Source organism: Melanostigma gelatinosum (assembly GCF_949748355.1).
Source record: "Melanostigma gelatinosum genome assembly, chromosome: 19".
Taxonomy (NCBI): domain Eukaryota; kingdom Metazoa; phylum Chordata; class Actinopteri; order Perciformes; family Zoarcidae; genus Melanostigma; species Melanostigma gelatinosum.
Window position 1 is genome coordinate 15753197 of NC_136652.1, and position 68404 is coordinate 15821600.

General features: G+C 42.0%; 3 protein-coding genes across 6 annotated transcripts; 2 read left to right on the forward strand and 1 right to left on the reverse strand.

The window, feature by feature from the left end:
* The first annotated feature begins 5622 nt into the window (after positions 1 to 5622).
* LOC306793383 (jun dimerization protein 2-like) lies at positions 5623 to 15495 on the forward strand. Of its 4 annotated transcripts, none has more exons than XM_079290995.1 (5): positions 5623 to 5734; positions 6889 to 6941; positions 13740 to 13957; positions 14086 to 14190; positions 14393 to 15495. In XM_079290995.1, exons 3-5 carry the CDS (start codon positions 13763 to 13765, stop codon positions 14582 to 14584), a joined length of 492 nt encoding a protein of 163 aa, XP_079147121.1. In that variant the 5' UTR covers positions 5623 to 5734; positions 6889 to 6941; positions 13740 to 13762; the 3' UTR covers positions 14585 to 15495. The 4 variants fall into 4 exon arrangements, with proteins under 4 accessions (XP_079147121.1, XP_079147122.1, XP_079147123.1 ...); XM_079290996.1 differs by having other exon boundaries at positions 13743 to 13957; XM_079290997.1 differs by lacking the exon at positions 6889 to 6941 and having other exon boundaries at positions 5677 to 5734.
* Positions 15496 to 16588: 1093 nt separating this feature from the next.
* On the forward strand, positions 16589 to 18622 carry LOC306793550 (uncharacterized protein; the record flags this gene model as incomplete). Its single annotated transcript, XM_079291203.1, has 8 exons — positions 16589 to 16593; positions 16693 to 16874; positions 16956 to 17131; positions 17315 to 17422; positions 17557 to 17650; positions 17761 to 17810; positions 17923 to 18004; positions 18288 to 18622. The coding sequence occupies 8 exons, from the start codon at positions 16589 to 16591 to the stop codon at positions 18620 to 18622; spliced, it is 1032 nt and encodes a 343-aa protein (XP_079147329.1).
* A 3666-nt stretch (positions 18623 to 22288) lies between these two features.
* ylpm1 (YLP motif containing 1) lies at positions 22289 to 55813 on the reverse strand. Its single transcript, XM_079291204.1, has 37 exons — positions 55029 to 55813; positions 54202 to 54429; positions 52305 to 52493; positions 50551 to 51056; positions 47230 to 49815; positions 46556 to 46679; positions 46248 to 46383; positions 46061 to 46150; positions 45777 to 45957; positions 45644 to 45667; positions 45341 to 45531; positions 45008 to 45162; positions 44851 to 44913; positions 44569 to 44688; positions 44277 to 44453; positions 44099 to 44182; positions 43909 to 43992; positions 43745 to 43819; positions 38011 to 38062; positions 37460 to 37581; positions 37121 to 37263; positions 31029 to 31135; positions 27679 to 27767; positions 26220 to 26253; positions 25908 to 25950; positions 25731 to 25795; positions 25565 to 25639; positions 25386 to 25441; positions 25195 to 25303; positions 24894 to 25028; positions 24684 to 24751; positions 24490 to 24587; positions 24125 to 24255; positions 23936 to 24009; positions 23755 to 23838; positions 23470 to 23637; positions 22289 to 23360 (listed from the first exon to the last, which is right to left on the reverse strand). The coding sequence occupies exons 1-37, from the start codon at positions 55629 to 55631 to the stop codon at positions 23226 to 23228; spliced, it is 7404 nt and encodes a 2467-aa protein (XP_079147330.1). The 5' UTR covers positions 55632 to 55813; the 3' UTR covers positions 22289 to 23225.
* Between the last annotated feature and the right edge of the window lie 12591 nt (positions 55814 to 68404).

Sequence of the window (68404 nt, forward strand, 5' to 3'; positions counted from 1 at the left end):
TGATGTCCACTGACTCACTCTTTGTCCACTTGTCCCATCAGACTCTGTGTGTCCAGGGTGATGAACCCCACAGCCAGTTTCAGAGTTGTAGAACATCAGATCACGTTGTTCACAACCAACCATCAAGCCGCAGCCTGACTGCATGAGATGTGAGCGTGCACGGGTCGGGGTGCGGGGTAAGGTTTGGACCATGGAGAATGTGGCAGTGGTGGATGAGGTATTGAGACCGTTTAGTTAAAGTACCACGATCACAATGTAGAACTCATACATTCATACATTGTACACAAGTAAAAGGACAATGCACTTAATGTAGAAAAAGTAAAAATGAATGTTGTGATTGTTATATTATTACATTGTTAATCTCGCAATATTTTCTAAGCTTCCATCAAAGATTGTAGCTGTTTTAAGCGGAACCATTTCAGTTCATCAAAAAAGGGTGAAAGAAATGAATTGCATTTCATAAACTGATCATATAGACTGTATTTAGTCATAATTCAGTAACTATGGTTGTTAAATTAAATGTAGCAAAATAAAAAGTGCAATATTTCAGTCTAAAAGGTAATGGTAACATGGTTTTATAAGATGGAAATACTCAAGTAAGTGCACAGGTCTTTGCATTATTTGAGCTGATTACAGCTCTTCTCTCTCACTGTCCCGTTACATTGGTTGCACCTGTAACGTAGGACAACTTTCACATTTATTATTCATTCATGCAGTTTGGTGACCTTATGTAATTAAAATCAGAACTCCGCCTTCCCCACCTCCACCTCCTACCCATGATTGCACAGAAAGGTCGGACCACACACAGCATCATTTTGACCTACACACCTGCAAAGTGTTGAGTCTGCATCTTGCACGTTTGTGATTCAATCGCGGTGACGAAATCTGTCCTCAGACATATAAACACCTGGCGAAGTATTCACATCTTGCCCTGATGCCTCAGACACAGACTCACAAGGTGAAAACAATCGGCCTACAGCATCGCGGTTGTTAAATATGATGACCTACTGCTAAAACTACACACTTATCACACACACTTATCAATATCGACTGCTTACTGCCCCTCATGTTTCAGGACGAGATTACTCCCAGCAACACCAGCACTCTGTAATATGTCTCACATTGCCTGGTTACAGATCCCTATCTTTCTATTATTTGTTGTGTGCTCACTGTTTCCACCTCTGTTATCTCATCCTCATGCACCTCCTGACTGACCACTTGCTTTCCTGCTTGCTGTGATATTCCCAAGGAAGTGCTATATTTACAGGAGTAAATCAATGTCATACGGGTTTGGGAAGACTGGGTCACCTGACATGACTCACGCTATGAGAGAGCAACGCTGTAACAGTAAAGATGGTGTGAAGCCAAACAACACTGTCATATTCAAACTGTAGAGGGCATATTCACTGATACAATAGAAGGGAAAAACGATCTGATTTGATACTTTATTTAGAAAAAAAACACTTTTCTTTCATGACTATCATACCATTAAATAATTGATATGTATACAACTGCAAAAAAATCGATTTCTTTGGACTAAATAATGCGTTATTTAAAGACTGTGATGCTGGTGAATCCATGTCTGACAGCACAACAATGGGAGCTCTGACTCAAATGGAAACGGGAGCTCACAACAGCAGCCTTGTGTTGTGAGAGGGAGATGAAGATGAAGAGGGTTTAAAGTCAACACCAGCACACAATTGGTGCATTAAGTGATTGATTTGATATTGTGAATGGAGTTGATGGGAGTCTGCTACAGCGTCACACATCAATCCATCAAGAAGGGCGTGTAACTTATCCGTGTATGTGTTTAATGCACAGGAGTGTCACGTAAGTAGTTGAGACACTGATTGTATTTATCATGCACAGTATTTTAATGCATGTTACTATTTGCAATATTTGATGTTCACTGAATAAACTCAGATTTGCTCCTGAACCATTTGTTGTCCGAAAAGGGGAAATATCATTCTGTGGTACAACGCACCAAATGGCAAACTGTAGGACGTCTGTCCTCAAGTTTTAAATAACCTGCATCTTTACACATTACTAGACATATTGTGACGTGTTCTACAACTGTCTGAGATTATTTTGAAAGAAGGAGAAAAAGGAAGGAAGGAAGAAAGCTCAATGGAGTGGTGGCAAAAATAAAGTTTGTACTGTCTGCAGTGTGGTGGACGATGAGTCAGGATTGTGTCTGGAGGTGTCTGGTTTTGTGGGTACTTCCCAAAGATGTGGTATTGGATAATACTACGACAAAACACTTAAAGCTAACATACAGATTTCAATCAGGGTGAACAAATGAGAAAATATGACTTGTTTACATCCTTTTTAACAGGAATGCAAAGTAGGAATAAGAAGCTGTTGTTTTAGCATCAGACACGATTACAAATACTTGTGTAAATGTCTAAAAATGAATAAATAAAGAGACAGAAAAACATAATGCTTGGTTGTGCAAAAAGCGATTTTTTTTACCTCGACTTCTGACCCCCGAACAGCAAGCACTCTGCATGAGTTTGGCAAAGCTGCAAAACCACAAGGCTGCTCTCCGTCTCCATTCATCATTTGGGCCGCTGGTGAAAAGTGCACAGGAGATCATTTGTTAAAGCAAAGACTTTCTGGAAGCTTGGAAAAGACACAAATAAAGATGGATCTCGATACGTATGATGAGACATGATTCTGAACTTTTAAGTACAGAGCAAACAAACTGCATGCTTCAAACACCGAACAAAGCAGCAGTGCTTATAGTGATTCCAGTGGATTCTTACACATTCACAACATGGTACTATTGCTGAACAAATTAACAAGCTCTGCATATTTTGGCCGCATATCCAGACTGGTATATATATTTTTTTTCTTTCACAGTGCCATTATCAAAGCTTATCGTTCTTGGCAGGTACAATTCCCTCTTAAAGGCTTAAAGTGCCAAATGTGCCTGCACCATATGTGTTCCTGTACTGAGTGACATCTCGGCTGCCTTCCTGCAGGCACGGAGGAATCCGGCTGAAAGTCTACACCTGCAAAAGGGGAAAACCCCTGAACATGTCTTACAGACGTCCAGGACCCTCCTGTTTATGAAATATGTCTGCCTGTTGGTTCAGTTCTGCTTTATTAACCTCAAATGCCTCCCCTAAAATTTGTCATCTATGTTAGGAGCGACTGTGACGCACAGCCCCCCCCCCCCCCCCCCCCCCGACCTCCCCTCAGATGCGAGACATAAATCACAGCAGCACCAAATTAGAGTCTAAAAAAAGGAACTGAGTGGGGTATTTTAGTGAGCCTCCAATAACTCATGCGCTTGTTCGAGGTGGAACAGTTGAGATGGTATCGTGTAAAATGAAAAGGTCATGATAATAACCTGAGACATAATAAAAGATGCACATGATGAATGGGTTGTTCTTGGTTAAAATGATATACGGCTGCATCAAACAATACATTGCAGTCATGCACAACTTCAAGCATTAAAATTAAAATGAATGTCAGATCGAGTGAGAAGCTATTCAGCATTTCCAAGGGTCGTTTTTAGTTCATTAATAGTATAAATTAATGTCCCTGTGAGTTTTAATGTGGCAATCTCAAAGATTTTCATTTAAATAAATGTCAGTCAAGTATTGCAATATTTATATATTTGCAGTTTTGCTAAGTCAGCTTTGCTTGTCTGTGGTGACATTTCCAGGGAAAAAATAGTCTATTACTGTTTTTCTTTGCACATAATTCTGCACACTTGAATGTTGTGCATCAACAAGCTCAATGCCATTGTTCTCAGTCAAATATAAATTGTAAATCAACCAGGACTGAAGTCTTAAGTAAGGACTGCTCCTTTAAACCGACTCATTCCAGTTTTGCAAGCGCACAACAGTGGGAGGTAGTGACAACTGCTCACACTAGAGGGAAGCAGCAAGAGGAGGAAGTCAGATTCAGGTTTCTGGAACTTTCTGACACCTCCATCAGAAATACTTCGACGTGATTTTGTGCACGTGCGTTTTACTTTTTACGTGTTATGAATCAAGTCACAGCTTTATTAGGGAGAGCGAATACAATCAGGTTTCACAGCAGCTAAAGCTACATGTGCGAATAGCCTGCAGGATTTACTGCATGACTTTAGGCATTCAACTTCCTCTACCACCTGAAATAATACGATTTCCATGTTGTGAGTTTGTCTGAGAAAAAGCAAAGGAGTAATTCTCCTTCAGCCTTACAAATATGTGTAATAGGCACATTTGGAATACATCTCTGCAAACATCTGAATGCAAGTTTGAAGGCCAAAGGACTTTGGGGTACAATGAAATAAAACCAATGAAAATCTTTCATAACAGTTGTCAAAATTAAGCAGTTCTGTACTTTCATTTTTTTTTTATCTTTGCATGTATCTTTTTTGAAAGGTAAATAACCTGATTAAGCAGGAAGTGATGGCTTTTCTTTGTACTGGAAAATTAAAAAAAATAACTTGTCAGAACATTTATACCCTAAATGTTTGATTTGGAACTACTCGGTGTTAAATTAGTTTGTTTTTGTCACTTGGAGGCTGCAAATGTTATTTGGCTGGTGAATTTTATTTGATCCTTAAAAGAGTAATTTGATGTCTTGAACCATTATGGGCTGTTGACAAACCAAATTCCATGTACGAGCCAAAATGGCTAATTTCCCTTTTCTTAGGTTTTGCATGTTATTTAACAAGTTAAACTTCTTCTGAAAGTAATCAGGCTTAAAGCCACATCCCATAAATCATCACAAGTAGTGTGTTCTGAGGGATTTAAATGCCATTTAAATATAACAAAGACTAATAATAGAATAGTGCTGCAGGGTAAAGTGTCCTAGTGTCAATCCTCCACACCAGAGGTTCCCGGAGAGTAAATAAGTATTTAAGTACCAGCTTATACTTAAGTACAATTTCGTGGTCGATCTGCATTGAGTATTTCCATTTTTATGCTACTTTAGTTCACCATATTCCAGCGAGAAATATTATACATCATTTATTTGACAGCTGTATTTACTAATGACTTGTCACCGTCAGACAAACAGAACGCACGAGGAGAGGAGCTTGTAAATTGAGAATGCAGCGCTTCCCTCGTCACTATGGTGTATAAAGTCTTTAAAATGGGCTGCACATTGAAAACTTACAAGTTATGATAACTGATAATACTGTGAAAGGAGTGTTTCTGCATCATGAGTACATATACCTTTGGTACTTTAAGTAAGCCTACACTTTACCGATAATACTATTATAATATAATAATACATATTATTGTATTTAGGGGTGTGAAGAAGACTTCCACCACTGATTATAGGTCATAAATGAATAACAAATTGGACTAATATACTTATGAAGCATTGTATTTTTGGCAAGAGCTCAATTGTCTCACCCCCAGCCGACTATCAAACAATAAACCCCCTGCAGCTCAGACTATGTGTGTTTACAGCGATGCCTTTATTTATTGCCTCGTGCATTTACTCTCCGTCTCTGTCTCTCTCTCTCAAGCCGAAACTTTCCTCTCCTCCAGTCTGTGTATGTTATTTGGTTGCTAGGGGTGGAGCAAACATCTTCCGCCCTCCTCTCGCAGTATTTTCATCCATGCTTACGTCTGGGACAGCAGTTCCGCATTCCTGAGCTCTCGCAGACAAGATCAGTACTTAAACGGGCTGATGCAACGGCTTCAGTTGTTCGTCCCAAAGCTCACATCCGACTCCACTCCCGCTCCGCTCCCATTATTACTGCGGATTTTCGGACGCACAACAGGTAAGACTGCGCGTGAGCCGTCGAGCTGTGTCGCTATTGTGTGTCATTACAAGCTTACTTGCATATAGATATATATATATATATATATATATATTTTTTTTTGCACTTCTCTCACCACGTTGTAACGTCAGAGGCTCAACACGCTGGATGTGGTTTGTTAGACGAGTTTTATTTTTTTTGCATCGGTTATAATATGAATATATAAAGATGTATTTTCACACAATTGCTGGGGTCTGATGTTTTAATAGTTTTAAAGTTGCCCCATGCTCTCACAGCAGACAAATGTGTCAATGTGTTGCTTACAACCGGTAAAATACATTGTTGTAGCAACTGTCTCCTCGCGCAGCTCGTTATTTACAGACCCACTAAACTCAATTAAACTGCAGCTCGCGTCGCATTGAGGGTGTTTTGTTTTTTGAAATATCTCGTGAGTCTTAATTTGAGTGTTGCTGAACAGGAGAAGTGTCGGTTAGCCCTGTGGAGACAGTTATGTAACGCTACACATGCTGCACACTGTGGGGCTTCACTGTTACTGCAGCGCTAAGCTACAGTCTGGTGCACCAAACTGCGCGCGCTCTGCTGGGCTTTTACACTTCTCACATTCAAATAAGCATGCGAATGAAACGTTGTCCCCACCGTGCAAACATGTACATGTCTAGACTGTTGTGGAACTACAATCGGCTCGCTCTTCCAGTTCATCTGCCTTTGATACCAGATTTACAAAATATAGCATGTGTGTCTCTGCTGGCACGGATGCAATGATAACAAAGGCTGCAACTCATGATTATTATGATTATTTATAATGACAACAATCATGAGTTGCAGCCCTTGTTATCATCATAATAATGTATCGTCATTTCTTGATGAATTAATCAATTATTCAGTCTATAAACTAAACACTTCCCATCGCAGTTTCTCAGAGCCTGAGGGGGCGTCTTCAAATAGTTTCGTCAGATCAACCACAAAGACACATACACATGGCATGAAGTAGAAAAAAAGAATATCCTCATATTTGAGAAACAGGAACCAGAGAACTTTTCTTCAATAATTCACTTTCACTGAATCAACTATGAGAATTATTTGCATCAGCTCTCATAACAACACTCAGACTTGTACTGTGAAGAGTAATACATATCCTGTATCCCTCTCTACAGCGTCCAAACACAGTTGCATCATTGACAGACGACGACTCACAACTTTTCTCTGAGTAAGTCTTGTGCATTTGAATCCGTTTTACATTGAGCGAATCAGAGATGCTCTCTTGAGTATCGCCTTCTGCTGCATGTTTGTTTTTTTTGTATTTTTTGTAAAACCGGGTTCACCTTGAAACACAAGTGATGTAAATGAAGTGTGAAGTTTGTTTGGCAGCATGCGAGTACAACAAATAATGTGCACTCAGATTTACTCGTGTTGGCCCGTAACAGTGCACATGCTCTGTATGTTTAACCGCACTGGATAAGGGACAGTGTGTGTGTGTGTGTGTGTGTGTGTGTGTGTGTGTGTGTGTGTGTGTGTGTGTGTGTGCTGGCGTTACATGTGAACTTGCATATACTACAAACAGACCCCAATATTACACTTCTTCTTGATCGCCACAGGCGTCTTTTGCTTTCCCCCCCGTGTTGTTGTGATGAGCCGGTAAATAGCGGCCTTCTGTCCACATCAGGATCTTTTCAAAGATTTACACTTCGCCGTGTAACCGGAGCCTCATCGCGACCACAGGCCGCTTTACTTATCTGCCCTTGTTGGCCTGACGGTTAAAGGCCAATCATGGAATGGGAAATATGATGGGCAGGGGCGGATCATGTTTGTGGGTTTGTGACCTGCAAGTTCATGGGTTCAGTGTTTTCCTATTTAGTGAGTGCATGCTCTTCAGCTGGTGCAGCACAACAACACGCCATGCAGCAGGGGAGTGTTCTTTATATACGCGGCGTTTCCTTTGTCTCTTTGTTTGTGTGAAGTGAACAAACGCGCGTGTTGCAGAGGGTTTAAACGCCCCAGCGGCTGCCCGGGCACATCCGTAGGATGGTTTCTGCATAAATGGAACGCTGCAGTGGATTAATGGGGAAGGGCTGGCGAGCCGACAAGCGAGCAGCACAGGGCCGACAGGGCTGAGAGGCTGGACGTGGGCGCACAGGGTTTATTTTAAGTAGAAATGCCTTCCAGTGTGTCTCTGGAGAGCTGGAATTGCCAAGCTGCACCCCAGTACACTGTATAGACAGCAGACGCATTGCAGGAGAGCGAGCCAACTATGCAACAGCTAGGCTCAATGATACTAATACTAATGCTGGGGGAGCAGCTATTCACTGCTCTGTGTATCACATTGTAGTCCCCCCCCCCCCTAAGCCTTTCCACATGGTTTTTGAAACAGTGTGTCAGGACAGACTCGATGTGCACCGTGGCAGCAAACACCCACATGTCCAAAGGTGTAACTGAGAAGCGACATGAGAAGCCAGTGCTTCTGAGCACAGGAAAGGCTCCTTTACATGGTTATGATTTCCAGATTTCCTGAATTTCGTTGCTACTTGATGCCAGTTTTTTTTCTTCTATTTGCACGAAAATTGTCACTAAATCGCGACCTCAGCATTGACGTTGAGCTCGCAGCCTGAGGCGAGGAGCAGGACTGAACACATAGCACGGTGGAGACACTGGGGCTTGTTTAATCAGAGCAAGCGTGTGCTCGACGTGGGGCAGATGAGGAAACATCAGAGGACAAAGTATGACAACCACACGTTACGTAAAAAAAAAAACCACGATTGCGTCAACAGGCGGCATTATATCAGACTTTCAGGACTTGGTTGGCCAATATCTTATTGTCAGATCTTGCCTTGGATCTGTGATAGACGTGAAGTCCATACATCTGTTGTCTGCATTTTGACTCATTTATTCCATGTCTGAGCCAAGAGAACAAAAAGCTCAGAGCCACACAGAGTATAATCCTGATTTACAACATGAAGAAAAAAGAATTAGTAACAAGATACTAATTCAAGCAGGACCACCCAGATGCAGGATATAGATGTGCGACTGTTTGAATGGCATGAAGCAGGCCGAGCAGGAATCCAGCCAATGATCACAGAGTAACGTTTGAATGAAGGCAGCCACAGTCCTCGTGCATATCTGCAGGTGCTTTGTGTTTCGATTTGCCTGGACAATGTTTTCATTCTCAGGCTGAAGTCTACACAATAAAAAAAAAATGCAAAAGTTAAACTAGCCGCTCTCTTGTGTACCTTTTTGATTTACCTTCTGCATGCATTGTACTTCAAGCTTGCTGAGACGTCCAAACTGTAATTGTGAGGGGAGATTAGGCTGGCTCATTCCCGCTGCAGCTGAGGGTCTCATCACCACTGACGATATTGCGAGGTCAAATGTTCGTAATCGCGTTGAATTGCTTTTGGGAAGGTTTGGTTATCTTCACAAGAGGACTCGTGAAAGGTTCCTCATATCTGCGGCAGCTGTTTAGCCTTTAAGAACTGCCAAAAGAGAAATGAAAGCTGAAATGAAAACAGATCCTGTTTTCTGTCGTGATAATCACTTCCACTCCCACACCCCTGAGTGCAATGGCCAGAGATGACCACCGTACGCTCAGAACAACAGCCATTATTACCGTCTCTTCCCCCTCTCACGCCCGTGTCTTGTCCCCTCCAATGAAAATATCATGAGGGGGGTTCGAGGAATGCCGACGCTGTATATTTGGACTGTCCAAAACTGTCCTCAAGGATAGTCGTTGCCAAATTCCCCTGGTTTCCTCAGAGGATTGCGAAAATGCTGTAACTCAACACACACACAGCCTGACTGAGTGCAGACGGTAATGATGATCGCAGAGACCTTGGCCAGAGACTGAGCGAGCGTGCCTTGGCCCGAGCCTTCGCGCTCATTGTTAATTTCCAGCGCTGGAGACGCCGTTTTAAAAGAGTTTTGCAAGATGCTGGTGTGTGTGTGTGTGTGTGTGTGGGCCGTGCAACGCATTATTAGTCCAAAAATGAGACTTTAATAATAAAGTACACTGACAAAAAGCGGTCAAATAGAATCTTGGAATGTGTGCGCGTCTTTCCCATAATGCTCCCGATGATCCAGTGATTTAAAGATTTCACTTTGTATGTCAAGCAAAGATAAATTAGCAAGAATATACTTTCAAACCGTGCTTGCCCGTCTCCAAAATGACTGCGCTGGTAGAGGTTGAATGTTTAGATTAAAAAAAGCAGCAGTCTATGAAGGTAATGAGTGGCCTTTGAAAACCCCCTGTACCCCCACACCGTCTCTATAGGGGACGAGGATAATCGGGCCTCCAGTCCTGCTGCAAGCTGTTGGTGAGGGGCTGAATTCCTCCACACTGTTAATTGGTCTCAGGAATGACACAGGAAATGGACACATTTGGTTGAGCCGAAGACAGATCGAGTATGTGAGCAGAGAAAGCAGCCAACTGCAGATGTGTGGAGTATCGGGCACACTGACATTACATATAGGAACCCTCACATGCACACACACACACACACTCTTCACACACACCTCCAGCTATCTACCGCTCACATGCAGTTCGATTAGTGTTGGGCTGAAGCCAGAACCTGCATAGAGTATACGCTCCTATACTTCATACTTAATAAATGACATTTCCTCCCACCCCGCCGTTTGGCTTCAGCTCGTCTCCTCTCAGTCAGCCCTGAGAGGCAGCGGCGCTGGGCTGTGTAGGTGTCTTTGTTTGAGGCTAGTGTGGGCCTAAAAGCTGTGGCGCTGGCTTTTCTGCTCCACTGCAAAAGCACAGTGACCACGTTGCATCATCAAACGCTGACCACTCATCCTCGGCTGCAGGCGACAGAAAAAAAAAAGAAGAGAAAAATACCCTTCTTTTGAAAAAAAGTATTAAAAAAAAGACTTTTGACTCATGCGTTTGGGTATAATTACACAGAGCGAGACATGCATCAGCAAACTTTCCCTGTCTTGTACAGATGATGCTTCTTGAGGCTTTCATGTCTCCGGGCTTGACGGGGTGTTACGTTCGCAAAGGGGGATTTCAAGACACTTGTGTGGCAGGTTGAAAGAGACAGAACAGCTCGAAGATAAAACAAACTTTCTACTCGACTTAAAAGCCACACCAACTATTATGTGTTTGAGTTTACACTAGAAGTTTTTCTCTCATAATTGAAGGCGTCTTGCGTCAGACATCATTTGACCTTTTGTTTGGAGGCTGCAAGTAAAACTACTTCTACGGGTTATTTTTGATTTGTGTGATCTGATGTCATGCAGAGAGATATTTTATGTATGTTTATGTGCTGAAGTATTTCTGCGCGTGTGTTGAAGTCTGGTCTCGGGCTGCGTGCTTCGACAAGCCATTGTATGGAATGGGGGCTTTCCTTGCAATACGTCTGACTGAGGAGGCTTGCATTACAAAGTACTGTAAACAAGCCAGTCTGATCGGCATACAATATCATTATTCCTGGACTGACTTCTTTTTTTTTGTGTAAATTTCCATTGAAAAAAAACCCCGTGTTTGTCCAGGGCCGAGCCTAACCTGAGTCTGTAAACTAGTACCGAGTGTCTGGCCACGCGCCATTTTGGCTCTGAAAGCGATTTGCTCAGTCATTCCTAATGGGTGCTTCAGTTTCCTGTGGCTGTTCTCTCAGCCCAGGGGTGAGTTTGCGTCGCATCTTTTGAATTCCAGCACGGTTACTGGTCAGGAACGAGCAAAGTCTTTTATCACCAGCCAGCCGATCTGACGTGAAACTTAAGACCATAATCTAATCGTCTGAAGACGTCAGTCACTTCAGCCCAACAATCTTTGGTTTGGCCATCAGCCTATTTGAGAGCTCTCCTTCTCAGTCACCCCCCTGGATTAGCTGCCATATGGTTTGCCTTGTTCTTAGACAGCCTATCTGGAGAGAGCGAGAGCGAGAGCGAGAGAGAGAGAGAGCTGTCTTGTTCTTTTCCTCTCCAGCAAAAACAACAGGCTGCTGCCAAGTGCAGTGTAAATGGGAGTATACATACAGTGGGAGAGAAGGAGGGCGGGAGAAGAGGGCGGGAGGGGGCAGCCGGGATTTAAATAATAAAATGCCTCATTGGACAGTGGCTCCACACACCAGCTTGTCCTTGGAGCGAATAAATCATGCAGACTGGAGGCGGTAAGGAACAGGTCAAAAGCAGCGTGGAGGTGCGACAGGCTTGACAGTCGATGTACTGTAATGCTCCGTGTTTGTGGTAATTAATATGCAGATGCAACAGTAATAAACAGCCCTCACTTTGTGCCTACAGATTGTTAAACTTAAAGCGGTAAAACTTACGAGTTATAATGTAGACGAGACGGTAACACTAATAAAATGAAAGCATGCGGTGACAGATGTAGCTCAGTCTACATTATGCAGCAGAGAAGAAAGACTATTTTGCGCATCGGAATTCAATCCCTCTCGATACAAGTGGGCTGATTTGGTTTCCGGCATGCTCGACAGTAAACTCCAGTCCAACTGTAAAAACACAGTGAGACCAGCCCATAACCAGGGTGGAGTACATTAGAATAGAGTTACATCAGCTTGCTTTTTTTCATTCGCTCCTCTGTGACTTTTGTAATAGAGCGAGTCTTTTTCAGCCCTGCAAAGGAGAGCAGCGAAGAAAAAAAACTTACAATACGGCCGTTTCCGAACCACCTCACAATACTCGTCTTTGTTGGTTCCATATGAGAGGGGCTTTGTTCCAAACCTGTGGAGGTTCAGCTACTCACGAGGCAAATGTGACTCAAGATGTTAACGTAGAAGTCACACCGATATCATCAATCTTGTTTTTAACAACTCCTCGTAGCTGTGGGTTGTTCGGGTAATCCTAGCCGACAGTCTGTCATCTTGCCAAAGTTATTCTTTCGTATCAGTCATGCAGGTTTTTTTTTTTTGTTTGTCAAAAACTAAATTTGATCCACAAAGAGTTTCTGTTTCTGTTCAGTGTAACATTTCATCAGCAGAAAATGTGTAATTTGCCTCGACTACCCATCTTTTACCGAACCGGACAGTTTATTCTGCTGCATTTACTGTCGGCACATAAATACTAGCAAAGAGAAACTATTTCAGACTTTTCTAACTCACTCTGCAGGGATGGGCAGGGTACGGCCGGCTCGTGTTTCACTGTTCCCATCTGTAACATTTGTTTTTTATTTTGGCCCATCAGAAGTTTTCCAACTCTTGGTCGAACAGTAATTAGAGAGACTTCTTAATTCTCCAGCCACTTCCTTTCGGCCTTTTTCTCCCCGCTGTACCTCATTCCTCCCTGATTACATTAAGAAGTGCAGTGGTAAACCCCCTTTCAAACAACCCACAACTGTTGAAAGAGGGTGGCAGTGGAATGCCCGAGCGTTACCCGCTCCGCTTCGAGTGCTTTTGATACCGAATCGTCTTTTATTGAACTCTTGCGAATCGTCTTTTACGAAAACCAGAATGAACATTCAATATGAAAACCACTCGATAAATTATAAGACGTCTAAGTGTAGAAAGTCTTCAATTCATGCGATCATACCGAAGGGTTTCGTGGCTTCTCTTGGCCTGTGAAACTACAGAGATGAGCGTGTCGCTGCCGAGAGTGAGAAGTTAGTTTTTTCACCGGCTGCTGACTAAGAAGATAACACAGCTGTCAAAGCTGTCAACGTTTGAACGCATTCTTGGAAACAGCAACCCCGTATTTAAACGATGTTTGATGACAAGGACTGAAGACAGTCAATGAATCTTTTTGTGGACGGAATGCCAACACCGTAAGATCAAACATAAGAGATACTGTCAGAGGACTGTAATATGATAAGGAACGTTATAAATGTACAGCTCATGTTACGACAAGAGAATAGAAGAATGTGACGTAAATCTATACAAACCCTCCCCCCCAAAATACAAAAAGAGAGATCTAAACTGTGAACCATACGCAATAAAAACAAGACGATTTAAATGTGTGCGTGTACACTTTGCTTTTTATGTTCTAATAACGTTGGATTTTCGGTTCTCCAGCGCTAATCGTTCCCTTCCTCTTTTCTCTCTCTCCCTCACAGCAGCGGTGGTGGCCGAGTCGGACATGATGCCGGGACAGATCCCTGACCCTTCGCTGGCGGCGGGCTCCCTGCCCTGCCTGGGCCCGCTGGCGGGCATCTCGGCCACCACGCTCACCGATCAACTCAAGCTGGCCGACTTCTGCCAGCTGGGTACCATGCTGTCCCCGCTGCACTTCCTGGGGAGGCTAGGGAAGAGGCCGCTGGCCATCAAGACCGAGGTGAGGAGGGAGAGAAAAGAGGAAGGGTGTGAGGAGGATGTACATCGGAGGGTCACGGAGGGTCAGAGAGGAGAAATGACATTATGTAACGCCCGTTTCTCACATTGACAATACATCGTGTTTTGCAGATGGATGAAGATGACGATAGGAGGAAACGGAGACGAGAGAAAAACAAGGTAGCAGCAGCACGATGCCGAAACAAAAAGAAGGAACGGACCGACTTCCTTCAAAGGGTGAGTTCACGACACTGCAAACATACTGAGAAGCAGAGCGGCGAGGAGTGGCAGCCCAAAAATAGCCCGACTACAAGTTAACCTGAACAGCTGATTTTGGCCATTCAACCCAACTCGGAGCTAACACGAGGTTTACACTTAGAAGTGCTTCTGAATGATGCATCTGCCTTGTAGTTTCTAATACTTCGACTTCTCCTTCCAGGAATCGGAGCGTCTGGAGATGGTGAACTCCGACCTGAAGGCCCAGATCGAGGAGCTCCGTATGGAGAGGCAGCAGCTAATGGTGATGCTCAACCTCCACCGGCCCACCTGCATCGTGCGGACCGACAGTGTCAAAACACCCGAGAGCGAGGCCGACCCGCTGTTGGAGCAGCTGTCCGACGACGGCAAGTGAAACCAGGAAACACCGGGAGACGCAGAAAGTCCCTGACGCAAAGTGCCAGCCTTTTTTTTTTTTTTTTTACAAAAAATGAAAACATAACTGGCAATACGTTTCTAAACAAGCACTTGAGCTCCAAGCTGAAGACTTTTGGAGACTCTGCCCAAAGACCCGAGGTTTGTCGGGCTTCCTTAGTACTGCTACATGGAGCTGGCTCTGTCCATTGGAAGACTGGAAATACCCAGTTTCATCTCCGCATTAAGTGTTGTTGTTGACACCCGCTGTGCCTAGTTGTGACTTCAACCATCTCTACATAAAAAGGGACCAATGGAAACAGTAGAGTACGACTGGAAACAACGCTGAGGAAACACACTAATATCAATATGGTGCTCTGTTACAAAAGCCCTGACTAGATTGTGTGGCATTGTTTCAATGCAGAGGCTTAGCGTTCTGCAGGTTTTTTTTTTTTTTTGTATGCTGGCCGACATATACAGGTGTAGAGTTATTAGGATACAATACTCAATACAAGTACACCCGACGGAGTTTTTTTTTGTAATGTTGATTTCTATACTCTGCCTCGACGATGGCAGTAACCGGTTGATCCGATTTGTGGTGACGCTGGCGTCATGAAAAGCACATATACACAAAATGTTTACACCCGTGTTTTTTGGACTTGTCTGTCCATTATTGTACTTGTTTTATACTGCTTTGTATACATAAACATATATGAAATGCTTGTTAGTCACTTGATGTGATTTGTCCTTTTCCCCGATCTGTCCAGTCCGTGTCTGTCACGTTGTGCTGTCAAACAGCTGTGAAAACAAGCAGAACTCTTTTCAGATGAGCAGTAATCCAGAGTCTGTTCTGGGCCTGTACCTGCTATGTATGACTCTGTTACCATGAATAGATTAAAATTTATTTTCTAACTACAAGGAAGGGCACGTCTTGTTGTTGTTTTTTGGATTACAAAATCGGACGTGCAACAATCTCAAGTGTTTTTCAGTGAAATGAGTCAAAGTCCTTGCGTTTGCGCCTCCCAGTCATAACACCAGAACTATCAAGTGACAGAAGTTGTGCAATGGTGTTTCTTCAGCTGAGGCACATTGCCAAAAGCGGGGCTTTACTTTCATTTGCAAAACTTGCAACGTAATTACATCTTCAAGGCTTGATTATCGCTGCATTATTGCAAATTTGAAAGATGTTCTTACTTTCTTTAAAGCTTCCAGAAAGATCTTTCTCTCATTGTTTGAATTATCATTGAATTGAATTATTTAAACCCCGTCCATGCCTTGATCTTAGTTCTTTAAAGAACACCTACTAGCACCGTTTATATTATAATGTAATTATTATTATTATTATGTAATTACACTAGTCAAAATACTGCTGGAGGACAACAGAACCTCACCTACTCTGATGAAATATTATTTTAGACAGCAGGAAAGGTTAATGTCCTAAAAATTATTTTGTATTCACCACATTCATACTTTATTATTACACTCCATTTGGATGGAGCTAAATAAGAACATAAAGTTAACTTTTGAGCGGGTGTCGTCTACTGTATGCCGGCCTCACGTCACATTGCGGTCTACAGCGCCATCTAGTGGAACCTGCTGTGAACTGCACGGTTTCTCGTCCGATAAATCAATTAGACTTCACAATACTGGTCAGACACTATAAAGACAAACGTAACGGCTAATGTTGACATATCCGTATACTTTTCAACCGTTACGTCCTTCGAAGATATGAGAAACAACCGTTGGTTTGCTCTGGTTAAACCCTCGTCTTTCTTTAACACGTTACACTTGAGAAAGTGACAAAACTCGCTCAGGTAAGCTGCTTCTCTATTCTGAACAACAAAGAAAGTGGAACGATACAGTTTAACATGAAAGCGTTTTAAAATACGGATCCTAATTCGTTTTAAATGTATGTAAAGGTCCCCTCTTTAGACGTTGGTCTGCTTAACTTGCCTCCGTGGTCGCACAACGCATGTTAGCTGCAAATATCGATTTGTAACTCGGTATGAAGTGAGTTTAAACGGTCTCGTACTGTATTTCTATTTCGGCTCACATTGCAACAGAAAACCTCCAGTAAAAGCTCACGCCTCTCTCCTCGGATTGGCGCAGGCGCAGTGCAGCTACAGGTGAGCTGGTGATGGATGACTGTGAGGTCACAGAGGAGCAGCGAGAGGAGGAGAAGCAGCCATCTGACCAGACAGGCCTGCCCACCGGAAACCAGGACCAGGCGGAGAAGCCAACCGAGGGTCAAGACAGTGGAGATGAGTGGGACACTGATCTGGAAACAGACGGTAGGTTCAAATAAACCATAAATTCATTGATAATAGATGCCTATAGTCTTCAACCCATTCACCTCTTGTTGTTTCTGTTAGATGACACCCTTCAGAACCAGAGTTTGACCCGTTCAGAGAAGTACCTGCAGGCCTGTCGGTGGACGGGCGCCGTGCCCGTGTCCTCCTTCCTCCGTCTCTTGGGTGAAGCCGATCTCAACCTGAACCACTATGGAGTGGGACCGCTGGGAGCCAAAGCTCTGGCCATAGCTCTGAAAGTAGGGCTTACATCTCTTCATCTATATTCACTATAATGACAGATTTTAGTACAATAATCACCAAAATTACAATCATTTTTATTCAGTTACGGATGGGTTCAGGTAAGAGTTTGTTCCCTTTGTATATTTTTTATTGAGGCTATAGCTGTGTACAGAGAAAACGTGAGTTTTTTCATGTTTTAGAATGACACTGACGTTACAAACCTTGAGCTGGAGGACAACGCACTTCAGGCCGAGGGGACACGGTATCTGATGGAAATGCTTAAAACCAACACGACCATCCAGAGTCTCGTAACTATTCTCAAACTATCGAACACATCCGTTCTCAACTGCAAGAGGAATGGCTCATTTTTTAAAAATTTGATCGATTCTATTTATACTAATGCTCATTTCCGTCTCAAAATGACTGAATGTCTTCATGTCAGAATCTTTCCAACAACCAGCTGCGCCTTGAAGGAGCAAAAAGCATCTCCAAAATGCTATCAGACAATTACTGCATAACATCCATCAAACTCTCAGGTGATCAACCACGTCTTTCACCCGTCAACACATTTGCATGTGCACCTCTGTAACACAATGCGAATAAGTGAGCTAGAACTAATTCAATTCATTTCCACTTCTTCACTTAGGAAATGATTTTGATGATTCTGCTGCTAAATGCCTTGCTGATGCTTTAAAGGTTAGTACAAAGAGTGATCCGTTGAATCCATGCAAAAGAACATTTGAGCTCATGAACACTTCCCGTCGGATGAAGATTTGCATACAGCGTCATCGTTTTCTTTTATTGTTAGGGTGACTACATAGTCAAGGAGCTGGACCTCAGTCACAACAAGATCTGTGGTACAAAAGGACAAAACCTGGGTGACATGTTAGGTACAGTAGTTCATCTCCGTCTGTATTAAGAAAAGTATTTATCCCACAAAGCTCACACACACTATATAAACTAAAGCGACATTAAAGCTATTGTGCATGTTTTTACACCTTTCAAAAGAGGATAAAACGTCGACACAAGTTTGAAATCTAATGCGACCTTTTACATTTGTGTCCTCTTTCTCAAAGCCACAAATGTAGGTTTAGAAGTCCTAAATTTGAGCTGGAACCATCTGTGTATGGACGGTGCTGTGGCTTTGAGTGCTGGACTGAAGGTGACAAACAGCCTTCAGTGTACATTCAACGGCCTGTTTCCCCCATCACAGCCGGTTTGTCACTCACATTTTCCCTTTTCTTCTTCAGGGGAACTCGACTCTGAAGCAGCTCCAGCTGTCGTGGAACGGCTTTGGCCGCGTGGAGGCGGAGTCGCTGGGCGAAGCGCTGAAACACAACAGCACGCTGGTGCTGCTGGACCTCAGCAGCAACCTCATCGACGATCAGGTGGCGGCGCTCCTCTGCCCGGGCCTGGCCACCAACGCCACCCTCAGGGTCCTCAAGGTGGGAATCGTGACGCACTCGTGTCGCTATGTTGCGTTTGATCGGCATCCCTGCGATCTGTAAATTCATGCATGTTAAATGTGAGGTTCGGTGTTTCTGTATTCTGTTCAGCTCTCCCATAACCCACTGACACATATCGGAGCTCTGTCGCTGCTCAAAACAGTTACAGAAAACGAGAACTCAGCCGTGGAGGAGATGGATATGTCTGTAAGTGCATGAAAAACTATTTTCACCTCAGCATATGAATCTTGTCTGTATGTGAATATGTGATGATTTCATCTGACTGCAGTACTTTTTATACATTCTGACCGTGTGTGTGTGTGTGTGTGTGTGTCTTGCAGACAGTTTTAGTTTGTGAGACCTTTGTGGAGCTGTTGGGAGAAGCGCGTCAGAGGCGTCCTGGTCTGGATGTTCGGCACAACGTCATGAGCTCCGTCACCAGGATCGGCCCTCCAGCCCTTTAATCGGCCCTCCGGGTCTTTATCGGCCCTCCAGGTCTTTCAGGTGATCGGTCGGGAAGACAGAGAAATCTGGTGACGGATACGTTTAGCACTGGAATACTAAAAAGACTGCGTTTAAGCAAAAATTGTCGAAAGCATCGTTTGTGTTCTTTATATGCTAGCAGTGGGACTTTGCCATTTTTTCGCCATTAAAACTCTCAATTTCATATTTTTTGGCAAAAATAATTTCAGCATAATTAGAGATACTCAAAAGGAGGTTGAACTGACCTCACAAACCCAATGGTAATGTGCACCACTGACAGGTGTATCCTAATAATATCCCCTCCCCTCTCCTTCCACCGTGGTCCTTAGCTCAACCTAATTCTGTCCGGGCATGAATACTTGAACCTCTGACACCAACCAGCTGCACCCACCTGAGCACCGCCAGCTGTGCCTGCGGCTGGGCCACAGGGTCCTCTGCCTCATTCTCTCCGTCCAAAAATAATCTTCTGGTATGACAACAGAACAGAGGAGGAAGAAGAAGAGCGCTGGCGTCCATATCAAAGGAGCGAGAGGAGAAAAAGAATAGGGCCAGATGCAAGCTAGTTGTTTTCGCCACACTGGTTAGCTTTGAATGAAACGGCCCTGCAAAGGAAACGGCAGCGTTATGAATATGCATCAGCTTATGCAGGCCCTGCAGAGTGGGTTTATTCAGGGTGAATTGTCTCAAGGTGCGATATCCCACAGTGCATTTGGTTTCCGTCTGGTGGCTCCAGCCTTTTTATTATTACGCACCGTCTCACCTGCACCTCTTCATTGACTCGTGTGTAAACGGCTTGACACCTAATATTGTGGGTCACGAGGACACGGGACAACTCTTTTAAACCAACATCCCATTTCATTTCGATATGGTTATATCGTTTTCCTGAAAGGGATTTTGTGACATGTCTGTTTGTATGTGAAATGTTGAAACAAGTGCTTACCCTGATGTGGGCACGGCCCGTCTCCTTGTTCCTGCATCTCAATAAAAAGCCGAGGCAAATAAATGAGTCATCTTCAATTCCTCCCTCATCAAATCATTGTTAATTTCCTCCATGTTTGTCTCAACTTCCTCTCTGCATCCTGACTTTGTCCCTCTCTTCCGTCTCCTCATCCCTTCATTCACCCACTGAAAATATAAAAAAAGACCATCGTGCATCGTTAGATTTTTAAATATACTCAGACTTGCAGTGTAAATGACAGTAGCGGTGGATGAACAGTAGGAATACAGGTTCTGAGCGGTGTAGTTACTTTCACGAGAACTTGAACTACAGTATGTAACGGCAACAAGTAAAAAACACCTTTGTGGTCTTTAAAAGGCTTACACTACACCGGTAATCTTGTAAATTCACACCAGCAGATAGATTTGAATAGTGTTGATTCAAAAAAAAGTTTCATCACATGTGCACAAGATATTAACTCCGAATATTAGTAGAACATTTGTTGTCTGGCTCAGAGAGAAGTGTGGAAAATTCAACTCTACGTCAACTAGATTATTCAGAAATGATGGACTATAAACTCACCTTATCTTACGAGCCTCTCGTGGTAAACAGTGAGTGGTTTCCTCTCCTAACCGGCAGTAACGTATGAGATGAGAGTCCTGGCTGGAGAGTTTTACTTTCCTTCATGGAACTGGAACTCCCGCCGCTATTTCATGCTTTTATGTTCATATCCACTAGAGCCCAGATAATAACAAATAATAATACAACTAATGCAGTTGTGCTTTTGGTCCATTTGTTGCTGGAAAAGCTGTTTAATGATTAATTTGGCCCCGACGGCATTCATGAGGGACGTTCAGAATTATCAAACTCACGTAAAACCCACAACAGGATGTTAGTTATATTAGTTGGTCCATGCTTACGAGGGTTATTCATCTGACTAAATGTGTGACGATGTAGAGCACATCAAAGCCTTTACTCTAACTGTACACGGTGTACTCAATGAGTTTAAGTGTAAACTTAAAGCACACTTTTTTCCCCCCAATTGGACTAAAACACAATTCCTGATATAAAATTGATATAATTAGCGATTTAAAAGACAGGAAAAAAAATAAGAGAATAATTTAGGTAAATGATCCCTCTGATGTGGCTTAATGAAAACAAACAGCTAGCTGCCAATTTATAATGGGCCATCTTTCATGTGAATGGACACAAAGACTTAAACCCCCACACATCTTATCCAGCAGCGCAATTGGAAATTCACAATTTTGGCCAAATTTTGAAGACTAAACAAAAAACCTGCCAACAAACCCTTCAGATATCTATGCACCCACTGGCACAGGTTGCCAATTAACATCATCTCGAAAGCGCTAATGGAATCTTGAGCGGTAATAAAGTAAATTAAATTAAAAGAGACCCTTGCATGATTGTTTGCTGTATTCAGGCCCATTAGGACCTCCAGTATTCTCATGGTAATCTAATGTTTTGGGGTTTTTTTGTGTTCTCATAATGAATTGTGTTTTTTCCCCTCCAGTGTTGTTCAGACATTTGTGTAGGTGCTGGCAGAGAAACAAAGACGTACATCGGCACCCTTTGTCCCCTGTGATTATTAAAGTAAACAGAAATACTGAAGGGGCGTCGCACACAGCTGCACACACTTGAGCCTGCGTTTGTGAAGTGGGAGAAAAGGGCCAAGCAACCCTGAAGACTTCGTCAGGGACCATCCCATTATTTGGCGCTTCTCAAGGGCCGAGTGGCCGGCCGGCCGATGAGGCTTTGAAGATCGGTCTTACGGCACAGAATTCATCTGCAGCAGAGAATTTCGAGGGAGCAAAATAAGAGTTGGCACGAGATAAAATGCTTCAGCCAAGACCGGCCGTGAAGACCTTCCCTGCCTCCGCCTTGTGCTTTGATTAGGACATCCATAGATTTTTGAGTTTGTTCTTCGAGGGTGAGCCTTACGGTGAAAAGTTCAGTTTCTCTCGTTGTGCTATTGCCATTGTTTGGTCTTCAGACATTTTCAGGAAACTTTTAAAATGCTCATCACGAGTTCCCAGAGCTCAACACGACACATTCAAATGTCTTGTGTTGTGCGAATAACGATATTCATGTAAAATCATACAAACTAAACGAAAGCAGGAAACTTAAGACTTTAAAGATTCATTGATGATCTAAATCATTAGCAATCAATGGATTAGTCACTTGATAGAAAAAGAGTCGACGTAATGTTTCAACTCCAGTAAACCATCGTTTGAAATACAGCATGTACAAAGTCTGTGAAGTAAATGCGCAAGACAGATTCAGTAAAGAAAACTCTTGAGTTGTTTAATGTTTAAAATTGTTTCTTTAAATAGATACAAGTATTTTTTTGTTTATATTTATATATATATATATTTTTTTTAGGATAGCGTAACGAAAATCTCAACATAAAAACCTGCTGCTGCCAAATTGTGCTTTTTGAACACGATTCCCAACATATTGAAGTGTTTTGTACAGTTTGAGAGTTTTTTTTTTTTTTAACTCAGAGCTCGTAGTAGTTTAATCAACATTTCAAGACTTTGATGGTCAAAGAATCTGCGAGTCAGTTTTAAAGCAAAAGCAAAATGATACAGGACACGGACGAATATGTTCCATACAAAAAGCCCGATGTCCCGGTCACCGGTTCCTTTTTCCTTGCTAGTAACAATTACCATCAGCAAACCAAGAAATTCTTTCTATCCCGTGTTAACATTAAAACATCTTGATTTAATTTGTGTGAGCGCCGCTTGGCCCGGCTGTGGGAAAAAGGGGCTAAAAGGGGGCAGCGACTAACGAGCAGGGGAGAAAGTCACGCAGCCAAATGCAGCCTGGAAAAGCCATTTACTTTTACGATTGCACGAATGTGACAAGGATGCAGTGAGTGTTCATCTACTGCCTCGTATTTTCATCTGAAGAGCTCACGGGTACAACAACAGGCCCATGTGCGAGTTATCTTCAACTTTTCAAGCCCACGTGCCAATTTCTGTCCTAAGACGTGTAACGTAAATGTGAGTAAATTCAAATGTAGCAAAAACAATAACCGACGGAAGATGGCGAGCAGTCTCGACAGATAATACCACGTATTTAAGCTCGATATGAGTGCGTCAACTCAACCTCGTTATACCCGAGAAGTCTGACATTCAAAGATTTTTTTTTACGACTTGTGCGTGTTTTGTGACATGGAGTTCGTTTTATGCAGCTTTAAATACGAGTAACGTGGCGCTAGAAACATCACATGTCCAGAAGCAGCACGCGGGGATCTTCCACCACCGCTTTGATCTTGCGTAGGAAAGTGACCGCTTCTCTGCCGTCAACCAGTCGGTGGTCGTACGTCAGCGCAATGTACATCATGGGCCGGATCTCAACCTGCAGAAGCAAAGAAGCAAGTTTGGAATTTGGAAAAGCAATCGATCCATATCAGTAGGTCAGATCATGGAAACAATGTTTCTGGCGTCTCCGGACACACAACGCTCACCTTGCCGTTGACGGCCATGGGTCGGTCGAAGATGCCGTGCATGCCCAGGATGGCAGACTGTGGCGGGTTGATGATGGGCGTGCCGAACATGGAGCCAAACACGCCACCGTTGCTGATGGTGAAGGTGCCTCCGTCCATGTCTTCAACAGCCAGCGTGTTGTTACGAGCCTGAGGCACACAACACAAACGGCTCTCTCATTAAGTAGATTAAGATATTGGTTTTTATCAAAATTGCATTGCAGTCTAAAATGACAAGTATCTGGGACACCGATTGCATCTTTTTACCTTTTCTCCCAACGCATTAATGGTTTTCTCAATGTCAGCGAAGTCCATGGTCTCCACGTTGCGGATCACCGGTACAACAAGCCCCTAAACAAACACAGGTGTATTCAATGTTACCCAGAATTCAGCAGCAACAGTTTTTAAAACACAAAAATGTAACGTTTTATCGGAGCAAAAGTCCTACCTTTGGAGTAGCCACAGCGACGCTAATGTCTACATAATCCCTGTAGACGATCTCTTTGGTTGAATCGTCAATAACTGCAGGAAAACAACAGGGAGAAAGTTTAGAAAAACACATAAAAACGAATACTTGGCCAAGTTTAATTTGAAGAAAAAAGATAAAAACAGTGGAAGTAAGCCGATGTCATCTTACCGGCATTGACAGCAGGTTGGTCAGTCAGAGCGTGAGCAGCAGCCTTCACAAACGCCGACATGAAACCCAGTTTGATGTTGTGCTTCTTTAAGAAAGCATCCTTATAGGTTTTCCTCATGTCCTGAATGTTGCTGAAGCATAATTGAGAAGGCGTTAGAGCATGCGTTCAGTGAGGAGACGCATTTTAATCTGTGGAGTCAAATACAGCCGATGACTGTAAATGAGACAGTGGCGTGAAAAATGTCACACTAACTGTGAGCCGGGTTGTTCAGTGCGGAGGCTTGTCGTCCTAACTGGCTAAAGTTCAGACAAATGTAAATACTGTGAAGAACGTCGGAACAATCCGTTGAGGAGCTGCAGCTCACCCCATGTCCACCTCATTGAAGGTGGTCAACATGGCGCAGGTGGTCTGAGCCTCCTTTAGCCTCTGGGCGATCCTCAACCTCATACGGTTCATCTTCACCTGGACAGAAGAACAAACTTCACTGTTTCCAATACTAATGTCATGAAAGAAAGAAAACATGCAACATAACAAGTGTGTCTGCAGCAGGTGTGTTACCCTGTTTTCTCCTCTCCCTGCTGATGTTACAGGAGCTGGTGCTGCAGCTGTGGGCTTGATGGCAGAAACTTGATGAAGGTGGAAAGACAGAATGTGACAATAAGAGCCAGACACAGTGCTGGTGGCCGACTCAGATACATCCTGCACAGTTATATTAAATAAATGCTTTCTGCAGAATGTGTGTTCATATGACAAAGAAAGGAACCACACCAGGTTTGGCTTGTGCAGCCTGTTGTGGCACTGGAGGCACTGGAGGCATTGCAGTGGGAGCTGAAGCTGGAGGAGGAGGTGGTGCTGCAGCCGGTGCCTCTGCTGCTGGGGAGGGAGCAGCTTTGGCAGGAACAGCTGTGGAAACACAAGTAAAATAATGACACATGTAGTACGAGTGTAATGATTCACAACATACACATCAAGTATCAAAAATGTACTGTTTTGGTAATGGTCCCGAGACTCGGGTATCACACCGGCTCCGCCTTGTTTACTTCAGTGATAGAATGATAACTAAGCTCACCTCCTTTCCGGAGTTTGAAGAGGGGCATCCCTGGTTCTACCCTTCCTCCATCGGGCACCAACAGTTCCTCAATTATACCAGCAGCTGGAGTGGGGACTTGTACCGAGGTCTGAAAGTAGTAAAGTAAAGTTAAGAAGGAATAAATAAATACCAGAGATGGTTTTAGGGTTGATGGTCTTTCTTGTTCATACCTTGTCAGTCTCAATTTCACACACCACTTCATCTTCATTCACCGAGTCGCCCACCGCTAAAACACAATCAATGAAAGCGCTTGGATTTGATTTTGCAGAAATATGATTACTTTAAACATATGGCTCATTGGTAATAGAATATATAACAGCAGCATTTTACCTGAGATAAGCTGACTCACCTTTCTCCCACCTCACATCCCCCTCTGAAACAGATTCTGCAAATGCCGGCGTTTTGACCGTGACAACCTCATCCCCTGTACAAAAGAAACCCCCAAAACAACCACTGCTTTAACAGAAACACAGTGGTCTTCAATGCATAATGTTGAGAAGTGTTGCAATACATACGGTGGACAGCAGATGTCTTGAAGTATCTGATGTGGAAGACATTTGCCGAGGATGGAAATTCACATCTAAATGTCAAAGGGAGAAAAAAACAGTTACTTGTATTTTTTGACAAATGCAATTATGCAAACCAAATTGTCGCGTTCAAACACACACAACAGAATGGGAGAAAGCACTTACGGTTGAGAATTCGTGTAAACTAGTTTGCTGCAGACGGGAAGGCCTTAAGAGGAAAAAAAGAAAGAAAGAAAATCAACAACTGCTTCTCTCGAGGCTGTAACATGAGGAGTTCTTTCAGAGCTGCAATTAACCACTTGTGGGATCCTAAGACGTTCGACAAGCATCACTTATTCTGCTTTGGATGATCCACTCATAAAGCTTGTTTATTCATGAGCAGTAAACACTAAAACCGCAGGTTTTAGATGTTGCATTACTGACGAGGTTCTCAAACCAAGCTGAAGGTCAAGTCTCCTTCATCAGAAGCACACTTACCTGAAACACTTCGTCGGACCAGCACATTATTTGCCTGAAAGGAAAAAAAAGGAAGGAAAAATCTGTTTCATAGCCTTTATTTATGTGTTGTTTGTGAATTTCTAATGGTTTTGGAAGCTTTCTAACTAATAAATAAATTCAACAGTAAATGAGGAACTTCCGTTGCCTCAACTTTCAGTGACACCACTGGATTCTCCAGCGCTGACTGTAAAGTTCACTGCCCTGCATGTTATGAGTCTGTGGGTATGTTGAGGGCAGGGCCTCGAGTGAAGAAGGTTGGTTCTGGCTGCTTTGTCTGATGTTTGTCTGATGGAGTCGCTTGTTACTCAAACCCTAAACCCGACTGAAGTGGGATCCTGGAGGAGGGTGGTGCAGTCAGAGATTAATCTTCTACAGTACATCGAAGCATGTACAGGCATGCAGCCATCACTTTTCTTGAGTTTTTGGTTTCTCAGACTCACGAACCAGCTGGTGTTGATCATGAACCATGAAGAGCAGAGAGTCCCGATGAACCACCAACATATTTAGTTTAATCCGGGGTTTTGTTTTCTTGCATTAACTTTTTCCAATCGGTTATGTTTGAGTAGTTTCCTTAACAAAAACTCTAGATGAATTATTTCACAAGACTTTCTTAAAAATCTTTTGTGCCATTAAAGACATGAGGTCATGCAATGATAATGAAAGTAACAGTATAACATAATCTTGCTGCAATAAATCATTCTCTAGAGATATATATACACATATATATATATATATATATAACGTTATATATACACAATATATAACTGCACCACACTAGGCACCTCTCTCCAGGACTCTTGACACAAGCATGGGCATTGTATGCTTGCAGATCTGTTGTTTTAGACTACATTACTTTTTGTCAAGTGTACTTAATAAACTGTCAACTGACTGTATTTCTAAACACCCCAATGCAGCACATAGTCCACTGGAGACACGAGCACAACAGCCTCCTTTGAAGTAGGCAAGACACACGAGTAAGCAACTACCGTGGGGATTATGTTTCAGCGTCACTACCTGTGGCTTAAAGCACTGAAGACACAGCTGAAACCTGAAGCTTGAGCACATGACATGTATGTCAAACATGACATGGGCTATTTCTGTCATGTCAGCTACACACGCCTCAGTCTTACAAACACGACACCATAACATGCTAGCATTAGCATCAAAGCCAGTTATAGAAAAAACAAAACAATGATGTAGCGTTAGCTTCTAGGGGGCACGAAACAAAGACCCCCCTTTCCAATAGTCAGAGTTATTGGGATAGTGTTGTCTTCTTCTTGAGGTCACTGTCAGTCTGACTGTCTGCCCTTGGTAACTTTGGCGAGGCCCTGCTTCACAATGCTAACGTTAGCATTCAGCTAATTAGCTGTATCTCGTTTTAATCAGCACCAAATCGTTTCAGAGTTAATACACCGGCTCAGTTAAGTTTCCGACATACCTGGCTCACCGCTGACAGAGAACGACCGAGCGTCCGGTATGCACATCTGGATCGCGATAACATAACGCTAGCTGTGTAGCTGTGTCCTCCTTAGCTCAATTTGACAGCGGTTGAAGGAGCGGTACGGAAGCTCGCTCCGAAGCGCGAGGGCGGTGCAGGTGGGACGAACCACTGCGGTTGGCCGGCGGGGGTGTGTGCGTCCTATAACATCGAGAATAGGGCGAAATAAAAGTACTTTTTCTTCAGATAACAAAATAAAAACATTCATGTAGCGGTAACATGACTGTACCATTGTCTGTATTAAGTAGTGATCATACTTTTAAAATTCTTTAGAATTAATTTCACAATAAACATCCATGGCACAACCACTATTTTGGAAAAAGGATAAATTAAATACAATTTGAATGTATTCTTCATATTGTCCCATTAGGAGTGGGTTGTGCGATTTAAACATGTTATTGTGTGCAGGTAGGATGGGATAGGTTGGCATATTTGACCACACCTCCTGTTTTTTCGGAGGGGCTCTCAGCTGGACCACGACAAATACTTGAGTCATTCCTCCTCCTGCAAGCTCCAGACCTGCAGCCTCCTCGGGTCCTTCTCGACAGGCAACAGGTGGGTTACATAAAAGGCTCCTGTAAGTAGATGTGCTTCTTATTTTGAGTTTTTACTCTCATATAAAACGAACCAAATAGTTCATATCAAAATGATCTTTCTTATCTGGGCAACATGTATTATTGTGGTTTCATTCTTTAAAATTGTACAGTTCACTTACTATTTTAAGTTAAATATTTTTACTTTATTATGATCCATGTGCAAGGCAATTAAGATATTTGTGCAACAACCAAAGTCTTCATTTGTTATTCCAGGAGGCAATTTCATTTTCAATTTCTTTCTGTTTTTTTTTTCCATCGCTCTTTTTTCTTCTTTATCCAACAAGCATGAATCCAAGTGTTTGGAGCAAAGGTATGTATTCTTCCAGCAGCATTTGCCTCGACGGCTACCCTGCAGAGCACGTCTCGTCTTTTCAACTGGACCCTGAGCTGTTAAATTCAGAATTTCCAGGTGTTTCTGTGTCCTTACACAAAGGCAGTGAGGACATAACAATGCCAGCGGAGAGTGCCTATTACAGCCACGATGATGCTGGTTCAAGTTTGATCTGTTCGAGCCATCTGGAGCTCAGTCCATCGAGAGACAACACCGCTTTACATTTACCCACGAGCATGCACTCATCTCCTGCATCCAGTTCTTGTGGTCACCATGAGTGGAACTTAAACAGTGGCCATCAAGCAAAGCGTGCCAGAGTAGAACATATCATCAAAGGCATGACCAGCTCTCCTGGTATGCGCTGCACAGATGTTATGGCGAATCAGCACGAGGAGTCAGACGGCATGCAGGAAAATGAAAGGACTCAAGATCGGGAGCTCGTGGATCGTGGATCTGGCTGTCAGATGACAAGAAAGCAGCTTGAGAGTCAGCATCAGCACCTGAGACAGCTCAGGACAAGTTTAAACCATGCGGGTGGAGTAACCGACATTGCAGACAGTAAATATCCAACCTGGAACAGTTCTCCTGAAACATCTCCAACATTTACAGATACATACAGTGAGTTCCAGAGCAGCTCAAGCAGAACATATCAAGGATGGAAGAAGGTGAAGCTGATGAACTACTTCCAGTCGAAGCCTGAGAGGATAAAGCTGATGGCCGATGTTTTGAAGCACGAACTGAGCAGAGCTGTCAGCAGGAGCGTTGACTCGATCTTTAGAAGCGTGCCACTTCTACAGACATCTCCGAATGACGAGGGGAAGGTAGAGACTGATATGTCTCTTCAGTCATCGGTTGGTAAAGATGAGACGCAAGAAGTCCCAGATGTTCAAACCGAAGCTCTGTCTCTGGTTGTGCAAAAGCCTCGGCTGGAAAGAGCCGACAAGTTCATCCTCCAGTCCAGATCAAGAGCTCCCCATCGCCCCAAACCTCTGGTCCCCTTCGGCCACGACTCGGCTCTGCATGAAGATCAGCCGCCAGAGAAGGATCACAACACTGGACATGCCCTCAGGTGCCCGCAAAAGGAATGCTCTGAAGTCAGTCGAGCAAAGTTTGAGACGTTTGACACGTGTTGGAACTCGGTCAGAGTGAGATCGAAGGTGAACTCCAGATCCGTCAGAAGCCCACAGACTCACACTGTGTCGGTGGGTCCCACGCTGGTGGAAAGCCCGTCTCATGTCAAGATTGAGTCCGATTGCCTGAGGAAGATCAACCTGTACATGCTGAATGTATCCTTTACAAGTTTTTATTCTGATGTCGTCTAATAATTGAAGTTTTTTATGTTTTATTGTGGCTTTAAGAAGCAATCAATAGACAGAAAATATTTCTTTCCAACAATACCGCTTCCTTCGAGGTCCAAATTACAACCCATTATGTCACAAACCTTTTCATCCCTCACAGGTATGTGCTATAAAATAAGTCTGCTCATCAACAAAAACATTTTTTTTTAAAAGACAGCAAGTTTGCACCTTACAGAATCCAATACGTACTCTTTGATCTTCCAAACTTGCAGAAAATAGCAGTCTCTCATTGAGCTGTGATGATTTCTTTGAGAGAACATGTATCCATCCTCATTGACAAAGAAAACGACCATTTCTTATGTCCCGGATGTGTGTTTTATCCTTAACACCGGTGCGTTTAGGAGGGTCTGACCACAAACCATCTGAAGAAAGCAAAGCACATGTTCTTCTACACCCGCTACCCGAGCTCTCTGGTACTGAAGATGTGTTTCTATGATGTGCAGGTGAGGAAATACTTGCAATATTCATCCACACATTTGTGTCATTTTAATAGATTATATTTACAAAACACGAGTTACTATTACCGTCAAAAATATACAGATGTGTAGCAATTATAACAATCTTGGAAAAGTTGCAGTATTTTGCATTCAAGCAGACATGTTTCCTGCCGTTTCTGAGAGAAAATCTTCTGTGGACGTTTATGTGCGGCATGTTTTATGATCCAAAACCAGTTTCTTTTCAAAATGCATCTTTGTCACCACAGAATAAAGAATGAGTTCCAGACCAGTGAATAGTTTTGGTTCTTTATTTGTCATTACAATCAAGCAATCAGATCAGGATTAAGAACTTTACGTCATAGCATTTCTGTAAAAACCCAAAATGTACAAACACAGCAACACATGAGATGTGCGAAAATAGAGTTGATTCATATTTGATTTTCTATATCGTGAAACAAGCTTAGCAGCGTCTCTCTCACATAAAGACACATTTATTAAATCAAATTCCACGTTGACCATCTCACTTACCTGTCTCTCCGTCTCGTCCTCAGTTCACGCGCTGCATCACCTCTCAGCTCATCAAGTGGTTCAGTAACTTCAGGGAGTTCTACTACATCCAGATGGAGAAGTTTGCCCGGCACGCTCTCATAGGAGTGGCTGACGTGAGGAGTCTGACTGTGGGCAGAGAATCAGAACTTTTCAGAGCTCTCAACATGCACTACAACAAAGCCAACGACTTCCAGGTAAACTGATGCTACACTATAATCCTTACTGGTGATACCTTACGTCAGTTATTTGTTTGTTTTTTTTGCTTTGGGAGCCTCCAGTGAGGTTGTTATTGTCTCATTTTGATGTTGAGTCCAACACACAATTTACTTTTGTTAGATGTGTGTGGCGCTTTATATTTCTCAACAGTCTCAAAGCATCACTTTTGAAATCGGTCGGATTCGCTGCATCTGCATATTTGTTTCGGGTAAAGATTATAATGGCTTTACAAGACTAAATCAATAGAATCATTTGCAGGTTATATAATGCACACATGTATAAAATGTGAATTGCTTCAGAAATGTTTGCTATTTATTGTAAGTACAGAGGTAAAACTAATTAAATTAAATTGAAGCTCCTGCACGTGTCAACACACGCTATTGGCTATAATAGATGCGTACAGATAATTCCCAGATGATGCACAGATGGACACACATGAAACAGGCTCATACTGTACACTGAGGAGGGCGGACGGTACAGAGAAAGCAGCTCAGGGAACCATGTGCTTTATGATCAGATACAATTATTTAGTTCGAAGTGCGAAAAGGCTCCGAAAGTTTAAATAAATGGTCTGGTTGAGCCACATTTTGATTATTTCACTTTCATCCAGTTTGTAACAACAGTGAACCCACGTGAATATTAATGAGGACAACCTACTGTAACTTCATGAAGCCGTAACAAGTTATTAAGTTTGTGAACACTGCAGAATATAGTCAGTGTATTCATGCTGTAACAAAAGGATTATGAGTCACTGATTCTTATTTTCTGCTTAATCTGAGAATTTATAACTGTTAAAAGTTTCCCTGTTTATATACATTAACCACATATTAACCAGCCTACACGTGTACTACTCCACAGTGACACATATTTAATATAGAGTAACTTAGCTTTCATACTAATTCTACTAACTAGTACAACTCCTATCCCATCATAACCCAGCAGTGAGAAGTGTGACTGAAGATGCGTTTCAGAAGAAGTAAAGGGAACTAAACACTTAATAAGATCTTTAAATGAGGATTTGCTGCAAAAATGATAATTAACATTTCTGAATTTCATAATTTATAAGTGTGAAAGGCATCATGATGAACACAGCTGATCAACACATGTAATAAGACGTGCAGACTATAATGCAAAACTCAGCCTCTTAAGTAAAGATGCATTCTGTGAAGTCTGTGCTACAATGCGTATTTTGTGCTTTCTGGCGCAAACGTTTTTAATATTTACGAATTTGTGCTTTTCTCCCCCTTCATTAAAAAAAAAAGAAAAGAAGCAAAATGCTTAGACTTTTAGTAAGGATTCAGTTGAACACAGCTTTAAATGGTTAAACTGGGTTTCTGCAGGGTGGAGGTTACATTTAAGACCTTTTTAATACCACTCAAAATGCAATTTAATACCAGTTTCACGATCATACTGGCTAGTGTATGAAAGCATGAAAAAAAATAAATATATATATATATATTTTCTCCTACTGAGTGACGGAGACACTTCTGGTTTCTTCTCATGAAACACAAGTAATGAGGTTAGCTGAGTAAAACTGTTTTGATATGATTTTTTCTTGTTACGGTGTTTCCCTGTTTGGACAGATTACACACATGAACACACCCAGTGATGTCGAGTGCGAGAGCGGAAATCAAACATCCCTTTCAGATGCAATATATCACAACACATCAGACAGCAGTGAAGATTCTGTAGTTCTTAGAAGTGGTGGTGCTAAAAACTAAAAGTTTGCCTTGAGTTAGAGAAAAGGCCTCAACAAACTGTAGGACATTTGCCTTCTAGATTCTAACAAAGTGTGCAAAGCTGCACATTGCATATCCAAAATAGAAAGGGTTCATCCTCTGGGAAGCACAGATGTGCACACAAGATTTCATGGTAGATGTATTTATTAGATTCTGATATTTGTACAAAGTGAGCCTTTTGACCAAATAATGGTGAGGAAAGAGGTCACGGGGTCTTTTATACGGAAGCATTTGGTGGACTAAATTAAAATGTAATCTCACAATAACATTTTAATGTGCATTAATTGGACTGAAATTCAAATTCAACAAAGCAATTTGCATTATAAGTAGCTATGCTCATTTACTGACAATATTAATTAAAAAATGGAAAAGCCATTTGACAATTCTACGCCTCATGATCATTTCCATAAAAAAAATTAAAATGGAAACAGATTATCCCATTTTAATTTCAATTGTGACCAAGATGATGCATCTGTCAATGCAAAATTAAATCAAAATGTATATGTTGCATTCCTATTTTTTGAAATAACATTTGAATATTGTCAATCATAAAGCTGTTGGACTTTTCCATTTTCATGTCAGAGGATGCCAATGCTAGCAGGGAAAATGCAAATCTCATTATAGAATTTTAATTTTGACCCATTTAATAATTACGAGAGAAATGAAAATGCTATGAGTTCAGTTTTTCATTAATCAATCAATTTACGCCACCAAATGCTTCCATAAATGGCTTTAATACTAATTTAATATGCCTTAAATATATAAAGCTTTAAACAGCTTTTAAGAACTGACAATTGCAGACGTATCCCAAATAGTCAACAATTAAATCAAGAAAATTATTAACAATTTTAGGCTATTTTAGATTTTCTTTCCTAAAAGTGAGCAGAACTGTTCCAAACCACACCGATGCAGCGTCCCTTCGTGTCATTAAGGTCTTTGACGATGGACTGAATTTTGAGATTGATTTTTAACTTGGCAACATAATACTGCTTACCAGCTCGTATTGTTATTCAACAATGTTACAGTCCGAACATACATTTGTGAAGGTATTCAGGAATATGAAAAATACAGAAAAGTAAAAAAAAAAAAAAGCAGTCAGGTGTCGCTGATGTGTGTTGATCAACAGAACTGGTTTAATATTGTTCTCAATCAACCGTCGTGCCTTTGCCATGTTTCACCTCGTTACTTACCTTGATTTTCCGAGCCTGATTCTAAACATGTGAAAACGGTTTGTGTGTAAAAGGCCGTAACGTTTCTAATCTTCTGTGGATTCACAGGTCCCCGATAGATTCTTGGAGGTTGCCGAGATTACATTGAGAGAATTTTACGTTGCCGTTTCAATGGGAAGAGATTGCGATCCATCTTGGAAGAAAGCAATCTACAAAGTGATCTGTAAACTGGACAGTGACGCTCCAGCTGAATTCAAAAGTCATCCCTCTGGATGAGAACCAACCGGACGACATCATGTGCCACAGTGGTTACTGTCACAATGTGGACTCACTCGTACTGATGAAGCACAGGACATGTTGTAAAATAGAACAGTGACGAGCATGCCCGCACATATCCACTCTCCACACATATGGCAGGCTGATGTCTGAGTTTATGCTTCACTGGCTTGTTGCAGCATGAGGTCGTTTGACAGCATTTATATTTTTGCTATATCAACCATGTTATATAGCAAAAACAGTTTGTATTGTACAACTATTTAATCTGTGATTATCTTCAAGTGAAACACATTCTGTTTTTTAAGAAGCATTCTTCTTTATTAAGCAGTAAAGAAAAGGTCCACGCCACACCAGGAGAAGAAAAAAATGATTTAATATTCAGCAGAGCTCATATGTATGTACAGGACAAAATGAAAATTACAAGTATGTTAAAATAACAGTAGATGTCTCTCATCCGCTCCTTACAAACTGTGGTTAAAATATCAGCCTCACTTCCATACTCACCATCAAGATGCATCAGCCACTTTCTAAAGGGTTCACTGTGGCTGGCTGTCCACGGGCAAATCAAACGTCTTCGTCAGTGGATCTGTGTGCTCGGTCATAACTGAGGATCCTCGTCTTCAGTAACAGCGTTAGAAATCCATGTGAAAATTCTCATGAGTTAAAATTCTCGAGGATTTGCTTCACAAGTGCACAAAATTTGTGAATGTAAAATGTATCTTAAAGACTGAATACGTCGGCTTCCATATTGACCATGATGTCGTCACTCACTGAGACTGAATTAGGTTTTCTTTCAATACCGATAAGTGTGCACATAAGCATTTGAAAACTCAACAGCAATATAACTACACCTCTGTGTCATATTTTCATTTCAACTAACTTGCTGTGAGAAGTCAAACAGGCAGGTCTTTACATATTAAGTGTGCCAATGTATTGAGACAGTATTGAGCTCAGCAGTCAGAAGACATTTTGTATAAAACAACCAGCTGTTAAGCTTGTTGAAGTTTAACTGACTTCTGAGACAGACAACAATAAAAGCAATTAATGTGCCGTGTTCTTCCTCACTTAAATACATATTATGGTTAATTGTGAGCTTTGATAATGTGCATTAGTGGTGATCAGATAGTAATCAGCTGAACGTGTTACAGGTAACCTATGTATATCTCGTCTTTGAATGTAAACACGTGTTAAAACAATGACAAAAACTCAAATGAGACAAAAATAAAATACTGTTGTGGTCATGAAAAGCCACTGTGGGCTGACTTACTTTGTTGTTGACAACCTTAAGTTAATTTAAAATTACACTTAAAAGGTTAAAAACAGAGGTGGTTTTCAGTCCTACAATCATGCATTCACATTACACTTCATATTCAAGCCACAAGTTGAGGTGAAATTGGCAGCTCTCTCTGCAATTACCTCATAGTATTTCTTTTTAAATGATTTAAACAAATAAAAAGACAAGGAGAGAACGGCACATACACCATCATGAGACTGGGATGCAACTCAGAGGTGTAAAACGGTTAAGGGGTGCGATAGAGTTGCACTGAAATTTGCAAAGATGTTGGGAATACATTCAACGAACCATTTCTTCTTACTTCTATTTTCCTAATTTAATCATACATGGTGATAAACCTGATAACAGTCAGTCTTAAAACACAGGGGCTAAACAAGTGATGTCAGGCGGATGTAAATAGTTATTCACAGGCCCCAATGATTCATTTACAGCACATTCTGCTTCAAAAACTCTTCGGCCCTCTTGTTCATCAAGATAATGCAAGAAACACTCCCGCAGGTTGGTGATTTTGTGAATGTTTTATTGTGTTTTTTTTCAAGTATACATGGATCAAAAAAACATGACTACAGGTAAACGGTACATAAAGCATGAAGAGTATAAAACGGCAAGAATCACGGAATACATGACCAGAAGAAGTTACTACCTACAAATTGATCAGCGAATAACCAGAGTTCCTGTTTAAAAACGAGAATGAAAAAAAAACTATACTGCATCTTTATCAATGAAATAACTAAGAATCTGATAACCATTGGTGGTATAGATGAGTCTATTGTTTCACCACAAGTAAGCTTCAGTGTTTTCACATTCTGGAAACCTGCAGAAAGAAAAAGAGATCATTGATAATTTGGCCAAAGCTAGATGTGTTTGTGATCAAGTTGAACTTTTATGCGTTTAACTTATGTGATAACTAGGAAAATACATTCCTAATAAACTTAGGTTTTGTAAATTCAGTTACATTCAGGCATTGTGGTAACATATTATGTAGAACAAAGTTACAACTGTGTTCCTATCACTATAAAAGGCATTACAGCTGTAAAACATACATGCCCGCAAACTTAGTGAGGTTTCTCCCTCGGCATTTTATTCACCATTTATTGCGATTAAGCTAAGAAATGTAAAGACAAGCTTTTTAGAAGAATCAGCTTGCTGAAAAAAAGGTGAGATGAGACCGTTCCATTCACTTACATTAAAGAAACTATAAAGCACATTTTCAATACAGGACATGTAATAAGAAAAGGCCTTAAACATGTCCTCATCAAGTCATTAAAGGTTAAATATGTATTTTCAAAACACCGATATGACGACTTCTTACTTTTAACAGCTATCGGTAACGTCTACAGCCATCCTAACAACATGATACAAAGGAGTAACATACTGTACATACCTTTCAATGGAGGGAGAAAAGGGGGATCTTTAGAAATACTTGGTACGGTTGAGAGCTCTTTGTGCCAGCTGCCCGCTCTCATCAGTTATTCTCTCCCAGTCCGTTTGACCCACCACAAAGCCGATAGCACGCTTTCGATCGGCTTCCTTCTGCTCCTCGAGATCAGCCCAACGGACCTTGACAAAGCAACCGCGGTTTTGCGTTATGACCAGGAAGTGGATGACAGGGCATCATTTAACATAAATCTGTTACATTATTCAACATCATAAAACAACCTGGACTAGCTGGATCTTTACAATTCATATTTTTCCTCATTGGCAAACTAATTCATGTTGAGAAGACCAAAGCAACAGCTGTGCAGCAGATATTTACCCGTTTCTTTCCTGGTTCAGACATGCGCGTGGCATAGTCGTCTGGCAGCTGAAGGTAGTCCTCCACGTGCTCCATGACTTCCCGTTTCCTCTTCCCACCGCTCCCCAGACCGTCCAACTTGTCTGTATAAATGGAAGATCACTGTAGTGATCAGTTCTCCTCCCCCATGAACACTTTAACTCCATCATCCGAACATCAATTTGTCCACAAAAAGCCAACGAGTCAGCATCATCTGATTTAGCAATGTCCTCCTTCACACTCACATAAAGTGCAATCACATCAACACTATACTACTTTTCCTCCTCATTTGACTGGCTTGGGATTCGTAGAAATTATAACCATGTTTACATTCATATGCATGTTTTGGTTTTTATATGCAGAACCTCTTCTTTTCATTCTCTTTGTAGATTTACCCGGACATTAAAGACATGTTTTCTTCAGGGGAAAACGAAAAGTGGACTTCAAATTGAAGCATCTGTCAATCAATACATTAATAGTTTATCATCAGCCTTTTACTCATAAAATGAAGACTAACAAAGGGGAACACCTACCAAGTTTCGCCTCCGACGTGTCCATCTCCCATTTGCTTTTTGGAATGTAGCCCTATATTTTATAAAGAAACACTACAATGGTTAAACATCTGGGTGACTGACAGAGGGAGAGGGAGAGAGAAAACAGGGGGCGGCTGAAAAGAGAGCAGACTGGTTGATCAGAAGTGGAAAGACAACAGAAACTACTGAAGGATGAGACTGCGTGAGGACTTATCGGATTAAGACATAATGTAACAGTAGCATGCAAATATTGACATCTGGCAAGTTGAGAGAAACTACTGTGTTGAGACTAAGCCTTTGTTCTACATGCAACAAAAAAGAAGAAGAAAGAATGGATAATAGGTGTGCTCTGCTTTGGAGAACACAAAGTGCTTTCCTTCATAAAAAGATCATCAAGCAAACCTCTCTCTGCTCTCAGAAGATAAAAAAGCAAAACAAGCACTTCAGCCTCTCGTCATGTAGTTTGTCTGTGTGAGCTAATGATCATGTTATTTACACAGTTTACATTACAAACAACAATACGCCTCATGTACGAGTTTGCAGTGCTGCTGCACAAACTTTGACATGAATATTAACTAAACATGTAAATGTTCCTGTTTTTTTGACATAGCATTACTTCTCCCTCACCAATCCTCACCTATCAAATCATACTGATGCTATTTGGCTGGCTAGCACTAGCCAGTTCCTAAGTAAAGACACACCCCTGTATTCTTGTGACCCTCGAAAGACCTAATTGAAGCTGAAAAGTGACATTTGGGGGATGATATTGTCAACACAGTAATTTTTTCTCTTTTTTTTTAAAGGAACTTACAATATATTCAAAATAAGTGCAATTACACCTCGCAGGATAATTTGTTCATCTTGGAGGAAGAGCAACACATCATGAGCAGCGTGTGAGTGTCTGGCTGTGTGTACCGACTGTACATCACTTAAAGAGAGGACATCGTTTCTCGCCAGCTGAGATGATGTTCATTTAACGTGCTTAACAGCGAAACCCTGCCAAAACCACTAACCAGAGCAATATGACGGATAAACAGGCCTCTGCAACACATTATGAAATGTCAAGTCGTTTAAATTTGCTTTGATTTTTCACTGCCACAGGTTTTTGTCCCTACATACCATTTTTCCTCTTTCTGTAAAGAACACTGGATCTAAAAATCTGTTCACAGACGAGAGTTTTTGGTAAGTTGCTGATTTCCCCATTAGATATGTATTCGAAAATATACATTTTTATGCATTTATTTGTTGTTTTATATTTGTGACATTTGTTTTTGTGCCGTGTTATTTTATGATTTGGGTTTCTCAGGATGTAATTTACATCCGTGTGAATGTGTATTTTTGTACCCTTTTTAAATTTGGTTTAAAACTTCTTCTGATTAGACCTCTGCTCAGGTTTAAGATGGGTGAAGCTTTAGTAGGATGTCAACGCCCACTCAGTCCTGACAGAAGTCTGATTAAGCACAGGAAGGGAAAACTCACTGTTCTCGATTAGACGGGTGGACATTTGGTGGGTAGGACCTTTAAGGAGTCAGTCATTTTATTTGGCATATTTAAGGCGCTTATTATAATTTATTTGGAACAATATTGAAAGTGGGGCTGCACGGTGGTGTAGCGGCTAGCACTGTCACCTCACAGCAAGAGGGGCCCGGTTCGATCCCGGGTGGTCCTTCTGTGTGGAGTTTGCACGTTCTCCCCGTGGCAGCGTGGGTTCTCTCCGGCTTCCTCTCACAGTCCAAAGACATGCAGCTTAGGTTATTTGGAGACTCGAAATTGCCCGTAGGTGTGAATGTGAGCGTGAATAAACTGGCGACCTGTCCAGGGTGTACCCTGCCTTCGCCCAATAAGCGGTTTGGAAAATGGAATGGAATATTGAAAGTGTGTAAAATGATGGTCAATATACCCTTGACATAGGACGACAAACCAAAACATGAATGATGACGATAAGCTGCTGAAAAGTCAACTTGCAGCAGGATCTCAGTTTTAATCCAAGTTCAGGCGCTCTGGATTCCAGAGTTTAACGTACAAACCAAAGGTTGATGATGAAAGCTGATAAAAAGCAGGCAACCTGTTGCTCCACAAGATAACAGACTCAAAGGTCTGTTCAGGTTATTGAGTAATATATCATACACATAGATGACAGACTTTTTACTTTCAGGATGAATATCTGTGTGGACACACTGAGTAGCACCACTTCACCGTTGGATGTAGTCGCAGGTGCAAACAAGATCTGACCACATCCAACTGTGATGTCAGGTGAGGTAAATTAAAATAGCTCAAATGTAGTTCTATGTGTAACTTATCACATGTATTCATTGTTTTTTGCCAAAGGGCTGATGGATACTAACGTAACAAAAAAAACCTTCCCCGACTTTCTTGCTTGCCTATGACAGCCGGCGGAGTGATTTTAAATTAAGTGTTGCTTCATAACGTTAGCAAATAAAGTATTATGCAAACGGCAAGCTAGCCAATTTAACAGCCAGGCCGGCCCCGGGAGTGTGGATGAATTAACTGACGTTATCTACTCAAGTATTTTTGCTACATTAGCTAGCTAGCAATTTGTCCGCGTTAGCAAACAAGCACATGTTAGCTAACATTAGCCAGCTTAAGCCACAATATCACGATATATATCATATGAGTGGACTCTGTTGTGGTGGGTATAAATAAAATATAGGAACATTATTCAAAGTAACATCATCATTAATATTATTGTAATTAAGTTTCTTGCATTTTATTAAAATGCAGGTCATTCAATTTGGTTTTTGCCGATGCTCGTGCATACAGAGTGTGAGCAACAGGATGCTGACTGTTCACGTCACAGTCACAGGTGTCATTAATAACAATCTATTGATGTTTTGAAAGTTACACACAGAACCTTAAACGGTGGAATGGTGGTGCTAAAGCAGGGTAAGATGGTGCAGCACCACAGAAATACTATTTAAAATGTATGTGAATCAAGACAATAATAATCTGATTTACTAATTGAATGTTACGCAGCTGGTCTTCAGTAATGTAACAACTGCCTCACTGATGGTTTAAAAACAATTCACTATGTTCTGAACAGGCAAGTTAAAAACTAACAATAAAAAACTACATTTTGGAGCATAAAACAGCAAAAAATATCACAATATTAAGTCCAGCACGGAACAATGGGAAATGTGGGCCATTGCTACCACATGCTGGCTAGAGCGGCGCTCTGCTTCCAGCAACATCCAGAGAGCTCGCTTTCCACTCAGCTGGTTGGAGCTCGAAGCGCATAAAAATAGGTTAAATCCTTTAACTGTAGACGCCATTATTTTTTAAAAGAAAAGGATAATCCTACAAACATGAGGCTACTATCTTGTTAAAATTCATAAAACCCTGACCCATGCATTACTACAGCCCTCTCTGTTCCGACGGTTACAGAATGTGGATGAACATATTATTGGGCATCTACCCTGCAGTAACACACGTATTGTTGAAAAATAGCTGGGCAGACAGCTGGCAGCACAGAGTAAAATGAGAGCGTATCTGTAGACGAATACAAAAACACTTCTGGCAGCCTCCGGTCTAGACACACATGGGCCAGACATGATGGAATGTCACATATTTTTAACGTGTCGCAATATAGGGGGAATATTTGGGAAACAGTCCACACCTAGAGAAACCAAATATATTGGGGACTCCCCTTGTGCTCAAGGAAACAGATAGCCCCATTAGGTGAAGTGGTTTATGCCACTGGATAAAGTTGTTCTGGAGATATCAGTGAAGCTTTCAAATGTAACCTATGCTTTCTTATTGTGACTGAAATGAGCCATATTGTACATGATTTGATTTTGCTCATCTAAAGCATCAATATAAATGTTGTCTTTCTGTCTATTTACACATTTGTAAAATTGTGGAGAGGTTTTTCACAGTTAAATCAATGCTGATGATGATGTAGCAATTGCAGTATCTTTATCATTGTATCATATATCAAAGAATGACCAACACGTCTCTAAAACAGACATTCAACTTTGTTGTGTTCATTGACCATACCTACACTTTGTTCTACAACAAATTCTATCTCAAACTTCACAGTGGACTTTTACAAACATTTTGTTTACACAAACTACAGTCATGTAAAGGTCAACTTGTGAAATCTGTTTTTTTAAAGCTTGTAAATAATAAGGCATATAATAAACAGTCCATGCAGAACCTGAGTAAGTGATCTCTCATCAGTGGATATCGTGCTCGTGCTGTACCATGCTAACAGATGGTGCTTCACGGCACTGCATGAACCATAATGGGATGAATCTCTTGATTTTTATATTTCTTCTGCTTCTTTGTCTCCACCAACTCCTGAATGAAAACTGTCTCTTTGGATGCTAAATTCTCCGCCATGTTCACTAGCTAGTTGTCAACTGTGTGTGATGTTTGCTGCTGAGCAGGTAGCACACAGTGGGTTATGAGAACAGCAGATTTGGTTGATCACTACAAAGGACTCCACATCTTTTTGCATTGACATGTGATACACAATTATAGTATTGATAATAGCTGCTTCAAGGTAAAGCAGATTTGTTGTTAGGCCTTTGATTATTAGGTAACTGTGCTATTGAGGCCAGTTGCATATTGTTTCTGCAGATCCTTTTATCTTCCTAATGAAACCACTTAAATGGTCACAAATGAATTAACTTTTCCCACGCTGTCCACTTTGGTCCCAAGCGTTGTGTACTCCGTGTGGAGACAATCCCCCTGAAGGTTGTACCGTAGGAAACATTTAAATTGTGAAGCTTTCAAAATGTGTTTCTTCAGCTTTAAAGATTTCATCAAAATGACACAAGAAGAGAATCTTTCACTGAAACCTGGTGGATATTAGAAAGTCCATCACTCAGATTTTATCAACATCAATTTTTTAAAACGTTTTTAAAAAGTTTGTTAAAATTTCACCAGAGTAGTTGTACAACATCTTTAGAGCTGGATAAATAATCACATTATCTGCTTTAAAAATCGGAGCCCCAAAACAATCTTATTATAAATGCGTCTGTAAACCTTTTCCTTGATGTCAAAGGCAATATTTACCTCAGCTTATTAAAATTAATTTGGCATATGATTAAATATAATTCATGTTTTCTTTAAAATCACAGAATTTAGAAAAATGTGGCGTTTTCATAATTAAAATTAATTAGAAATGTGTTACCCATGAGTATGTTTCACACATGATTTAATAAACACGTATTTTTTCAACTGGATTTTTGGATTTAAAATAAATTTATGTCTTTTAATAAAAGAAAAAGTTTTGTCTTTCCTTGAATGGAAATCTAAACTCGGCAGAATGGTCCAGAGTCATCGACAATGATGGAGCAGAAAGCTTTGGAACACTTTGCTTGATGGTGGTACTTTAACAAAAATATTAAAGAATTTTAAAACGTTTTTGTAAAACCCTTGAAGTGAAGATGAAAATTGAACTGCTTAACAACGAAATCGACTAAACTAAAACTAACCAGGAGGCCTTGAAATTGCTTCCCTTTGTTAATAGACTATTGCACCCATCGTTTCATTTCAGGACAGATTCCCTACAGTGTTTTAACTGTCTATCTCTCTCCCTTATATTTTCTTATAATTTCGCTGTTCTGCTCTGGTCTTCCTCGTGAATCTGAAATTTACTACATAATAAATCTAATTACTAGATAGGCCTTATGTGGAAGATGGGAATACAAATAAGTGGAAATGACTGTGGAAGTTATGTGGCTATAGATTGAAGCTTTTCATGTCCTACCAGATCACCCTCTTCTTCCTCCTCTCTCTTCAGCTCCTTGGGCTCGTCATCAGGATTGAAGTCTTCCATTTCAACCTAAAACCACAAGCACACGTTAGTTCAGCTCAGCTACTGAAGAAAAGGACAATAATATTATAAGACGCGTCAAGTCTTGAAGATCTCACCTCCTCTATAGCAGCGTCCTGAAGCAGGGACCGGACATCCAAGCGCACCATGTGACGTGGCGAAGTCTCCCAGTTGTTGGACATCTGTGGACAGAATGCTCCATTAAGAAGTATATTGTACATGTATGAGCTTTATTGGACACTCCACTTATTACAAATGTATCTGAGACAGAAGGTACATATTACAGACCTTCAATATATCCTTAAGAGTGCGCCCATGGACATTTCTCTTCGCACATGTCTGAGTGTCCGCAGTGATTTCAGCAAGATACACCTTGAAATAAGAAAAAACAAACCTCTTTAGCACAGGGCCGATAGGAACAAAAACTGTTTTGTTTTTTTCGGAGACATTCATAAACACAACTCACCTCAAAGCCTTTTGTTTTGGCTGCGCTCCAGAACTGATCAAAATGTTTAACCCTGTCATTAACAGTGTCTAAAATGATGAAGGGGAAAAAGCCGTCATCCAGAGTTTTCTTAAATGTTTTAAGCATGCTGTTCCGGTAGGTATCTTCCATCTCTGGCTCATACTCGTACTCAAGAACCTGCGACAGATTTTTGTATTGTATTACATCGTTTATAATGTTCACAATAATAATTGGAATACATCTGCCAGTTACTGCTGAATTTGATTTCCAACAGCAGTGCTTTAGCACTCACCTTGTTTTTGACCCGTCTCCCCGTGTCTGGATCTTTTTCTACTTTCTCAACCTCAGTCATGAAATAATCGTCCAAAACAAGAACTCTCGGAGGTGCACCGCCACAATCGACTTCCTTATCCTTAATAACATCAACACAATTAAAAAGCTAAGTTTTTATGTTTCAATTTGATTTGTTCCAAAAGCAAATATTTGTCAAGTCAAAAGAGGACATACAAACAGGCTCTATGAGTATACATTACATTATAATTACAGGATGATTTGCTGGTAGGACACCACTCACCCGTATGAGCTTTGCAACATGACCTTTTCCGCTTCCTGGAAGCCCTCTCATTATGATGACAATCTGTTAAAATGCATCACATTTATGAGCACTTAATGTTATACAACTAAAAAAAGTGATATTGTTACATCAAGAAACATTGCAGAGTAATAAGTACCCTTTCAGGACGAGATGATCTGCCAGGTGGTTTGAGGATATCGTCAACATTCTTGATTTCTGGTTTCCTCTCGACTCGTGGGGGTGGCTGAGGTGGAGGTGGGAGGGGTGGTGCAGCGGGAGGCCCTCTGTCTTCTGGATAACTTCTTCTTTCTACTGTATGATATTTTTGCAATTCAAACATTTCTCTAAATGGCATTATTTCTTTCCCGTTGTAGATTTACTTCAAGTAATTGGGAAATTAACTTGTGATTTAAGTGTGAAGTGAAATTCTACCAAACAAAGCTGAAGTACGCGACTACACGTCTGTAAACAGATGTGGGATTGAACATACCGTAAGGTGAGGAGCTGTGGCCGTAACGTTCAGGCCCACTGCGATCGAGTCCGGTGCGCTCGTATGGAGGTCTATCATAGCCAGGTCTCCCATAATGTTCATCTCGATCGCGACTGTCACTTCTCTCCCTCTCTCGAAGATCCCGCTCTCTGTCCCTGTACGCCGAGCGCGAAGGAGGTGCCAGTGGAGATCTACACAGAGGAGGAGCGTTGTCAAGATTTGCTTCGTCGACAGAATTCTTTGATTCAAACTGGCACACACTGACGACTGATCACAATGTATTGACACAATGTGACATTGTACCTTTCATCAACCATGGACTGTGTGCTTGATCCAAAAACAGACAAATAGAAAACAATATTACATATGTACAGAAGCAGCACGCTACCCTACAGTTAGGAAAAAAGGAGTCAGAGCTACTGAGTAAATACCATACCTGTCATCTCTATCTCGTGGGAGATATCGCTCCCTCTCATATCTGTCTCTTTCATATTCAGGTGGCAGCTTTTCTCTGTATGATTCCCTCTCTCGGCTGTACTCCCGGCGGTCCATATACGGGTCTGATCGTCTTTCGAAATATGGGTCTCTGCTGTTAGGATCTCTGGGACCAAGAGGTTCTAGGACAATGAAATAGTTCACAAATGAACAATAGTTAGAAAATTGCGAAAAGCAAGTTCTGTTTGAGTAGAGAAAGCTAAGCTTTACAATACTAAGACTCACCTTTTTCATAGCCCCTGTCTGATGGTATTGGGTCAGGCCTCAACACAATTCTCTCACCATAAGACATCCGCTCAACAGTGGCTCCGGGCTCTGAAACATTGAGTGTTAATGTCACCAACTAGGTCCTGAAACTTACCCTGTTTTGTCTGTTTAAAATGATCAAATGTGTTCATCTTACTGCACATACCATGCCCATGCCCGTAATCCACAGTCTTTGGAATCATTGAAGGTTTGGGAAGAGATTGCTGGTAGTCTGTGGCAGCAGGCGTTGTATCCCAAGACACAGGGTTGGTTACAGCAGTCTGTGCTGCTGCAGTCATGCCCTAAGGATGCAGATTAAATATATTGATTAATAGTTACATGCAATGAATTTGTGAAAATGTATGAAAAAATGAAATTTGTAAAAGTCTCCCTAGTGTCCTCCAACATAACCAGCAATCGTGTTGTGCAATGCACTCTCATTAACTGGGATTAAATAGTGTTAGTAAATATTACCATCAGAACGCTCCTGACGTCTGGTGGGATCTCCAAACCAAGAAGACCAGCAGGGAGCTCAGACAGGATGTCAGTTGGTACAGGCGGAGGTTCGGTACCCGGTGTCTTCCCCTCCTGCAACTCCCTGTAGACGAAAAAAAGAACGAAAGTTGAGTTTACCTAAAAGTTCCCCAAAATCCATTTGACCATAAAGTAAAGTAGGTAATATGCTAGCAAAATGGCAAAGCTGCAGCTAAAATAATCCGTTAAAATATCAATTGTTGTTCGTGCTCTTCTACGCTGTGACAAGAGTATATAGATGAAGCAGCAAGTTGTTCAATTTGACTCATTTACTCTGGCTCTCTACACTTCATACGGTTACTGCGCCACAGTTGTTTCTGTAAAACCTCGACTCAATGAGTCCACGACTTGCCATGAATTGATTTAGTTTATATGGAATTAAGCTTGCTACAACAGACGCAATGGCAACGGTATACATAAAAATGGATGCAGCTCTTACCATCCCGCTACGTTCATTTAAATGGGAATGTCAGTTCTACTCTTCTATTTCTATGGGTGGATATTTCCACACCTGAGCAATTACTTACAACACTGCACTCTGCATGGCTAGATTCCATTGTGGATAAGTCAGAATGTGTGAACCTAAAATAATGATGCATTAATCAATTAATTACCTTATAAGTTTAAGCTCCTGAGCAGCTTTCAAGATGATCTCATGCTGACGTTGGGAGAGCGCAAGCACATTCGCCCCACTTGCTCCTTGGGATGCCGGATCAACTGAGCTCTCTGGCAAGTTTGTGACAGCTGAAGCAGCAGATAAAGGTGGACGTATATCCAACGGAGGCTCTTCATAGCGACCTCTGCGAACCTCATAGTCAGCGGGATACCCTCTCTCTGATGGTGGCGGAAGTCTTGAAGGCCTATCCCACTCTGAAGGTGCTGCGGGTGGTGGGTACGATGGTTCTTCCTGCCGGTACGGTGGCTCAGCCCCATACTCCCGAATTCTAAGTTCTCCTCTTCCCCGATCATGTTCACCATGAGGATATGGCTTACCTCTTTCTCTTTCCTCTGGCCAATGGCCATCTCTGTAAGGCTGTGATGGTGGCATGCGAGGGGGATAGTCCCTCTCAGGAGGAGCACGGTCTCCGTCCCATTCAGATTCATAGTACTTGGCGTCATGCCCACTGTCATCAGGACGATAGTCCTGTGGTGGCCGCCAGTGATGACCATATTCCCCATGACCATAATCTTCAACAAAACCCTCATTATGTCTCTCTTCATATTCCTCATGTGTTGGACCTGGCCGCCACATGCCTCTTGCCATCCCTCGACCCATAGGTCTCCTCCTCATTCCTCCCGAATCAATCATCTCATGTGGAGGCATAGGAGGGCCTCTGCCATGTGGCGCTTGCCACCCTAACTCATTCCCTTCATTGTACGATGGCTCCTCCATAGGATCCATCGTTTCGTGAGGTAGTGGTGGCCCATGACGCCTGCTTATTCCTGCGTCAGAATGCATCGGATGGCTATGAGGATCATGTCCATGGTGCATTGGATCCATTTCATTATCATCAATGTCCATTCCATGGCCTAATTGTTCATGATCCATTGGCCCATGTGCTGGATGAGGGGGGTGTCCTCGTCCTTGGTGCATAAAACCAGGATGACCACGTGGGGGATGACCCCGGCCAGGTGGAAACGGGGGTCTCATGCCTCTCATTGGAGGTCTCATTTCTCCCCAGTAAGGATCCCCTTCCTCCGAGTACTCTGCTGACTCAGGTTCTTCCCAGTGCCTGTCCATTGGTCCTCCTCTTCCCATAGGAGGCCCCCCTCTGCCCATAGGCGGTCCTCCTCTGCCCATAGGCGGTCCTCCTCTACCCATATGAGGCCCCCCTCTGCCCATATGTGGTCCCCCTCTGCCCATATGTGGTCCCCCTCTGCCCATATGTGGTCCCCCTCTGCCCATAAGGGGCCCCCCTCTGCCCATAAGGGGCCCCCCTCTGCCCATGGGGGGTCCTCCTAATGGCTCTTCATAATACTCTTCCTCTGTTGAGAAGTGATGTCCGCCTGGCATCCACATTTCTTCAGGGGGTTCCTCTAATTCCTCACCATCACACTGCTCGTATGAAGAATCTTGCCACTGATATTCTTCCTGCTCTTCAGGTACATCCACATTCTCTTCAGGTGGCATGTAGTTATAAGACATTTCTCCCATTCCCTCCCCAAGTGGTACAGTGTTCGGTCCCCTGAACTCTCCAGGACCCCTCTGCCCACGTCCTCGTCCATGCACTTGAACAGGTACTGGGGGCTGACCACGTCCACTCCCTGGGGGAAGCCTTGGAGGATCTGGTCTCGACTGCATATGGCCAGATGCTTGCGGCTCCTTTTGGATTCCAGGGGGCTTTGGAACCAGTGGGGGTTTGTTGTTTGTCATTGGTCCATCTGGTTTGAGAGGATTTTGTGCACTACTAGAAGGAGTAGTTACAGAAGGGATGCTGTTTCCAGGTTTGAGTTTTTTGTCATTGTCAGAAGCATTACTGTTATCTAATTCCTGTTTTTTGTTTTGAGGAATGGGGTCATTTTGGACAAAAAAGCCCTCTGTTCCAAGCAAGTTGTCATCTGTCAAATCCTCAGCATTGGCATTATCAGCTGGTTTCGACTCAACTTTTTCTTTTTCGGACTGAGGCGGTCCAGCTGACTTTCCAGAAGTCTTGGAATCCATACTGGCAGGTTGTTTAGTAGCTGGTTGGGCATTAGGTTGGGAACCTTGTTGTTGTTTCTGCTGAGGTACAGGTGGCCGTTCAAAAAGAGTTGGGGGGTCAGGGAGCCTTGGGGCCTGCTCAAACCTAGGCTGTTGTCCAAATCGAGGTTGGGCAAATCTGGGGGGACCATCAAAACGCTGCCGTGATTGGTCAAATCTGGGGGGACCATCAAAGTGCTGCCGTGGTTGGTCAAATCTGGGGGGACCATCAAAGCGCTGCCGTGGTTGGTCAAATCTGGGGGGACCATCAAAGCGCTGCCGTGGTTGGTCAAATCTGGGGGGACCATCAAAGCGCTGCCGTGGTTGGTCAAATCTGGAGGGACCATCAAAGCGCTGCTGTGGTTGATTGAACCTTGGGGGAGCGTCAAAGTGCTGTTGTGGTTGGTCAAATCTTGGAGGACCATCAAAACCTTGCTGTGGCTTTTCAAATCTTGGAGGACCATCAAAACTTTGCTGTGGCTGGTCAAATCTAGGGTTGCTTCCGCTGGGACCAACAGGACTAGAGAAATTGTAAAAAAAACAACAACATTATTATTAATATTAATAACATTATTAATAAGAAAGATTTCTATTGGCGTCCCAGTGACAGGCTATCAATATAAAACAATACATATTAATTGTAAACATGAGGTACTGTAATAACCAACCTAAATTAAAATACTTTTATGAAACATTTTCCATTTTGTTTTAATTTCATTAAGCTACTACAAGGAACTTTCATTTAGTGTTCATTTTGGCAGTCCATGTTTAGACAAAGGCTGTAGTGTTTCCGAGATACCCTTTAGGAAACCTCCCATTTTACTGCAGCAGGGTCAGACAGTCTGCCCTGTGCAGTCCAGGTTCTACTTGACCCGTGCCCCCCTTCCCTCCAGCAGGCCTAGCGATACGGCCTGGGCCTTCAGCAGTGTTGTGTCGGTGTGGGCTTCCAGTGGGGAATGGCAAAGCAGCGAGGCAAAGCTCTGCTCCTGGCTGGAGGTGGAGCCACCGCTGCTGCTGGGTTTCAAAGCTCCCCACCTCCTGCCGGAGCTTCAACTGCTGGTCGAAGGCGGCCCTGCTGGAGTCCGAGTTTAAGGAGTTTCTGGTGAACCTACGTAACCTGTAAATCGTTTTGTCTAATTTTGTGGGGTATTGTACCCAATGACAGGCATAAAGAATAAGTATAACTACTCAAAAGTTCCTTGTAGTAACTTTAAATAAAACCCTAATCACAGTCATACAAAAACACCCGACTGACCGTGGACCTCTGACACTGTTGATGCTTGGTGGCTGAATGGTGGGGGGACCTGGGGGTCTGACTCCTATGCTAGAAGGGGCCGCTCCTCTCACAGGGGGTCCAGCAGGTGATTCTGAATGTGTCCCAAAGCCAGCGGGCCGTGGACCTTGAGCGTTGGGTCCAACGCCAAGTGGGGAATGCTGCATAGCCGGCTGCTGCTGCTGCTGCATGTCTTGTCCAGGGTACTGGCCAAATTGTCCCATCATACCACTACTGCACTGGCTTGAGGCGAATGGCACCATGGCAGTGAGAGTGGCCACCCTTTCTTGAAGGTGGGCATTGGTGGCGTTCATCTGCTCCTGCCACTGCTTCCATTGGCGCTCATAGTCCTGCAATTGGTCTTTGTGGGGATAGATCTTGAACCGCTCATACCACAGGACGAAAGAGAGATCCCAGTCTTGGAATAGAGGGGTGAACTGCTGCTGTTGCATTTCATAGTGCCTCAGCTGCATTTCAGCAGACATTGACTGCAAAAAAAGGACATTTGGTTTTAGTTAATTATTATACAGGTACATGCAGAACAAAGAAATCACTAATGCTGCGTTCACACCGTCGCGTTGATTTTTTTTACGCGTGTCGAGATTACATACAAAGTCTATGCACAGACGCGATGAGACTGGCGTGCCGCGATTTTACGATGGCGCGTTTTTGCATTGGACGCCGCAAAATCGCCAACGCGCGAGTTGAAATGTTTCAACTTCTGCGACATAATCGCGTGACGCTGTGGCGCCATAGCCTATCAGCGTTGAGTGGCTCCCCCTGTCATCACTGGCTTCCTGCCGTTGTTGAATCAGGAAATAAATCCTGTAGCCGTCTGTGTTCACCCAGAGCTCTACGATACCTCATATCAATAGAGACCGGACCAAACTATGTGTATACATGTGTGTGTGTAAACCATACGGTACAAAGAATGAATAGACGCTGCCGTATTTACGTCTACATGACATTATTGAGTGCTGGTGGAGCTGCTACGATGTTAGCATAGCCTAGCACCGATCCATCAGAGCTCCATTGAGAAGACAAGTAGCCTACAAATCAGTATCATTACGTAGTTATTTCGGAGTCCCTTTTTGTCGGAGAAGACAAGTACAAATCGGCATCATTACGTAGTTATTTCGGAGTCCCTTTTTGTCGGTTTATTTTCCGTTGAATCACAGCCAAATCAGTTCATGTTGTGTTCCACAGCTGTCGTAAACAGCGACCGGTGGCTTGCTAGACACAGTGAATACCGCTCGATACAATCCACGGAGCTCCTCTGAACAATATTATGAACCAGACATGACAGCGTTTAGCATTCCGACGTTTGAGGGACTTCCACAACACGTACAAAGCAGCAATTGTCCTTATTCCTTTCACGGTTGAAAGCGGAAAGAAATGACGGCCAGGTGAACGGCTTCCAGTCGATAAACCACGGCCCCTCTCCGCGCTACACGATTTTGCGGCGTTTGGTGTGAACACGACCGGCAGCGCGTTGGACGCGATGTTGCAGTGCGTCAAAAAATCAACGGGACCGGTGAGAACGCAGCATCAGACATGAAAACATATTGGCCTCCAAGCTGCTGCTGGGGTTACAGATCAGAGTAGTTGCAGCTAAAACTCACTCTAATGTCCCCTTTTGTTTCCACTAAACATACAATGCTTTTCACTTTTGATTTTATATACCGATCATCTTAGGAACAACAAAGTAGCTGTCAAAGCAACTACCATTTACCTACCTGAAGGTTTGCAGGTTGCGGAATCAGCTGTTGGTATTTTTCCAGGATCTGCTGAAGCTTTTCGTGTTGTTGCATGAGAGCCTGGTATTGTAAGCCCGCTCTCTGTTGCTGCACCTTTTGCCACTGCGCTGCTGCAGCCTGTAACTGCTGTAGGCGGGCAGCCTCCTCTGGGTCTTGTGGGACCTCAGGCTTTAAACATAAACAAGATCGGAGCAAGCCATTTCTTTAAAAACCCAAAGATTATTTTTGACATAACTGGGGGCAGGTTGTACTACTGTAAATTACACTGTGCATGTTGGACAATTACAATGAATGTGCTTGAGTACTATGAATTTCACACATTAATGACATGGCAGTTATCTCAGAAATTTGGGTTAATTATCTATAGACCTGATGGTCGTGGAACTTATTGTGTCCGTATATTTAGGGGACGCTCCTAAATTTTCACACTTTATATTCATGCAAACAATATAAACTATGTTTGGATGCAGCAATAATCTTCTATGTCTGGTACATAGTACAACTGGATTTGGTACATTCTTAAAGGCGGTTGAATACAGTACCTACAAAAACATAAACAAATACCAAAAAAACAAATATTACATAACATTTAATAATTAATAATATTTAACAATTACACAATATTACAAAAAGTAAAAATGATTAACGCAATGTCAATTAATTCATTGCACACAAAAAAAAATTTTATCCTGGGATTAGGTTACTGTAAATTCTAAACTTAAATTAAAAATATGAGTATTTTTCCCCAATCTAGGCTTCCTGAATGGTTCAAAAGCACAGGAATAGATCTGGTGCTTTTGTTGACGTTCATTCATGACTCAGTACCAGTAGAGATACCTCCATGATGAATCCGATAAATCAATAAAGATGAAAAAACTTTTCAGTTTTACATGGACATTAAAGAATAGATATAATAAAATATGTTGAGAGTAATGGATATTTTGTCACAACAGTTTGACGGAAACAATTCAGCCCTATTCCACAACTAAACAGCAAACTAATCACACAAGTGTTGACCGTTTGTTGTTGACATTGCGTTTAAACAGTTAACAAGACCGATTCATTTTAAAATGCCAACAAAATTACAATCGCTCACCACAAGAATCACAGCCCAATGCAGAATATTTGTCACAAGCCTGCATCACAGCCTTTGTGTACACACTATTTATTTATTTAAAAGGGACCATGTACAGTTTAAACATGAATGTCACCATTCGATGCACTGTACCAGACTGTAGCTTTTAAGCTAATTTGCATCTGCACTCCCTTGGCAGGTCAACAAGGACAAGACAATAACACAGTAAAAGGAAAAGACATAATACAAAGATATACCATAAAGAACATACAAGACACCAAATACAACGCTACACACAAATAGCACATCACAAATTGGTGTTTGTCAATAAAATCAAGTCAGAAAAGACCACAATAATTGAGGTCAGTGTGTGCAGCTTTTAAAATACTTTTTAAGTTAGATTTAAAAGTGCTAATAGAACAGCAGCTCCTCACACCTTCTGTCTTCGCCCTTGTCAAAACCTGGCACCTACATTACCCACAATACAATTTGACCACCAACAATCTGGGTGCTAGCCTCAAGCAGATGAGGAGCGGACGACACAGGTCTCGTAAACTTACAAGCAACGCTGATTCATTTGATAGAGGGGGACTAATATTTTCATGAATCAAGGAGATCGATAACCGATATTCGGAACAGAAATACAGTTGGTTGAGTAAAATACTCCCAGACTGCACTTCTAGACCTTTTCTTTAGTGCATCCATCAAGAGAGAGAGAGGGGAAAAGAGAAAGAGGGAACAAGGGACGTTACCAGCGGAAACACTGTGTCCACACCTCTGTAACATAGTAGTAGTGCTTACCCCTGCCTCGTCCGGTGGTGGAGGTGGTGCTGGGGGCGGTGCTGGGGGCTCCTCTTTTGGAGGGGGCGGAGGTGGTGCGCCTTTTTGTGGTTCTGATGGAGGAGGAGGAACCGCTTTGGGTGGTGGTGGCAAAGGACCGTCACCCTCATTCTTATTCTGTTTGGCTTTCTCTTGCTTCAACTTTTGTAGGTTTTGAAGATGTTGTTTGTACCACCGTTGCTGTTGCTCCTGTGTGAAACAAGGACATCTGTCAGACGAAGCACACGAGTAACCGTGTTCTCACTTGCACGATGCAAGTGTTTGGGGAATCTCGCCTTCCTTGTAATACCTGGCCATTCCTAGATCAATGTGACACGATAATAGGATTGCAGTTAACAATGTTATTTCAGTGGCCTGCAACAAACAGTGGCTGATAAAAGTTGATTCTGATTCACATTTATTTTAAACTAAATCCTTGAACTGTACCTTAAACATACCAGTGATTAAATGTTCTTTTACCTGCTCATAGTTAACTTTTCTGAAAACATAACAAAAAATACATAGTCAACCAAATGGGTCAACATTCATTTCTGATTAACATTACTTAGGATAGTTTGTTTTAATTCTTAAAGCTAAAATTTGTAAATTACCTGAATGTTATTACTAAGTAATAATTAGTGTAATCTCAGGGTGTGCATATGTATGACATCCAAGATTTTGGACAATTTCTTGCATTACTGTCCATCACAGCACAACAGATTAGTCTTTGATCAGAAATACCAAAACGTGTCCAAACTCCAATCAATATTTATATATAAAATGTACAACAGCACAAACAGATACAATACCTGCAAAAGTGAGGAATTGTCTTCTTCTTTCGTGGATACATCTTTCGTGTTGGCCTCTTGGGCTTTGGGAGCACTTGTGTTCTCTGGTGGTTTGGATGAGGGGGGCTCTGGAGGAGGAGGAACAGATTGGGGATCGTTGGGGTGCGGTTGCGTTGGAGGGGGAGGAGGCGGTGGGTGACCCGTGTGAGGAGCAGGTGGACCTCTGGTCGGCTGAGAAGGAGTCTCGTCTTTTTGAAAGTACGACTGAGCCGCAGCACCGCTGTCTGCATGTCCTGCTCCTTCTGAATGCCATGTTGATCCCTGATATCCACCCGACTGTCCACCACCGCCGCCACCTCCACCACCGTACGCATTAGTACTATTGCCGTGGTGCAACACAGACTGGAGCTGTGTCTGGTGCAGCATCTGCAGCTGCTGCATCTGCTGTCGGTGTTGCTCCTGCAGACTGGAGAACATCGAGCCGCCGGATGAGGGGTCGAAGCCGCCGAACCCTGGTGCTGGTCCGGCGTGTCCGCCACTCGGAGGCGGCCTGTGGGGCCCAGCTCCAGCTCCTCCAAAGTTTTGCGACTGGGGTGCCCCATAATTCCCCCAGGAAGGATACATTGTCTAAAAAAAAGCGAGGCTGTGTCCACGGCCTTTGTGCTTAAATACAGCCTGGCCTGAGTAGCTAGCAGCTAACAGCTAACGTTAACCTACCTTGTTAGCTAACGTTACATTTTCATTGCCCAACGGTGCCAGGCCGCATGAAACAAAGAGTATAAACACCAACTCTGAAGCAGGAAACGGTTATCCGTCAGATAAAGAAACGTGCACGTCTAGCCCACGGGTGTATAAAGAGAACTAGTGTTGTGAAAATAAAGCTACAAAAACGTTTCGAGACGGGGATATCGTTGAACGTGTGTTGCTGATGCTACAGCGCAATGCACTCAATGATGACGGAAAGACGTCACTAGTCATCAGGCGACCACTTCCGGTAGTGGTGAAAATGTTTTATTCACAAATACAGTTTTTCTAGGATATATATATAAATTATATATAAATAATAACAATTATAATAATAATAGCAACAATAACTATTAGTGTTGTTATTATTTGTATGTTTGTATATTGTTATCCTTATCATTTGTTATTATACACACATACATAAACTGTATGTCAAAATATGTAAAGAGGTAATTAGCCTACTCTGGATACTCTTGAGGTTTTAAGGCAGCCACTGCAAATATATGATTTTGAGCAGCTGACCGTGGATCTGAGCTTTCACCACAAGAGGGAGACATGCACAAAGACATTTCTACTCAACTAGGAAACTTTGTCTGTACAAAAAAACAAAAACAAATACAACTTAGTATAGGTCTTTGCCTCATATCCACAAAAGTCATAATATAAGTGATCCATTCCAACAAATTTTCAGCTCTAAAAATATCTCATGTTCATGCAAATTTCTCAGGCGCCTGATTAAAATAACACAACATGATTTACATAAACAACAAAACTACATACAACTACTGTGCTTACAATATATTCTATATGAAACAACAAATGAAATGTAGCCTGACATATTTTTAACGGATTAGGCCTGCAGCATGCATGTCAATACGATCTACAGCAGTTTGTTGTCACAGACCAACTGTGTGAGTTCAGACTGTGTTTAGCAACAGAGAGAGTGGGGTGGGAGGGAGAGCAGTGGGGGGGTAAAAGACCAGTGACTTTAGGCTGCCCTTGAGGTCTGATACACATAAGAGTATTTTTTTTCTTAAGATCACCAGTAAATCTGTATTAATTTTGACCAGAACCACTTAAAAATAATCGTTAAAGCGGATTAATCAAGCCCGTCCTGTTTAATGTCTCCCGTTAATTAGTTTGTCAGCAGTGTTTTAATATCGCCTAATGACTTCATATTTCACTGATGACATTAAAGGGGTGTTAAAAGAGGGGAAATGGCCCATTCAGGATTCAGTTCTTTCGCTTAAGACGCCCTCGATGAAGAAGACAAGGTCACGGAGGCCTAGCCTTTAGGGAGAGATACATTATCAGGGGATGGGGCTGGGAGAAATCCCATGGAGGAAGCTCTCTCCCCTCTAAAACAGCATGACGGGCACAATGTGATACAGTTCTGCCTTAGAACAATACACTGCACAGGAATTCATGATACAGCTTAGGACAGCCACGCTTTATAGGATGGCAGGATAGCCCACTGTGGGCTACAATAACATGATACTGGAGACTAATGCCTCGTGCTTTTTGGAAGGAAGGCGACTGATTGTTGTACTGGTCATTTGTGTGTTGTATCAATAACAAAACCATTTTAATCGTTCTTTGAATGCTTTAGAAGTTGGCCCTTTTTCAATCTACATCAGCACTTTCTGAGGCTTTTCGAAGCAAGAACAAAGAAATCAGAAATCGTAAAGTCGTAGCTCCCAGTATTGAGGACACTGCATTTTCTCTGTGATGAAAATCCTATGTCAAACAAAATGCTCAATGGAAGCTAATGGATCCCAAACAAGTCCATGCACTGCTTCCAAAATGCTTTGTTTGACAAATCAATTTTCCCATAACCCGGTGAGGAGAAAAGTGATGCGGATTGATCGCCCCCCCTGACTTTCTTTCCAGAATATTGTTTGATGGCTGGATAGATTAATTGGTATGACATTTGAAAGCCTACTCTTGACTGTCAGCATCCAAGCCTCTATACGCCAATCGAACCCCAGTCTAATTGTCTCCTCTATAATACCCCACTTCACAAATTAAGGACAGTGCCTCTATAAACTATTCCCAATGTAAGACCCAAACAACATCACACTGCTCAATCAGACACTGGTTTGAATAGGGGTGACGCTCGGCTGATAAGATAGAGCGCATTAAAGGGCATCACCCCAAACTGCTGCGCCAGCACATCTTCCTCGCAGCACACTAGATCTGAAATATACAAATCACATCTAAGCAGCTGCTCCAAGTAAATCCAAGACTCGTTAGCTGTTCATATTATTTGAATCTTGGTTATGAGGCTAATATGAATTAGAACAACTACAGTGAGGAACACAAAGAGAAAACCATTTAAATCCATCACCTTGGAAAAGCTGCTCATGTATGTTGTGTCAGACATGTAGTTCTCAGATTCTGCATTTAAATGTGTATTTTTCGACATAATGCAACATTGTGGCTTGGAACATAACCAACATACCTCTTTATAATGGGCAAGTCACGATGAAAACAAGCTTAAATAAGAAAATGATGATGATGGCTGATTTCACTCTCCTGGTCTTGTGCATGCTGGCTCACTGTCACACTGTCACAGCTTACTGTGACATTTAAAAGGAGTGGAGTTATTGTTATTGTTATAAGAAACAGCTTTTCTACAGTGAAATGTCAAAATGGCCGATTACATCGAACGTAGGATTGGGCTTTATGACAATATGGATTTGTGCAACTGAGATTTTTCCATAGTGTTGTGTCTATTCTTCTCTCTGGTTGCATTTGAACACTGTGGGAAATTTAGCAATGAGCACAAATGCTTTAGGTCAGTGGTTCTCAACTGGTCTGGCTGGGGGACCCACCATCACCCCTTAATGGCAAGCCGGGACCCACAACCCAAATTTTACATATATATATATATACACAATATTCAAATTATATATATATATATATATATATATATATATATATACACATATAATTTGGGTATATCTATATTTAAGAAGTCTAGTAACGTCTCTGTGTAGTAAACTGTCAAATAAAATAAAGAAAGTACACATCAATTGTATTTTAACAAATATTCTCATTTTTCAAATTTAACTGGATGGATTATAAATAATACATGAATAAATGTTCTTCTCATTTCAAGTAAAATAACGGCTGGATTAAAGAATAAATTACGTAACACAATTCATTTCAGATAAATTATAGTTCACTGAATTACGCTGCAGCTTTAAACTCAGTTCATTCAGGATGACGTGAAAAAGCCACGACATTATATTTTTCTCATCTTCCAAAAAGAGAAAGTAGTGTTTGAAGAATTCACCTCTATGAGTCTGTCCAGTCAGAGTCTAATGACTCTGGTCTCTCTGGACATTTCTCTCTTTTGGAGATGTTCCTATGATTTGACTTTCACAACTCTCACTTCAACAGTCCTGCTCTGCTCTCTGTATCCTCGTCTCTCCCCGTGTGTCACGGTGTGTGTACATCTCACTCAAGTCAGGAAACTTGTCAGAATACCCACATTTGATTGGATGAGCTGCATCACGTGATTCACAATGCATTGGTCAGTGTTTTTCCTGCAGCCGCTGAACAAGTGCCGTAAATGCTGGAAAAATTCCGCTGCATAAAAAATGCCCTTCAAAATAAAATCACAATTTCTTTTTTTTCTTTCTTTTTTTTCTTTTCTTTTTTTTTGTCAGGCAAACGCCCGCAACCCACTGAAAACGGGTCCACGACCCACTTATGGGTCGCGACCCACCAGTTGAGAATCACTGCTTTACGTGATTCTTTACAGGACTATTTTAAGAATTTTTGCAGAAATTTGACAAGTATCTTTATTTTTTTAGGTATTAAATATAGTGGCTTAGACAGCAACAGACATTCCTGTCTTGTTATTTTACCTATAAACTGTTTTTTATAGAAAGAAATATATAAAGTTATATATGATATCACAATATAAAATTACAATATGTCTGACCTAGATGATCTGGGATGGCCATTAGTACTACAAAACAACACAGTATAATACACTGCATGCAGCACATTGACAGCATTTCTCCACTCCTATCAAAGACAAATAAACCTTCAAATCCAGAATAACAACACTGTTTACATTTTTTCTTACAGTTTAATGTATATTGTGCAGGCTGTGGTTTTTAGGGAAAAGTTAGTGTGTAACACTAATGGTGACTCAGCAAATAAGGCAAGAAAATGTGAAAACCTAATCTTATGAAAGTTGCTCAGTTGTTATCTATTGCAAATAGAGTTTTGGGGTAAAATAAGATGCACACAGTCTAGTCCTAAACACTAAAACAGTCAATAATCTGTGGTCCATATAGTCTCGCTGTTTTTCTACTTGGGACCAAATTTAACTGACTCAAAGACTGCAGTTATCTGCCCGCCACAATTCATCACCACGTATTTATCATTCACAATGACTAATTGCCTGACTTCCCTTCAATTTTGTGGGCTGGGTTCCTCACAGAGCAAGCTGCTCAGCGGCCCACCTCCCTTCACTCGCCACTCCTCCCTATCACCCCAACACACCCACTTGCCTTTGAAAAACTGTAATTGAATGAGTTTATGTCGTCAAATTGATTAATCATATTAATTTGTACTTATTAGTGGGATGGTTGAAAGCGATGACAATTAGATTAATGAAATTAGTTAATTCTTCCTATACACACACCATGATACTCCCAACTATAACGTACCAGGAGAAAAAAAAGCATAGAAAGGGAGACTGTTATGACAAAATTGGCAATCAAGATTTGGCTGCTAATTGAATGTCTGCTTTTATTAATGATGAGGTTTATAAAAAAGACCTTGAGAAAGGAATATTAATTGATTAATCAAAGTGCTTCAAATTAAGGGGGAGTATACAAAGCAGACGTCTGAAAATTTCTCTCACATTTCATTCTGAAGAATGATGCGGCGTCTTTCACAGCATGCAAACATACCTGAGTGATAAACCGTTTCCTGACATCTGACCATATAGCTGTTGTTGGAATTTCCCCGTTGACTGAAATATTTGTGAAATATGCTGTAGAGGCTTGCTGTTGATATAATTCGTATCATTTTCTTTCAGTAAATTGCGATTCAAACGAATGTATTTGCCACATATTACTATATTTTGACATTGGTGCAATAATATCGTCGTCACATCACTGTGAAGAAAAGATTGAGAATTTATTTGTCAGTACAACATGTTGACATGATGAAGAGGCTCCGCTGTACCAAAGCAGACTGAGGCTCTCCAGACTAAAGCTGGAAGTTGCCTGACCACAGATCAGTTCTGCAGGGAGCCACATGTCCCAGTGGGACCGCAGCCATACATTCATCATGCCTGTTTGCCTGTTGTGGAAAAACAAAATCCACATAAATATATGTAGATATAAGTAAACAGAGCCCGAGATCCCTCAAGCCGATAGACTGCTTTGAATTTCATTACGCAACAAGCTGTCCGGCAGTTATAAACGATGCTTATGAGAAAGAAGTGATCGTTAGATATGATACAGATGAAATGTAATAGTTTATGCCACCATGAATCTGATTGTAACGTCCACACTATTCAAGAGGCAGATAAGAGCATTTATGACGATTTGCTCTGTGTCGTAAAGGGAAGTGGGCTGTTTGATTAATATGAGCAGCTGGCTGGCTCCAGGTTCAACAGATTGTGTTGTTGCATATAACTTACAGGCGGTAATGGGCTGGTTTATATACTAAAATGTGAGCTGTCACACATGTGAGATAAGCAGAATTATGACTAGCACACTCTGCATTTACAAAATATAAGGTTTGATATGCACGTGTAAATGTAGGTGAGTAATGTTTTTGTTTTCACTTAAGAAATATTCACTGCGATGGTGAGATGATATCTGCTCATGTGGTGGATACAAAAGTGTAAGATAGGTTGGTTTCCACGTTCAAAAAACATATAAATCTTGCTCATTCCCATCATAGCTTTATTCCCTTCTTCCCTTGAGAAAAAAAAGTACGATATTTAATTAATAATGATATGAAACATAAAAAAGCGGTAAATCCTCATAGTTGAGAAACTGAAACTAAAGACTATTTAGCAATTTTGCTTGATAAATCACTAAATATTTATTGAGTTATTTTCTGTTGATGAATCAATCAAATTGTTGCAACAGTTGTGATTCATGTCAACTCTTCTTGACACTAATAAACGTATTAACAGGATGCATGTGTGCTTAAGCCACTCTGGACTGGACAAGGTGAATCTGCACACTGGACACTCACAGGATATTGGATGCCCATTTGCCAATAACTGCCTGCAACTCCAGTCCCTAATGGCCCCGTTCATCCTCGACTGACCACTCATCTTTGGACCAAACCCCGATACATTTCCACATCCTGATGTCCCGCTGACAGGGTCCAAACCTCTCTGTTGCCAGATGTATTGACAACCATCAATGTTAGACTTGATCAAATGCTACCGCACCAGTCAGAGGCCATCAGTGGTCAAGGCATCCTCATCGGCAGGATCTATCGTCTCTGTTTAGACAGTCCATCCTCTTTAAACTGTGCTATTGATCTTGGCCTAGGTCACGGAGGTCTGGCATCGAGGAGGATGGAAGAGAAAGGATGGAGAAGGAGGAGAATAAGGACACAGAGGAGGAGGATTCCCCTGGGCGTCTGTAGTGCCAGTTTCTTCTTATTTAGCATTTGACCCTGCGCTTGGCTTTACTGCTCAATGCGGCTGCCTTATTTTCAGCATATAGTCAATGGCTGCCAATATTTTGAATGAAGACTTGTCACTGTGCTTCAACAAACGCTTAAAAATACTCTAAACAAACAAAGTTGATGCATTTGAGGTCAGAGGTTTCATTTGTACCCTCCAAATCAGTTTTGGCAAACAGATTTCTGATCAGTTGTCCCACTCACAGGTGCTCTGTATATCCACACTTGCCGTTCATTTATGAGCATTTCCTCGTGGTCGCCTGTTGCTGTCGTTATTTTACTGCTCAGCGCTCCAGTCTATTAGCAACACCGCTGCCAGAGCAGAGAGCCGATAAACCATCTGGCCGGGCTCCTGAAACAGATAGCAGCCTCTTAATGGAGTGAAAAAGTAAAAGCAATTAATGTCACATTAGCACATCACTAATAAGGCCTGCCCTCCAGTATGCTGCGGAGAGAATAATCGGTTGGTTCAGACTGAGATGCATTCCAACAACCCGTCACTGATAGCGCTGAGACTGAGTCCTGAGCAAGGCCGTGTGAGCAGAAGTCATTTCCACAAACAAATGAAACACTTTCAGGTGAACGGATCACTCAGAATGTAAAGTCAGTGCTATATTATATTATACTATATTATTTAAATATGTCATTATTTTTTCTTTTGCCTCTTGAGGGCAGCACAACAGGCTGTCATAGCACTGACATATTATTGCCTCATGAAGCTATGATATGGCAAATGCAACACCATTCATTTGTGCTCGTGTGTCTTGCCACTTGCCGATTATAAGTGCAATATTTAACTTGATTTTGGTCGCTACCAACTGCTGAGGGAAATATCTGTCTCTTTAGCTGCTACATGCTCACCAACGCATTGGCCAAAATTTGACCTTTCTGGGATCCCAACAACTATCATCTGACAATGATTTCGATTGTTATTGGTTTAGCTTGTAAACTGGCTACTTGGGAAACAATGCGGTCTTAGATGTCGTCTCGCTACTCAAGTTGCCAATGACACTGCAAACAATGAGCAGCACACGGAAAAGGAAGTCTTGGCCGGGATATCCGATGTCTACACCAGCACCCCAGAAATATTAACCCCGAGCCCCCAGAGGCGTACCCATCTTCAGACTGATAGACGATGGGTTCTGAAATTGACAACATACCAACGTGTCTTCCATTTTTGTTAAACAAGAATAGATGCAGTTTTTGTGTTTGCTTATTGTCACGGTGGCAGCAATAGGCCGCCATATGGAATACTAATCTGTGCAGAAAATGTGTTCCAAGTAAACGCATAAGATCCAAGCCCTCATGTTTCCTCCTGATCACCAAAGGCAGAAATAGTGCTGTGAAATTTACAATAGATGTCATTCAGGCCTCTATAACAAACATGGCACCTTCTGCTAAGTCTTCTGGCCTCCACGAATGTGTCACATTGTTGTCATGACCTCCCTCACTTTCAGCTCTTGTCTTTGAACTGTAATTCAAACTTCACACAACAGCAGCTTCGTCTCAAGAGCTTTCTCAAAAACAATGCATGTCCTCTCTGACTTCAATGAGACTGGGGCTTTTAAGATCTGGATTAATTGTTGTCTTTTCCCCGTGTTTAATTATAAAAAGACCAGAGCACTGTCTTTGCTGCTGTCTAATTCCACCATGTTCCGCTAATTATGTTGTGTTAATAGAGGTTTTTTCTCTTACGGCGTTACACTCATTAACTTAGCGGTGACGCTGACCTTAACTGGATAAGAGGCCATGAAGTCATGACACTAACTGGTTCAAAGCCCATGAAACAACATAAGATGTCATTTTGACTGATGTGTTCATAAAGTTTGGTACGTTCCCTTTTGTTTACCTCTCTAAAAGATGTTAGCATCATATATCACATTTCTAAATATAGTATCACAAAGTCCACGTTATAAAATCTTGTCATCATAGCTGCAGAAACCAACTGGAAGAAAAAGTGTGCCCACAGTGAATTCTTCCATATCAGGGGGAGATGTGTGTCACTTCCTGCTGCATACTCTGGTTGCAGATACGACGCAGCCCCATAGGTTTAATAAGGGTCAGTCTGGAAAGAGAAGCTGGAGAAAACCTCCAAAATGTCAGACACTGCAGTATCATCACTCACAGTAAATGGGCTTCTTTTTCCAGCGTCTCCCTTTTGTCTTCCTTCCTGTGATCCTCCTGGGTCCGGTGCACGGCAGTGATGCTGTGAACCGATATGCAATTATTTAAAGCAGCTTGTAAAATACACACTTTCAGGTCAGCTGATGAAACAACAACCTAATGTGTCAGTGAATTAAATGTATGTGTCGTTGTCCTATTTAAGGCAAAACTATAGTTGACCATGTATTCAAATCAATAGCACTGCCTGGCTGCCACCATGTTAAAACATCTCAAAGTTAAGCAGACCTCCATGTAACATGAAGTCCGGTATAGACAAAAAACAGACTGCCACCACCACTGCTTTCCAATCCCCAGTACCCCTGTTCCCATACCCACACATGCCCTCAATTACCCTATGAGCACCACATGTGCAACATCATTAATACGATCCACTAATAATGGTGGCGAGCTCCATTGGCCGTGAGTGAGATTTGACTAATTACTGTAATTGTATTGGAGTCATGCTCATTAAATATGAAAATTGTGTTCTGTGAAATGAATGGGTTTTCATGATCACTCTTGTACGGAGAGGCGAGAAATAAATTAGAGAAGAGTTTCTCGTTGCGCAATTAACCACAGCACACACAGCTACCTGCCACACCCCGCGGTCTGGTAATATCGTGTGTGTGTGTGTGTGTGAGGGCAGGTGTATTTTTGTGGGTGTTCGGCATTACTTGTTGGCTATGATTTTCTTTACACGTACTCTATGCATGACCTGCTTACCCATGAAACGTGGAAATGGTAATATTGCACAGAGCATATAATTACAATTGTAATGATGTTTTTCTTTATCTTTCATACAGACGTTTTTCAGCTGCATTTCTTTTTTTCCATTTGATTTTATGTTACTTGTAGCTCATATCAAGTGTTTTTCTTTTTCTGGTGAGGTTATTCTGTACGAATGAACATCAGACATGACAAATATTTACATAGACTAAAATGTCATTAATGCAATTTCTTTAAATATCTCTGCAACCGTGATGTGTGATCACCACTGTCATTGGTGAAGAACCTGTTTGCAAACATGAACATACACACAACTAAAGTCCATTCTATATTGTAGACTTCATTCGTGACATTTCTTGCCATAAGCAATTAGTGGTGAAAAACTTCCTATCCATACATAACAGGATGAGCTTGTGACTCTTTACTGTAAATTTAGTTCATACTTCTTTCGATCATCTCTGGGGATTTCAGCAGCTGTCAGAGCTCCAGAGCCTCGGCGACAGCGTCTGGGAGTGGCTACGTCCCAGAGGAGCAGAGCAACCCCCCCCCCCACCCCCTTGTTTCTGCATGCTCAAGTTGTTTGAGAAATCTTGCAATGCAAATGTGGTACTTACCTTTAACGCCCAGCAACAAAACTGTGTCACACTCTGTGAAAGCCCTGATTTTGTCTGAGGAGATATAGAGGTGAGGAGAGGCAGGTAAACAAAGCATAATGTGGAGGTCAAATGCTAATGAGAGCTCCATTCGTTACGTCTGGCTCCCTCCAAAGGCAAAGTAACAACGTCAGAGGCGCCCAGACATAATAAATCATCCCAATAAATAATAAACTTTAAGATTCAGAGAAGACTTGATGGTATTCATTGTGCCGCCTCGAATGAATTTACAACCAAGTCCTGATTTCTCTCATGTGACTCTATTTAAATTGTCCCATTTTAAGCTGCGTGCTTGAGACAGCAAGATGCTTGCAAGTCCATTTTCAGGCCTAACACCCCACCATATAATTTCCATCTGCTCACTGGTTAATAGGGTGAAGCCAGAAAGAACCCCACTATGAACTGTAATGTAACTTGCTTTAGTTGAGATACAAGCCATAACGCTGCGATACTTGAACAGATGCAATGGCATGCGGGGTTTGCAGCTGTTGCGAGGCCTCAGAAAACCCACAGCTGTCCCCTCTGTGTCTGAGTCCCCACGTGAAAGGAGAGGGAAAGACGGACGTGACTGATGAGGGGGATGAACAACCCAAAGAGTCATGTGTATCACAGGTAGTAATGTGCAGTATGTCATTGCATATATCTGCTTCTTTCCTGCTCTCTCTCTCTCTGGACAGCAGAGGTACCGGCACTCAGTCACCGTGGCTGCCTATAGATGGCGCTCAATTCATTTAGAAGAACACTGGCTTTTCTCAGGGCTGTCCATCACAGAGAGCCACAGACTGCATGGTGGCGGGGACGAGCTGCGGAGAAAGGCACCCTTACCTGTCCTTGAGCCAGGCGACAGAGTGAGGAAAAAAAAAAAAAAGAGTAGATTCAGCATGTATGTAGGCCTACGCTGCAGCCGGGAGCCATAAATCATGACCTTCTTCAATTTACACAGGGAGCATATTGATGGTTTCCTATCGCCTTCACTCACTTTCACCTGGTTACATTGTCTAAGACAACACCTCTCTGGGTAACCATGACTGACACTTTACAGCCTATTCTCAGTGGACTCTCGCTTTCCCGCCGCTGAATAATCCTCACGTGCGGCGAAAGAAAGGAGCGTGAGCGTACGGTAGTGGTGAAGGTTGCACTAACAGCGTGATCATAGATTTCCTGAAAGAGGAAGCCGACAAGGTTGCCTGATTAACAGACCGCAGTGTGACAGTGTCAATGCCCTTTCTTAAGCACAGGCTGGCCCGACGACTGGTGCCGATTTAAGGAGAATAAAACACGGTTGACACGATGGAAAGTCACTCTGAGGACAGTGGGGCCATGCCCTTATTCCTCCTACATGACTGGAAACACCTGCAATCCTACGAGCAAAGAGCTGCAATGATGAGGAGTTCACGAGACAAGTGATTACGTGTTTTATTCTCAGCAATCCTTAAGTGTCCGTGGGTGACACAATTACATCCACCACACTAACATACTGGGGTTGCTGACGTATACTGTGCAAAACAATCCACAAGTTAATACACAGTTGTTATTTCCAGCAATACTATGGCGTGGCGGGCGTAGCCGTGCCAAGAGAATACATAAAAAATGAAAAAGTGACAAGCCCATTTATTTAATTCAATCTTCTGTTGAGAGATCTTTTCGCTGGACATCAGTTGATTTTGTTTAAGGGAATGGTTTGTGGCAGGCTGATTAAACACAGACTTACTCCCCCATCCCCCATATTGGCTGAAGTTGAAAGCCCAGTAAATGAAATGACTTCCACAGGATTGCACCACAAAGGAAGGGAGTGTGTCAGATGTGCATTCAGCCAGTGTTGTAGCCAACGCAAGGTCAAACGGGACATTGTGTAGACAGCTAACCGACTGACAGTCGGGACAGGAGGATGCCGTTACACCCCAAGGCACCCCCTTGCTAAATGTACAAGTGCACACAGACAGACGCACAAATTCACGATCGGTCATGCTCGGCACCGTTTGACTGTACATTTCATATGCCAAGGCTCTACTGCAATACCAGTGAAAGCCAGGAAGTTATTAACATTCACTGTTATTTTGATGATATCCATCAAATAGAACAAAAATTTGATCTGAAGGGGTGAAAAGCGACATTACTGCAAATTACTTCATATTACATGAACCAATAGTCTGTTCTACTTTGGATGGAATTACTTATTATCGATGGGACAAGAACTTTTAATGTTTGTTCAACTATTACAGTGTATAGACATTTGAAAACTAACCTAAAGTGTGAGTGTGAGTGTCTAACTGCAGATGTAATTGTTTTTCTTGCATCTACTGTAATGTTAAAACACTGCATATTTTTCTTTATGTTAAGGGGAAATTCCATTGAAATACATATGTTGTTACATTGTAAAGTGTCAGCATCATTGCAGAGTGAAAACATCGTAACCTGCAATTTCATCTACTT

Coding starts and splice junctions, on each gene's coding strand:
- LOC306793383 (XM_079290994.1), top strand. CDS start 13,511: ATGTACAGCTCATGTTACGACAAGAGAATAGAAGAATGTGACGTAAAT. Junction 13,958..14,085: donor CGCTGGCCATCAAGACCGAG/GTGAGGAGGGAG, acceptor CGTGTTTTGCAG/ATGGATGAAGATGACGATAG. Junction 14,191..14,392: donor GGACCGACTTCCTTCAAAGG/GTGAGTTCACGA, acceptor TTCTCCTTCCAG/GAATCGGAGCGTCTGGAGAT.
- ylpm1 (XM_079291204.1), bottom strand. CDS start 55,631: ATGTATCCTTCCTGGGGGAATTATGGGGCACCCCAGTCGCAAAACTTT. Junction 46,151..46,247: donor GGATTACGGGCATGGGCATG/GTATGTGCAGTA, acceptor TCAATGTTTCAG/AGCCCGGAGCCACTGTTGAG. Junction 26,254..27,678: donor CTCTGTCAGCGGTGAGCCAG/GTATGTCGGAAA, acceptor TTTTCCTTTCAG/GCAAATAATGTGCTGGTCCG.